This window comes from Tasmannia lanceolata, unplaced genomic scaffold (genome assembly GCF_043159265.1).
Source record: "Tasmannia lanceolata isolate RefF3 unplaced genomic scaffold, GAP_Taslan_0.1 ptg000003l, whole genome shotgun sequence".
NCBI lineage: Eukaryota > Viridiplantae > Streptophyta > Magnoliopsida > Canellales > Winteraceae > Tasmannia > Tasmannia lanceolata.
In genome coordinates, this window is record NW_027518680.1 from 23,126,861 (window position 1) to 23,198,949 (window position 72,089).

Here is a 72,089-nt window from a genome sequence, read left to right on the forward strand (position 1 = left end):
AATTCAGCCAACTCAACCCAAATTGGACCCACCCGGTCCAACCCGGTTCAGCTCGGCCCAACCTGGACCTAACCCGACTCGACCTGAGTTAAGCCCAAGCTAACCCGGTCCAACCCTGGTCCAACCCGGACTAACTCGGTCTAGCCCGGGCTCAAGCCGTTCCAACCCAACCGAGGCCCAATGCAACTTAACCTTTACCCGAAAGTGAGCCCGGCCTCGCAATCAGCCCCACAACCAGAACCCGCACCAACAGCCCATCACCTAACCCAAATTAGTCCAGCCCGGACCCCCATCACGTTGACCCAAATCCCGCGGTTCGCCGGCCTTGACCCCAAATTCTACGGTCCAATCGGCCTTAACCCCAAGCATCATTCGGCCATGTCATGGGCTACACACATTCAGCCCAACCCCCATGGCCCAAGACCTATTTGGCCTCACCCCACACCCTTCGATTTCACATCCCCCAACCAGTAGGCCAAGTTGCCCATACCAATGCACTGTGCATAAATGCTTAAACCTTGAACCTATTGTGTCTAAACCCTTGGTGTACATGAGTGCTCTGTCTGTGAATGCGTGTTGTGCACATCCATTGAATCCATTATGCCGTGCATGCACATGTACAGTGTAATCAAATTTGATATGCACTGTCCCAATCATGATTAACTATACCAATGCACTGTACATATGTGTGTGCTGTGCACATTAAAATGCTTACACGGTGTTGTATACCTGTGAGTAATTAAAACATGCAAAACAATGGGTGTGGCTCACATGCAACACAACCCAATCCAACCCAGCCAATCCAATCAACCCAACCCGGTTCAACTCAGCCCCACTCGGACCCGCAACCCGACCCCAACCCAGTTCAGTCCCAATCCAGTTCAACCCAACCCGATTCAACCCTAACCCAACTCGGCTCCGCCTAGTCCACTACCCGATCCAATCGACCTCATCCGGATCTAAACCGAGTCAACCCGGATCAAACCCGAGTGCAACTCTTCACCCAACTAAGTTGCACCTCCTTTCCTTATCAAGTTACACTCCATGCCTAATCGAGTGGACCCACCCCAGCCAAGTAGACCCCGCTAGTTGAACCCCTGGACCCCAATCGAGTTACACCTCTATGTCTGAATCTATTTGGCCGAATTTCGCAAGTCCAGCTCTTTCAAATTCCCAAAATGAAGTCCTTGTGACTCAATCCATGCTTCAAATCCAAATTCCCTATTCTAGCTTCTAAAGCTAATCCGAATCCCAATTCCAATTCTTAATCTCAACCACCCCAACGGAACTACGTGTGGCTTGATCCTCACCATGGGGTACGTAGGCAACTTGGCACTCCCAAGTTCAGTCGCACCTTTCCGTACCTTTCTGCACCTTTCCTCTCCTTTCTTCTGTCTCTTTCATTTTTAACACCCTTCTTCATCTCTTCCATTCCCTTCTCATTCTTTCCTTTTCCTTAAACCGTTTTGCATGTTAGATGTTTCCTTCTGTTTAGTCGCATGATTAATTGCATGTTTAGATTTCTTTATTTATTATTTGTCCTCATCATATGCTTAGAAATCACATGTTTAGCCATCTTGCTAGTTGTGTTGTTTTGGTTTTTGCATGCTTAGTTACTTTGTTAAATTTGGAACTCTTTGGAATAAAAAAAAAGAATCTTAAAAGAATCTAAGAACTTATATCAAATTGGAAAACTTCAATTCAAAATCTAAACCTCCAAATTCTTAAGATTTAGGTTCTAGGCTTGAAAAACTTAGAAATGGCACTCTAGGTTCCCCAATAGAATTCTTGGATCCAAATTCTCACAGAAATACTAAGATGCAACTTAGGTCCATTGCATTAGATCTAGGTTCATATAGCGTAGGTCACTTCACCTCAAATCAATTAATCAAATTCAACTCAAATCAAATCTCATCAATCTCAAAATAATCACATAGGCACATAGGCATGTAGTTGCATGTAGGATGCACTCCTGGCCCGCATGAGTCTAAACTGTGAACGGCCAAATCATTAGTAATGTTTAGATTTCTAAAATAAAACTCGCATTCACCCCCTTAGTTAAACCTGAATAATTAAAGCTTTTAAAAAGTTAGGCAAGGTCGGTGCTGTACACTTCGTGCGGTACACCTTCCGACTTCGTAACCAGGTAACTTACCCAGAATTCAAAACGCAGACCAAATTAACAGAGTTAATCATGGGTCCTAGATCCCTAATCTAGGTGGCGACTCTGGTCAGTTGCTTCTTTCGTGAAGTTAGAACTTTTATCCTAAATTTGTGAAAAAGGCAATCATATTCAAAACCAATGGACAAAGGCATCATCATCGTAACACACACCCTCGTGGGACCACCCCCCCTCGGGACGGGATCCACACACATGGAGTCATGCAATGATCATGGCACTGTCTGCTAAGAACAAAGTTGGGTTTATTGATAGATCTATTCCAAAACCAAGCAACTCTTCGAAGATGGAACTGCAACAATGGATCAGTTGCAATAATAAGGTTAACTCCTAGTGACTGAACTCTCTTTCTATAGAGATCTCAACCAGTGTTCTCTACTGTGATTCGGCATATGATGTTTGGATGGATCTGAAAGAACGTTTTTCTCAAGTCAATGGACCCCATGTCTTCCAGATCGAGAGAGACGTTCTTAATCTGAGTCAACAAACCATGTCCATTGCTGCTTATTTCACCAAGTTGAAAGGACTGTGGGATGAATTGTCACCCCTATGCCCAATACCTTCTTGCTCGTGCGGAGCGATGAAGGAGATTCTGCAGTACCAACAATGTCAAAGGACCATGAAATTTCTCATGGGTCTTAATGAATCCTATTCAGCAATACGTGGTCAGATTTTACTCATAGAGTGCCTACCGACAATCAACCGTGCTTACTCTTTGGTGTTGCAGGAAGAGCGTCAGAGAGAAATCTCCTCAACTGGTTCTGCTCTCCCAAAAGCAGCAGCCTTCGATACTAAAGGTATTTCAAATGCTAAATATTCTGATAAGAAGAAAGTATTAGAAAGGTTAGAAAAACCCCGAGCAAAATTGCTACACGTAGCGGAAAATTAAATAGTGTAGAACAAAAATTTTGCTCTAACCCAGGATTCCTAGGGACTAATTGATTTTATGTTAATTTATTAAACATAAATATAAATACCTTATTTTGCTGAAGAAAAGAAAAACGTCTGCATGATCTACTCTTCGAAAATCCACCAACGATCTAATTGATGCGAAACCGCAACTTGAACCGATGGATTCCTTTCGTTGCACAAAGGATCTAGTAAACAACTATTTGTTTAGTTTATAATATTATCTAAATCAAATTATAATATGAAAATATGTATTTAGATCAATGGAGCTTCGTTGGATGTTTGTCTTTGACTTAGAAAAGACAAAACTAGTTAATGGAATTGAAGAAGAAGAAAAAGAGAAAGACTTTTGGGTGTCTCTACCAATTTCTAGCACATGGAATTATGGAAGAGCTATTGCAAACTCTATTCCTTTATCTTGTATTTATAGAGTTCTCAATTTCCAAATGCACAATCCAAACTTTCAACAGAAATCCCAAAAAGAATGGAAACTAGCCACAATTGGAAGCTCCAATTTGGAAACAAGATAGTTTGCTTTTTCAAAATAGAAACCAAACAATGTGGGAATATTTTTAAAAATTCTTGGACTTTTAGAAAGCCCTAAATTGGGGCTTTTCCAAGAAAAAAAATGTGGTTGTTTTATTGGATAAAAACAATCCCTAAAATATCTCCTACACTCTTTCCTTTTTCTCCATTCCCGCTATAATGCTGTAGGTCAAATTTCGACTTTAGTTTTGAATTAGTAAATGGCCGAATTAGAAAACATCATAAACTACTAAGTTGTATATCTTTTAAAGTTCTTCGAAACAAGTACTTATACATTAATTTTGACGAAGAGAAGAGTAATTTATGATTGTTTTAGTAAAACCAGTCTATCAGCTAAACTTAAAATTGTTTATTTACTTTTTTTAATTAAATAAACCTATTTCCTCCCATCCAATGGGATAAAAGCTCCATCCATATTTTTCAATAATTTTCAAAATAATCTTTACGGTTAATACTCAACCATTTTGGTATTCTCAATGTATCCCATAGTGCAATTACACTATATACATTGTTTATATCCTTTCAATGCATCCAATGCCACGAAACTAGTTCGTATATGCAACCAAATAAATGTGGGACCTCTATCTAATAGATTTTAATAGGTCAATCGAGTAGTTAGTGGGATCATGTCAAAGATTTAACGGTAGATCCTGCAGAACCCAAAAATGGGCCCCACTGCGATTATTACTCTGTAGCTAATGTTACAATAGCAATGAGTCAGTTGGCTCCATCGAGACGTAACCCTGAAGATAACCATCAAATCATCATATTCCTAATCACATCAAATGTGCAAGTCTTATCTCCAAGTCCACATCTACCGAGTTGAGTCCTACTGGGAGTGGACATTAACTACCCCACGGGCTTACTCATGGTATACCTTTCAATCAAGCGGTGTCGGCTCGCAAATGCATTTGATAAAACCATTTCAAAACTTATTTTGTGAAATCCTTTTGATAAACACTTTATCAAATCCACCTAGCCAGGTATTTTTCTAAGTCTACTGCTCTGACCAAAACTGTAGATGTTACCCGATAAAATAGGTGGAGAATTCCATGTCGGGTATCACTATTGACCTCGAAGGTTTGTCCAACACTCTAGTACTACCCTCTAGTGACTCCAAGAGAACCACGGTTAGATAGACCAAAAATGAGAGACTCGCCAACAGACCAATATGACCCCTCAGGTCGAAGGACATGTAAAGGGTCGTGTCTGGTAGAATAGCTCAACTGTCTCCATCCATAAGCCATTATAATGTGATCCTGTTCAGTATAAAATCTCATTGTCGTACCCATTCTATCTTGCTTAGGGTCCACTACCCAAGTGATTGAGATAAGTCACTCCATATCTCGTGCATGTAGGTAAGATAGATGCTAGTTGTATACAGGAGAAGGTGTCCAACCTCAACCCCAACTAGGAACTACTAAGGCCTGCAAAGAATCGGAATCCCATATCTTCTTGCTCCTTAGGATCTGTGAATCCATGAGCATAGGTTTCCTACTTTGCTACCTAAGGACAAATATGTGTCACTGATCAATAATATATCACATATTTAACTTTTAGTACCCATAATTTGTCATGAAAAGAAACTTTTATTGATTAACATGCGAAATATACTGGGTTTTAGGGCACCAACTCTAACAGAAAGGTGGTGTTCAGCGACCTCCGTGTGATCATTGCAGTTGGGTGGGTCACATCATCGGCAAATGTTATTGTCTGGTTGGATATCCGCTGGGGCATTGTCTTCTCAAAAACACAACTTCATCCAATGCTAACATTGGAAATGCATCTAGTTCTGCAAATAAGCCACAAAAATTGAACGGGTTCTTCTTTACACTAGAAGAAGGTCAACAGATTTTAGCTATGATTCATAACACTAATAAGGCATCTCCCATGGTAAATCATGCAAGTAGCATGCCTTTTGTTTCTAACCTATTAGGTACTGCTATTGGTCTCCTTTCTTCTCTTGATCACTCTCCATGAATTTTTTATAGTGGAGTGACAGATCACATGGTTAACTCCCCCACTTACCTCACTTTAGTTTTTCCTGTTCAAAACCAAACTGTAAGGCTTCCTAATGGAACATTTGCTCTTGTCACACACATTGGTTCAATTGTTCTCTCTCCGTTGTTCACCTTGAACAATGTCCAATGTGTCCCTCATTTAATTTTAATCTCATTTCAATTAGTAAACTCACACAAGCCTCTCATTGTTCAGTCACATTTCTCACTAACTCTTGTGTGATCCAGGACTGACACTCAAGGATGACGATTGGGAAGGGAACTGAGCGGGACGACCTATATTACCTCATTGATCCTCCAAGTGCAATATGCCACTCAGCAACATCATTTTATTCTCAGTTACGGCATCGTCACTTAGGACATTTGTCGAATAAAGCTTAACATTTCATTTCTAATAATGTTGCTGAAATAGAAAATTCTGGCATTGGTTTTTGTTCTATTTGCCCATTAGCTAAACAAGCACGACTTAAATTTCCTCTTAGTATTATTTTAACTAAAATTCCTTTTGAGTTGTTCCATGTTGATATTTGGGGGGGCTATCACACACCGTCCCTTTCTGGTGCTCGGTACTTTCTCACCATTGTTGATGACTACACTTGTTGCACGTGGGTATTTTAATGGGCCATAAATTTAAGACGTGACATTTGATCATATCTTTTGTGCATATGGTCGAAACTCAATTTTCTCATAGGGTTAAAGTCATTCAGAGTGACAATGGCAAAGAATTTGACATGTCACGTTTCTACTCAGAAAAGGGAATTATACACCAATCTAATTGCAACGCCACTCCACAACAAAATGGAGTGGCGGAGCGCAAGCACCGACTCCTCCTTAATGTGGCACGCGCTTTATTATTTCAAGCCAATTTGCCTAAATAATTTTAGGGGGATGCAATCTGTAGACACCCCCATTTTGCTACGCTTTAAAAAGCAAAAGATTTGGTAGTATCATCGAGTTTTGAATCCGTATTCAGCATTAGATTAGGCATCCATACATTTTAGGGTAGATTTCATTTCATTATGGGAGTTTTGAAGTTGATTCGCGATCCCGAAGGTCGCTAGGGCCTTTGGCCTCTGGAAGATGAAAGTTCAAGTTTCCAAGCAAATAAAAAAACCTGCTATTTTTAGAATTTTCAGGGTTTCCCTCATTTTTGCCTATTTTGCACTGCAGGGGTATTTTGGTCATTCCCGATGTGTCTCGTTTGACCCCCGAGTTATATTTGAGAAATCTTGAGTGATTTTACAAATTTTGAAAAAGTTGCTATATTTATAAACTCATGGGGCTTCCACATTTTCATCATCTTATGGATATTTCAATCATTTCTCATATGTCCAAAACCATCTCGAGGGTACGGCTAATGGATTAGGAGTAATTTCGTAAGATTTGGGAAACCTGCTAAATTTAGATCTCTCAAGATTTTCTCTTAGTCTTGCACTTCGGGGGTACTTTAGACATTTCCAAACATACCATATTTGGTCCTAAGTTGTGTCTAAGAAATCTTGAGTCCGTTCATAAATTTTCGAAAATCTGCTATTTTTAGAATTTCTCAGGGTTTTCCCTTGTCTCGCCAAATTCTAGCACCTCGGGGTAATTTGGTCACTTCCTGTGTAATTTTTTCGATCCCCGAAATATGTCTGAGAGATTATGAATGATTTCCTGAATTTTGGAAAACTTGCTAAATTTATAAATTCTCAGGAGTTTCACTTAATTTGAAAATTCTAAGTGTTGAAGGCATTTTGGGTATTTTCAGGGGATACCAAATGATCCTGTTTAATATTGCTCACCGAAAGGACCTAATTTTAAAAGTTTCTATTTTTGAAGTTTGACCACAAAGACTTTCCATTTTTAATTTTTCCCTTTAGGGGTGAACAAATCTGAGGGTATTTTCGTCGCATTTGGATGTCTAACAATCAAATAGGGGCATTTCGGTCCGAAAAGTTATTTTCCAAAAAAGATGGTCGGATCATGTGTGAGGGATGCACCATAAATGTCAAATGAGTTGGGTCCATATATAGAATGTTGAATTTAGAAAGATTTTATTTGAATTTTACGGAAAAACCCGAAACCCGTGTGAAATGGCCCATTGGGCTAAAGCCCGCAAAGATGGAGCTCATATGGGTTCACCCATATGGGTCAATCACCATGGTGGGCGGCCCACATGGTTGACCCACATGAATTGAGCACCCAACCTTGATGATGTCACAATGGTGACATCATATTTGTTAAAAGAAAAATAAAAAGAATAGAAAATGAAAAGAAGGAAAGAAGGAAAGAAGGAAAGAAGGAAAAGATGAATGATTGCTTAAAAATATTTTCTTCCAAAGAAGCAATGTGGAATGAGAATAGCATCACTACAACAAAGTCATCAAATACCAGCGGTCTATTACCAGCGGTCTTAAAAACAGCTACTGATGTTGGGTTTTAGGCGCGGTAATTTATCCGACCGCTAGTATAGGGTCAGAGAAAAACTTAAAGACTAAAAAAACGATTCGCGCCTTAACTTTCTCTCCCACACCCAATCTTTTCTCTCCCACACACGAGCTTTTCTCTCCCGCCCCTTCTTTTCCATGCCTCTTTTTCTCTCAACTGCCGATTGACGAAGGAGAAGAAACAAAAGAAGAGAGGAAAGAAGAAAGCAGAAGGGGTGAGTAGAAACCCTAAATCTGTATCTCTGTTTTTTTATTTTCTTAACTCTTTTTCATGTCCATCAGAAACCCTAAATCTGTAGCTCTGTTTTTAATTTTCTTTATCCTTTTTACATGTCCATCAGAAACCCTAGATTTGTAGTTCTTTTTCTATTTTCTTTACTTTTTTTTCAAGGCCATCCTCTGTTTTCTTATTTTCTTAACTCTTTTTCATGTCCATCAGAAATTCCTAAATCTGTAGCTCTTTTATTTATTTTCTTTACCCTTTTTACATGTCCATCAGAAACCCTAGATTTGTAGTTCTTTTTTTATTTTCTTTACTCTTATTTCAAGGCCATCAGAAACCCTAAATCTCTATCTCTATTTTCTTATTTTCTTAACTCTTTTTCATGTCCATCAGGTTTCGACCACCCCTTTCCATTTGGCTCCATCCCCAAGCCATCCCTATTTTTGGCTACTGTGAAACGAAGAAGAGGGCATTTGGGGTTAGGGTTCATTCCTTCTGGCCTGAGATCTACACAATCGTTCCAAGCATGTGAGTTCTCCTGATTCCTCTATTCTTTCTCAAGATGGGTTTCAAGTTATTGCTTATTAGTTTCAGATCTAGAAGCATTTTTTTCATTTTATGTCTTAGATCATGGTAGGTTTTTTTTTCCTCCTCTCTCTTTCTTTATAAATATGTGCCAAAGCTCTATTTATTGTTTTCACTTTTACCCATTTTCTGATTTTCGATGTAGGGTTCTTTTAATTCATCAGCAATATTGGTTACTTTGAGTGAAATTAGTGAGTTGTTTAATTTTTATATGGATTTGGTTTTTAGGGCTTTTAGTATTTGGTATTGTTTGATCACTATTCTTTTTGTGTGAGTTGCCTGTTTTAGTGTAGTACTCATGCAGAATTATCTCTCGTCCTTTCTCTTTTTTAGATCTGAAGTTCTATTAGATTAGCCTTTTTTTCTTGTAGAAGAAGATATTCCTTCGACGGATTCTCCACAACAATCTGGCCAGGAAAAGGTCAGATCTTGTTTAACTCCGGCCTTCAGTTTTTGGATCTCTGTTTTAGGTTAGAATTTGTTGTGCTTAGTGAATTGGAAATCAATTTTGACATTTTTATTGGAGTAATTGAGTTGGGACAATTTTTTCATTTGTTGTTTCGGTTCAAATTTGGGATTTTTTGTTAGTTTTAGTATAAATTTATTGATTCTTTGCTTTTCCTTGTGTTTTTTATGTTTTGATTTTGGTTGCGTAGTTAGTAATGAATTGTGCAACCATACACCACTTTGATGAAGGTAAAGACTCCTCCCTTTAGTGTAGTATGCTTTGGAAGTACAAGCAATACAGAATAATTAAGAAAATTTTTGTGTAGATGTCTTGTATTTTGATGGTGATTTATTTCATATTTCTTCTCTAACGATATTTCCGGAATTCCTATTGTACTTGCCATTTTATGTGTTTTTAACTCTATGATATGTTTGAGCGGGTAAAAAGACATAAAAGGCTCCTATAATAGCTCTTAGATTTGAAAATATTAAGGTTAAAATAGGAAAAGATGTGGGTCCGGCTGATGCAAGAGCATCCCCTTAAGAAAGTTACATCGGCTTTTGAATGCTCATTAGTGTAGGAAATGTTCTTTTGTTTCATGTACATTTCCATAAGTAGGGGTACTTTGGTCATTTTAGCCCTTTAATATGCATTTTAGGCATTTCCATAAAATAAGGGTAGTTAGGTCATTTAGAATCTAAGGGGTCGAGAAATTGTGAAGATGTGTTATGACCCAGTAGTGACGATTACCAAGTCTCTGTAACAGAACAAAAATAGGTAGAAAAAGAGAAGGAAAAGAGAAAGAGGGAGAGCAGAAGAAGAAGATTCGAGAAAATTGTATTTCTTTATATTTCTCCTCTCCTGATGCCCTTGTTTATAGGCCTCTTTTACATAACAGGACTTGATTCTCTGACTCAGATCATAACCAACTGAGCCTAGCTGGCATTATTCTCGAATTACATGGAAAGCGTAAACGATAACATCCTAGTTTAACAACCTTTTAATGAATCAGATTATGTTAATCTAACGATGGACATAATCCTTCATCCACCGGGGTGTTCTGGTCATTCTACTGCCTCTGACTCTTTTGTCGTGATCTGATTGACCTCCGATTGTCCTTCTTTGTCAGCAATCTCCTTCTGTTCTTCTTGTTGGCTCTCTGATATACCATGTTCTCTATCATTTCCCACCCCTTGAAAAATAACCTTGTCCTCAAGGTTGAAGGATGGGTAATCCGATTGAAGATCGACTAAATTTTCCCAAGAAGTGTCCTCTAGTAAAAGTCCTTGCCATTGAACGAGCACCTGAGTTATTGGTTTATCTTGCTGAAGCACAACTCTTCGGCCTAAAATGGCAAGTGGTGAAACAACTGGGTGATTGTTATCAGTTAATGAAGGCAAAATGCAAGGAGGATTTGGTGTTGGTCCATGATATGGTTTGAGTTGCGAAATATGAAAGACAGGATGAATCCGACTATCTTCTGGCAATGTCAATTTGTAGGCAACATTTCCCATAACTCACAGTCTAATCTACGGCACCAACTCATGTATGAATTACACAGTACTCCTTCCGGAGGACATACCAGAGTACTAAGAACAATGTTCGAGGCACTCTACGGAAGAAAGCCTCCTATAATACCATCGTACAATTCAGGCTCTTCTTCCATTGAAGCAGTGGAGGACGACCTTCAACAACGTAATCTCACTTTAATCCGCGTCAAGTACACTTTACATCAATCTCAAGCGAGAATGAACTATCTAGCTGAAGTGGAAGGTGACATTTTCTTGCTGAAGTGGGAGGTGTTGGAAACCCGCACAGGTACTGTGTAGATTTTCTACTGCCTTTCGGTAGAGTCTAGAGTGCTACAGAAGGCTTTATTCACGGATTGGATGAAAAGGTACCCTTTCTTTAATGTGATTGTAAATTGGTTAAGCATACATTGGTTCAATGCAGTATTCAACAATGAGAAACTGGTTATTCGGACTTGGTTAAAACACATTATTCTCACTCATGGTCCATGCAAAATTCCAGTTAAGTTACTTGGTTTGAACATAAGATGCATAATTCTCCTAGTCAAGTGAGATGGGCCACATCTTGTTGTGTACCACCATAATGATTGCCCCCACACCAAAAACTGGGTTATTAAGTAGTTATCACAGGGCCCTTGCCACTGCCTTGATAAGCAAGCTATGTTTTCATTTCTCTTAGCACATGCATGTTTTTCATTGTTTGCTCTGATTTATCCGTATAACACATCTTCTTCTAGCATTCATCAGGGTTTAGTGTAATGTTGCAAATTCTTTTTTTTTTATGGGTAGTGGTGTGCACTAAAAATAGACTACGCACATAGTGCCATTTCCCTCACTTTCATGTGTATTCTCCTTGCATGCTGGAAAAGTAAGGAAAGAGTCAGTGTTGCAAAATCTAGCTGCTAGAAGATCGACCAATGATATTTTCATATTGTGAGGTTGTATTGGTTCATGTTCTTTTGGGGGTTATGGAGGTGCTCAAATATAAACTAACAGAAAGTAACAGGAAATATAGAGGAAAACATCAAACTCCCATACAAAAGGTTCCTGAACTTTGTCTCTTGCATGCCATATATATAGAATCCCACCAATATTGGCTTAGAGCCTCTAGCTTAAACTTCACCTGTACTGAAATTATAGTTCTGACTCAATAAAGCAAACTTGCTGTAATTAAACTTCTACCGAAGTCCGTAAATCTGGAAATAAGCATCTTAGAGACTTAACATAGCCACTTCTAGAAACCTATCTAAACAGCTCTTACACCTGGAACTGCTGTAGTTCAAGTAACTTGTTTAATTACCTTGATTTAATGTTATGCCTTCCTTGGAGGGATCAGTATAAATTGAAAATCCTCTACTTAAATGAAATTTGAACTGCTGTAGTTCAAGTAACTTTTTTTTTTTTCATATGTAATCAATGGAATGGCAAGAAATTCTGGTAAGTTTTTCTTTTCCTAACTTTTCTGGAAATTCCTGCATTTCAAATGGGGGCCCCAAAAGGTGTAATTTATTAGCTGATTTGAGGCTCTCCACCTTGTGTAGTTGATATGTCAAATAATATCAGGTAGGAGATGTTGTCCACGAAACAGTGATTTCCTCAAGCTGCCTTACTACTCAGCAAAGGCATCGACAAAGCAGTGGGGTCGAACAAAGCAGTAGTGAGATTGTGAAAGCATGTATGGAGCCTTCACCTTTATAAAATGCCCATATGCTCGGACCTCTTGACAGTGCAACCATGGGTGAATTGAACCATTTAGTACTGGTTAAGTTCAAGGAAGGGGTACAAGTGGAAGACATACTCAAAAGTTTGAACAAGATGGCTTCTGAGATTGATGTTATCAAGTCCTTTGAATAGTACCTCTCTTCCTTCTCATTTTCAGGAATTCTTCTTTTCCTTATTGTAGCCCTCAAAATAGATTTCAGTTTTGCTAATCCTAGTCTTTAAATATGTGAGAATCTTTTATTTGTGCTCTGAACTTGTGGTTCAGTAGTATCGGAGTGTTGAGTTGGGTGTCTTGAATTCAATCCGCTTATGTCAGAAAAAAAGCTTGTTTTGACCCACTTTATCATGCTGGTGCATTTTAGTTAACTTTGTATAGATGTAAATTGTTTAACCCTATAGGTGACTGCAAATGGAGATTGGGTTATTTTAGAGAAATGGAATAATCGTTTATTGTGAGCTTGCTATATTAGGGTTCTTTGGGCTCATAATCTTCTCTTTCTATGCTGCTTTTATTCATTCAGTGTTTTTTGATGTATGTGCTTACTGAAACGTTCCTACTATGTTGCTTTTTTCTGTGAATTCTTTTGTGTTTTGCCTTAATTTGTTAAAGAATAGTTTGGTAATGAATCATCCAATTATTTGCAGACAGACAACAAAGTAGAAGAGAAAGCTTTAAGATTTTCACAGGTGAAACCTTCTTCGAAACGATGACAAAAACCTCATTCTATATGAGTTATTTTGACCTCTTTTCTAACCTGGGCAATTTTTGCATTGAAATAGGTCTGTGGCTACTAGTTGGGGGTCTAGGAGGGATTTTCATATTGGTAATTATTGTGGTGTGGGCCGTGTGGCACTCGACAAAAAAATGGTCTATATCCAGTATTCCACAAGAAAAAGATGGTATTTCATAGCATTTCCCATTCCTAGATTATTCATCCACTGTAACTTACCACTTTTAACACTTAGTAAATTGAGCATTGGCTTGTTTACTTCTACAGATTCCAAGGAGTTAGTATCTGAAGGGTCTGGCTGTCAGAAAATTCCAATTAAGGAGATCTATGCTGCCACGAATGATCTAAATGCTTTGAACTTCATTGGCCAAGGCATAGCAGGTGAACATCTATTTCTACTTGCCACAGTAAATTCACCCTCTGTTTCATTCACCTAATAGCTTGCAGAAAGATACTTTAGAGATAAAATACAATAGAAGTATATGTGAATGTCTAGAGTCTAGAGTCTAGATATTATATTTAACATAGTGGTAGCAAAGACATGTATAAAAGTTGGGCAGAATTGAAGAGAGAAATGGGAAAGGGATTCCTTCCTTTTAATTACAGGCAAGACATGTATAAAAGTTGCTCAAGTTGAGACAAGGTAATTGCTCCGTTCCACAATACACTAATAAATTTCATATGTTGGTGGCTCGGAACAACTTGGAGAAAACCAAGAACAACTTGTCTCGAGATATGTGGAAGGCTTGAAGCCTTCATTGAAATATGCTTTAGTGTTACATCACTGTGGAAGTGTTCAGGAAGCTCGTGCAAGAGCCCAAGCATTGGAAGATTAACAAGAAAGAAGCATTGCTAGCAGATTTTCCTATGCAAATAGTGGCGGATTCGTCTTCCCGTATACAGCCCACGCCTCCAACAGCCCCTACACGCACCATGCCTCCTCAATCCATCCCTCATAGGCCTGTTACAAGGTCTCAAACAGCAGTCCAGCCTTGACAACAGAAAAATCAGAACAGGTCTTCAAATATCAAATGTTTTAGGTGCGGAAATGTGGGTCATTATGCTAATTCGTGTCCAAAGTTGCAGCAACACTTATTAATACAAGGAACTGATGAGGAGATGTATGAAGAGAAACCAATCAGTGAGGAGGAACAGGTAGTGGAAGAGGAAGGTGAATGCACTTGGGGAGTGCCTTGTCACTCGACGGTTGTGCCTTGTGCCTAAGCCGGAAGAAGATTGGCTAAGACAATAATATATTTGCTTCCAAGTGTACTATAAAGGGCAAAGTGTGCAAGCTAATCATTGACTCGGGAAGTTGTGAAAATGTGATTTCACAAGAAGCTGCTCAAAAAATAAACCTCAAGGTGGAATCAAACCCAAAACCATACAAGCTAGCATGGCTTAATCACAACAACGAGGATTGGGTAACTAAATGCTGTCTCATTTCATTTAGCATTGGAGAGAGATATAACGACAAGGTGTGATGTGATCTAGTGCCGATGGACGCCTGTCATGTGTTACTAGGCCGGCCATGGCAATATGATCGAGAGACTATACATGATGGAAAAAACAACACGTATGCCTTTCATAAAGACCAAAGGAAACTAGTTTTAGTGCCATCAAAAGAAGACAGCGGAAAATCCAACTCGGGCAAAAAGAAAACTTGTCTCTCAAGGCAAGAATTTGAGAAGGAACTCCATGCGGCAGAACTTGTTTTTGCCTTAATAATCAGTCCTATGGCTGATATGCAAGGAGAAAAGGAAATAAACACTTTACCCGCACATGTCAAAAGAATAGTGGAAGACTATCATGATGTTTTTCCGGAAGATTTGCCTCAAGGTTTACCTCCTCTTAGGGACATTCATCACCAAATAGATTTATTGCCAGAAGCTACCTTGCATAGCAAAGCACATTATAGGATGTCACCAAAGGAGCATGAGGAATTAAGAACGCAAGTAGAGGAGCTTCTGAAAAGGGGTTATATAAGGGAAAGTATCAGTCCTTGTGTTGTACCGGCCTTAGTAGTGCCAAAGAAAGATGGATCTTGAGGTATGTGTGTGGATAGCCGGGCCATCAAGCGAATAAACATTAAGTACCGGTTTCCAATTCCAAGACTTGATGATATGTTAGATCAGCTTGGTGGGGCGACGGTATTTTCTAAACTTGACTTGAAAAGTGGGTACCATCAAATTCGAATCCGACAAGGGGATGAATGGAAAACAGCTTTCAAGACACGGGAAGGCCTATTTGAATGGATGGTAATGCCCTTTGGACTTTCCAATGCACCTAGTACTTTCATGAGGGTTATGAATCAGGTGCTTAGACCGTTTATTGGCAAATCTGTGGTAGTTTACTTTGATGACATCCTTGTCTACAGCAAGGATGAAAGTGCACATTTGCCACACCTCCGGGAGGTACTTGCACATTAAGGGCGAAGCAATTGTATGCGTCTTTCAAGAAATGTGTGTTTGTGGTAGCGAAATTGATTTTCTTAGGCTATGAAGTTTCAGCAAAAGGAATCAAACCCGATGAATCGAAGATTAAGGCTGTGGTGGAATGGCCAAGGCCGAGGAATGTCCATGAGGTACGCTCTTTCCATGGCTTGGCTAGTTTTTACAGACGCTTTATTCATGGTTTTAGTGTGATCATGGCTCCTCTTACCGATTGCATGAAGAATGGTAAGTTTGAGTGGACTTCTCAAGCACAAAGGGTCTTTGAGGAGATTAAAGCATGTCTTACTAGTGCTCTGGTGCTAGCACTGCCCGACTTTAATAAAATCTTTGAAGTGGACTGTGATGCATCAAAGGTGGGCGTATGTTTTGTCCTTAGCCAAGAACACAAGCCTGTTGGAGACTTTGGAGAGAAATTGAGTGGTAAGCTCAATTTCTCAATATATGACTTGGAACTATAGGCCATTGTGAAGACTTTACAACATTGGCGTCATTATCTAATTCAACGAGAGTTTGTGTTATTTTCTGATCATAAGGCATTGAAATTTCTACAAGGACAGCACAAGCTTAACTCTCGGCATGCAAAATGGGTATCCTACTTGCAAGAATTTACTTTTTCCATTAAACACAAGTCAGGTACACAAAATAAAGTAGATGATGCTCTTAGCAGACGTTTTTCGCTGTTAAATACCATGAAAATGGAAACATTGGGGTTTGAAAAGTTGAAAGAATAGATCAAGGAGGATACATACTTCGGCCAAATACAAAATGCTGTTGAAGAGGGTGGGACAGTATCATGGTCGTTGTAGACAGATTTAGTAAAATGGCACACTTTATTCCTTGTAAAACTACTATGGATGTACAACTACAAATACGTGTCTTGATTGGCATTGTTTTTAGACAATGGAGTGGGCCTTCTTGTATAGATCCGTAAGGTAGGTTATACATCATACACTTGAAGTTTCTATGGCCTGAAGAAATCGTTTAGGCACTGGTTAAGGATTTTAGTCTGGTTCATGAGCAAGCTTGATTTTGTCTGACTTTCTGTGATATATTAGGAAAGGTGAATAAAGGTGTACTCTCAAAAGGGGCAGCATGTTGCACTGAAGCATATTATCAAGGATGAATATGTGGAGACATTTGTGAGGGAGGTTACGAGCCTATCACATGTTAGACATCCAAACCTTGTGACTTTGTTGGGTTACTGTGATGAGTGTTTTCTTCTTTATGAGCTTTGCTCCAATGGGAATCTCTCAGAATGGCTATTTGGTATTTTCATCTCCTTTACAAGCCTGTTGAGGGCGGAAGGTATTTTTGACAAAGGACTGAAAATGATTTTCACCCCCATATTTTGAATATTAACACACGCCTTTTATTTTAAATTTCAGTTTATGCTATACGAAGCATGGAAGCTGGTGTTTTGATCCATAGAATCCACCATGGTGTGGGTTTCATTTTTTTTAATTTAGGGTTAGGGAATAAATATATAGAGAGAAGATTTGGATTGCTTAGGGTTACTGCAACTGTGGTGTTGATTGGGAACAATATATCATTATCGTTTGATGACATCGATGCCAACTTTGGTAACCTTTGTTTTCAATTTATTTCAAGTTTTTTGTGTTCAATTGTATGATAAAATGTGAAATTTCGTCAGTATATATTACTTATATGCCTATCTTCTTGATTTTTCAGGAATCCAAACTGAAGGCATCAAGAATGCACATCTACGTTCGAAGAGGCGGTCCAAACTATCAAACTGGGCTGAAAAAAATGCGGGCTTTGAGTGTGGAACTTAAATATCGCACTTGTAGCCTTTAAGGCATCCCCATCGATTTGATCCATCCTTTGTAAATTTTCTTTTGTGTTAAATAAATTAAAAGTTCTTTTATCAAAGTCTACAGGTTCTATACTTTTGTAAAGCAGGTTTTGCATGTGTCACAGGTTCTTATATGTGAAGCATCTCTATGTGTCACAGGTTTTAATTTGTACAGGTTCTTATATGTGAACCTGTTCTGTATGTGGTTTGGGATATTCAGCGTTCCTGTATTCTTCAAAAAAAAAATTTCACACTTTTAGCAGCGGTTATAACCGCTGCTAAATACAGTTTATCCCAGTTACACCTGCGGTTTAAAACGCCGGTATAAATCTGGATATATACCAGCGGTCATAACCGCTGGTATATATCTGTGGTTCAACTAACGACACTGAGATATACCAGCAGTTATGACCGCCGCTAATTATGACAATACAGTAGCGGTGTTAATAGCAGCGGCTATAACCGCTGGTATATATGGATATATACCAGCGGTTATGACCGCCGCTAATGATGACAATACAGTAGCGGTGTTAATAGCAGCGGTTATAACCGCTGGTATATATCGATATATATAACCGCTGGTAATTTTGACATATACTAGCAGTTTTAATAGCTACAGTCTTAACCGCGGGTAAAGGATGCACCGACGAGACATACCCCAGCGGAAAGGAAACCGCGGGTAAATTTTATAACAGCGGTGTTACCTAATATTAGCAGCGGTTTTGACCGCCGGTAAAGGTTGTTTTTGTTGTAGTGCATGTCTTGATTGATAAGAAATTAAGATTGAAATCAAATCAAATTTGGAAACAAGAAAGAAAGAAAGCAAGAAGGGAAAATTGGAAACAAGCCAAAAATGGAGCTCTCACAATGGAAATTACTATTTCTCTCTTAACCCTAGCTTTTTTGTATAAAAATCAAAGCAAACAATCCTAGAAAAGATTGAAAAAAATCCAAATTCGTCTTTTTCTCTCTCTCCTCCCAAGAAAAAAAAAAAACCTCTTCTCTCTTGAAGTGTGTTCATATCTCTCAAGGGTTCTTCCCAAAATGGATTCTTAAAATCCCTTTTCTTCTTCAACAAATCACACATCAAGGATCTTTGGGGTGTTCTTTGGGTCTTCTTCATCATATAAAAGGGTGCAACAAAGCGTATACCTCGGATCTACGCACCCTAGAGACAAGGAGCGCGATCAACGGTAGGATCTTTATCTTCGTAATATCAAAAGTAGAAAAACATGCCAGAGTTTTACTTTTGATAGATCAAATCAATGAATTTTTCCTTGAAATTCCAGTATGTTATAATATAGATTATAAGTTTTCAAAATTCAAAATTTCACCAAAAAATTAAATTTCCTCCATTTAATAATGATTTTCTTTCGTTTTTTATTCAATATGGATTTAAATCGGATTATCAAAGTAAGTGTTAGAAAACGTGGGTTTCTTTAAAAACTGATATTTTTAGGGACTTCTATAAAATAAAATACTACACGAAACTTAATTTCCAATCGCGGTTTGGCCGTTTTAATTTTTATTCTATTTTTCAAATAATAACCCCGAAAGGGGTTTCAGGGTTATTTCTTGATGAGCGAATCTAAAAGTATATCAAACCATGTTCAAAATTTATGACATCTTGTTTCCAAACCAATGTTTTGATTTCCAGAACACCCAAAAATTTTTGGATTTTTTTGAATTTGTTTAATCCGGTTTTAAATTATTTTAAATGTCGGCCATTTTTAATAAATATCAGAATATTTTACAAATTGATGAAACTCTCCAGAATTAATGTTCAATAATAAATTGAATTTCTCATGAAATTTTTTTTTGAAAAAAGGTTTTTTTATTTGTTTCTAATCGCTTCTTCGTTTTACGTGTCATAATTCGTTTTCGTATTAAATTAGTAAATTTTTGAATTTTTTCTTTACAAACCAGTAACTTTGGTTACTGGAATGTTAGATAAAAATTTGCAATTGGTTTTGCAAAGTTTTAATATGGTTTTGTAATTTATTTTAATAAATGGGTTTCAATTCCTAGGAAACAAATTCCCCTTTTCTATTTAAAAATCGATTTTATGGAGGAGATTTAATTTTTATGTTTTTAAATTTTTATAGAAAATTTTATAATCTATTATATATCTACTAGAATTTTTTATTTGATTTTAGGATACTATTAGGTTTGCTTTTGAAGTAATTCTTTGGTTTCATCAGATTTTTGTGTGAATTTCAATTGACATCTAATCGTAATAAAAGTCCATGAAAGTCATACCGTAGTTTAATCTCATGATTATCTTTATTCTTTGAAAGTTTGGATTAATTTGAAATTGATATGCTATAAGTTACTGTGTTAATCTATGAACTGATTTGAATTTTGAGAAATTGGAAATTGATATCAAATCTTAATGAAAATTCATATAAGTGTTCCAATAAGCTATAATAATCTAGATCTATATTCTTTCAAAGTTTGGATTAATTTCAAATTGATATGTTATAAGTTGCTGTGTTAATCTATAATCTGATTTAAATTTTGGAAATCAAAAATTGATATCAAATCTTAATGATAATTCATGAAATTTTTTGAGTAAGCCATAATCATCCATATCTTGTTACTGGAAAAGTTTCAACTGATTTGGAGTTTGATTGCTTAGGGTTTCTGTGTAATCCTAGCAATCTGGTCTTAATGTTAATAAATCATAATTTAATAGCAAATCAACACAAAAGTTAGTAAAAACCTCCAAAAAATCTTAACTTTACACCATTAATTTAATTCCTAACTTGTTTAAAACAGAAACCTTAGGGCTCATAGATCTCCATTGTAAATTCGCTATACCGCGATAGTCTAACTGCCGAGATCGCAACCATAATCATATACTAATTGCGATTAATCCTGCATAATTGGAGTGCGTAAATTATAGTATGATATTGGCTCCGAGGTCCACTGTCCATGAAAATCCTGAGAAATATGCCAGGCAATAAGATACTATAATTTACGTGCTAAATTATACAAGTGTTGAGAGCACGATTCCCTTCCATGGTTACGATTCGAGGTCGAAACTTGCGAACCATAGAGCCTTTGGTATTCCTTAGATGTTTAGGAATCGAAAATCCTCAAAAATAAAAAATAATTAAGTTTAACAAATCGAATTAACTCGATCCGCGTCTTAGGAGCCGTTGGATTACGGTCTCCTATCGTAGGAACCTTTAGGGCCCCTTAGGAACACTTGTGTCATGTTGTATTCTAGGTTTTAGGGTGTCCTAGAGTTAGGGAGTTCAGGCTCATCACGACCGATTGCTATTATTAGCAATTGAGTCATAGATCTAGTTACACTACTTATCCCTTTTTCCCATAGGACAAGCCTAGTTACCCAGGATGTAGGTTAACCTGCATTAGTCTAAGGGACAACTTGCACTTAGATAGGATCATATAGCATCTTAGATGAAGTCCTAGGGTAATAAAATCTTCAACTTGAACTAAATAATCTCTCTTAAACTGTTGAAACAGTCCATCCAGTCTAGATCGGTGTCCTAGATGAGTTAAGCATAAGTAGCTTAGTTTAGGTGCATCGAACTACGATCAACTCTGATTCCAGTGAGGCTGGGATACGTAGGCAACTTGGATACTTGAGTGGCATACCAAGCCCGAGTCGGCTCCACACATAAGTGGTGGGGTTTGTACATTAATCCTTAAATTAAAAGTAATTAAATCACTTAGGACTTTTCATGAAATTAGAATTTTTGGAGAACTTTCACTTACATTGAATTCAAACAAATTAAGAAAATTAAGATACACATTTAGGAATTACACTGAAATTAGATCTTATGATGCATGTCATGTAGTTCGTACATTAATATAGAGTTAAATGAGTCATTTAAAAGAAATTCAAAAGAGTTAACTTTTGGAATTGAAGACCGATTATCGAGCAGGAATGGTGCATGTGGTGGTAACTCCCCATACCTTCCATTCTCGTAACCAGGTAACGAGTCTAGATTTCTGGTAAATTATGGGTCCTAGATCCCTCATCTAGGTGGCGACTCAGTCACTCTCTTTTGCGTGGAATTCGGATTGCCTTAGTGATCCCAAGTTCACGAAAAAGATGAATTAAATCACACCTTGCTAGGCTCGGCGGCTTACCCCTGCCCTTATGGGTAATGGGTTGCACGTTTGATTGCACCCTATGGCTTGGTTGGGTAATTAAAATCAATAATAAAAAGCACACGCCATTCGCGTGGGTACGAGAGACAAAGAGAGAGCGTGGCAGCTCGCGCCTCACCTCTGTCGCGGGATCGGGTCCCACACAATCCTAACTGCTATATACTTAATAAATCGTACACCTACACCCGTCCTATCCGGAAAGTCACCTTAAGAAATGTTATTAAAAAAGAAACCTTCATATAATCATCTCAAAGTTTTTGGGTGTTTATGTTTCGCTTCAACACATGACAAGAAGCCCTCCAAGTTTGATGCGTGTGCTACACGTTGTATATTCCTTGGCTACCTGTTTGAGATATTAAATAACCGCAAGTGCACGGATCGTGTAAATACGGGTCGAACTCAGGGAAGAGAAATCTAGTTGTCAATCCTATTCTTGTACCGATTAGAATACTAGCTATGATATAATGTTGCCTGGAATGGACTCAGGATTTCCGTGGACTTGACCTCGGAGCCAACACTATATATAAGCATATATTCTAACCAATCTAAGAATCAAATTTAACTAAGATCTTTTTTATTTAAAATCCTAATTTAGGCAAAGTGTACCAAAGTTCTAATGATCTCTTTTAACTACTTATGTAATTTAATTAGAAAAACCAAAATCCTAAGGGCCTATGTTAATTGGAAAATTGCAAAAGTAATTTGGAATAGTGTAAAAATCTTAATTCAATATAAAAGACTACTTAGGGTTATAATCCACCATGGGTTTGGATTAGATTGATTAATTAAAATAACTCTTCAATTGGGTTCAAAATTCGATTAAGTAGTCAATAAGGAATAAGATCAAAGGGATGTCATACCTTATAAGTAATTAATCAAATCTACTCTCCAATTTACATTGATTATATAGAACTTTATATTTGTTAATCAACAATCATTCATACGAAAGGGGAAAGCCAATGGCATGAATGATTGGAATTTTCCAAACACAAAATCCTATACAATTTTTCAACTGAATAGATTGATTTAATTATAAATATTTCTCCTTCCCCATGGCTTCAACTAAACCCTAAGTAATTAGGATTTAGTAGTTCATGGAAAAAGGAAAGAAAAAAATAAAAATAAAGGAGATAGAAAAGAGAAGCGATGTCATATAAGAACGTAAATAAGCAAAATAACACAAGTACTCTCTTTAATAGTGAAATTGAAAATAAAAGTACATCAAATTTTAACTTAGAATTGAATTGAAAATAAAGAACAAAAATAAAATAAACTTATTCTTTTTCTCCTCCGAACAATGGTTGAATCCTTGATCGCCTTCCTTCTTTCCTTGGTGTTGCCTTGGATTAGGATCTCGGACGGTTGGATCGTTCCTTGATTGAGAGAAAGAAAAGAAAAAGAGCTTGAAAAGAGAGCAAGAAAGAATAAGAGAGAGTAGAAAGAAAGAATAAGAGAGAACATAGAGAGAGCAAGAGTATGAGAGAGAGAGAGCTACTAAGGGAAGAGAGAGAGAGAGAGAGTGAGAAGAAGACATAGGCGGAAATTAGAGAGAGTTATATAAAGGAGTTTTTTTTTTTTTCAATGCAACCGACCATCCTCTTCTCCTTAGCCTTGTTCGTTACCCAATTATATGTTGCTGAAGATAGAAAGTTGCTTACTTTTTCAAAGTCCCAAAACAACCCAATCACTTTCTTTTTATAAAATCTTTCATTTTCTAACCATCTCTTACCGTAGAAACCATACAATATCTTCTTAGTGGGTTGTCAAAAGAAAACAAGAGATATTGAATGCTTGACAATTCTTATAATTGAAAAATAAAAAAGTTTTCCGTTTACTTCTTTGACCATAGAAAGAGAATGATGACTTTCCCCTTTGTATGGTATATAGAAAAGAAATGTTCAAGCTACTATCCAAAATAGAATGGGTCGGTGGGTTATTTCACTTGCATGGGATGATAACCCAAAATGGTTATTATTGGTAATATTACCTTCCTTGTACTTTTGCATGGTAGCCTTTATATATAGAAAACATCTTGCATTGTAATTTCGAATATTTAGAAAACATCCCACACACATACCTACGTCCACTTTATTCCTTTGCATGGTAGTTTCCAATATTTACCCCCTTTTCATGGTATCCTATATGACTTTCTAATTTAAATCTAGATGCATACGTCCACATCTTCCTAGTGGCCCCACTTTGAATGGTTTTCTTGCTTTCTTATACAAACTTTCCATAACTGCCCTTTTCCAAACCCAAGTGGGTCCCACCTCATATGCCAAAACGTGTAATCCAAAATGATCGAACCACCTTTGACCCAATTCAGTAGCCCATTAAGTTGATATCCACAACCCATTTTCCTAATTGAGATTTGCCAAAAATTGCCCAAGAAAAAGAAAGAAACGACACTTGCTTTCTTATATGTGTTCTCGGAAATCCCATGTTTAAAAAAACTATGCATGTATGCATGTCATAAAACTCATGCAAATATAGCAAGTGATTAGTCAAAAATTTCCTTGGATATTCGGTCATTTCTCCATCTTGAAATAGAAACAGTGAGACAACTTGCTATCTTCTCATCATGATGTCACAATTAATCCACCTCCAAATTGGCCGAACATGTCTCTTTCCTAAATTTAATTCATTGCATATTAGTGGACCCCACTATCTACTTCCACCTCCCCATTCAATGCATCACCATGTAGGGACCACCATTCGGTCAACGTCTTTTACAAACCAATTTTCATTTGTAATTGAAAATTGATATTGGCACCACTACACCATACAATAAATTAATGTGGGTCCATTATCATGGGTGAATTCCATGGTGTAATTCAATCTAGAAACTAGTGGGCCCCACTTAATGCTGATCCAAATCGTCCAAGTGATGGCCACAACATAAATGGGTTGCCCTCCAAAACCGTTCTCATGGGCTGATCTAGACCACTCAACTGATTGATCTAAAATGCTCCATCTAAACCATTTCCATAAGCTAATCCAAGCCGTCTACTTTATAGCCCATCATTTAAATTGGTTGCACTCCTAAAATGATTTTCCAAGGCTTATTCGAACCAACCAATTTATGAGCCACAATGGTGGTGATCCCATAGTTGTCCCATACTTGAATTTTCTTTGGAATTTCTTCTCTTTAGCTCTATTTTCTGTGGAAATCCAGAAAAATCCCTGAAACACCAAAAACAAAGAAAATACCTTAGTAGTACGGCTCTAAACATAAAATATGCATGCTTTTCCTACCTACTATTCACACATAAATGTGCTCATCAAATTCCCCCATACTTGAACTTTGCTTGCCCTCAAGCAAATAAAAAGAAAATAAAGACCGACCCAACCCGATTTCCAACCCGACCCAACCCGATTTCCAATTCGGGTTGGGTTGGGTCGGGTTGACCCGATTTGATACGGTACGAACAGTTGACCACCTCAACTCAAGCCGGGTTGTTTTGGATTTTGAGAGCCAATAGTGAGTCACCAATAATCAGTTTTGACTCACAACCGGTTCTCAAAATCCAAAACAAAAAGAGACTAACAATTAACAAAGGGAAATGTTATCAGCACTACTATATTTTGATGATCACACTCCTCACTTTACTAAAGTAAGGTATGGCCCGCACCATAGGATTATCCAAACCGTCCATTGTGGACTATGGAGACTATTTCAATGTTGAAAAAGAAAAACAATAAACTAGGATCATATGTATATGTTGGAATTAACATCACTACTAAATGGGAATTTGAAATTTCCAATTCGGGTTGGGTTTGGTCGGGTCGGGTTGCCCGACACCCCAACCTGACCCAACCCAATTTTCAATTCGGGTTGATTTTTCCCAACCCTAACCCAACCCGATTTGCAAAAAGCTTAACCCGACCCAACCCAAATTCGGGTTGAACTCGTCGGGTTCGGGTTGAACCCGTCGAGTTCGGGTTGAACCCGACCCGAGTTGCACCCCTATCTATCCATGCATGAGATGCATATGGATAATATTTGTGGATATTAGTTATTTATTTTTATGGTTTGATATTGCTGGAATGTAGCAATTAAAAGTCCGCAATGTAATAATTAATGATTTTCTTGGTTTATGTACTCCCTCTGGGCAATTGTGCGGACAACTGGTTTCCCATGGTGAATTTCTTTTGATGTACATATTATTTAGGCTATTGTAGGACACAGGGTAGTTTATTTCCATTTTACATCAGAAGTAATGAAGAAAGAGAATCGCCCATAAGGTGGTCAATCGAAGAATCAAAGAAGAACTTGGACACGACGATGCTTCAAGAAGGCTATAAATGATGGCGGACCTCGATTCTATCAATTCAATGGAGGGCGGACGCATTCTTTATGATTTTTACTGATCTAAAATACTTCATATGATGGTAATATGGAATTATGGGGATTAAGTAACTCTAAATTGGTTATATAATTCTTAAATGGTTAGTGGGAGAATCCCTATAAATTCAAGATGCTAAAATTAAGCTTATGGATGTGGTTGTTTTACTTTTCTGTGATTTGGATGTGTGATGGATGATTGCATTTTCCTTTCCTTATACATGGATTTTCATTGGATGGTTCGTTTTAGATGCATGCATAGGAATAATTTTTTTCCACTTAAAAGAAACCCTCTTTATAAAATATTAAGTTGTAAATGAGGATTTAAATCGAAAGGATTGATCTCTATGGCCTTCCATAGCCATCTATTGGTTGGCTAGTTTAGAGAACAAGACGGTCATATACTAAAGTAGAAGCCGATCTTGATTTTCTATCTAGAGTAACTAATAGATTCCTATAAGGATAATGGATATTTGTAAAATACATTAGTCATATGCCAAAGCAGATGCTAGTATGTTTTGTAAATTGGTTCCTAGGCAGTGGGTGCTAGCTTAACCAAGCAAAGAGTATTGATGCCCAAGGGATAGATATACTGTGATGCTTGGAGGCCAAAATCAAATCTGAAAATCCGATATAGGGGGTCCCAAGTTGAAATAGAAATGGCAACTATGAGGAGGGAGAATACGGTTGTTTAAGAAAACTAGAATTTACCAATTTGAAAACCTTAAACCGATTAAGAGATCAAAAACAATATTTAAGCAAAAAAGTTAAATCTAATGGTGCAATGCAAATGAAAGAGCAAAGAGATAGAAAGAGTGCACCCGAGATTTAAAGTGGTTCGGTCCTCAAACCCGAGGCCTACTCCACTCCACCAACCAAACCCGTTGATGGCTTCACTATTTGATCTTCTTAACCTTGGCGAAGATCGGTGCCAATTACAATTGCTTTAACCTTGGTGGCAATCCTCACCACGGAGAAAAAAAGGGCTCCGCTTCTCCGACTACTCGCCCGAATACAAATCTTGAAAGATGAAAGAAAGAACTAAAAGATCCCTTCACAAGGGTTACAAAAGATGTACAATTGAGAGCCTATGATCCAAATCCTAGAGTTGGTGATGAGAGGCACAATTGAAGCTTGATTCACTCTTTGATATTCAAATGAAGTTTAAGAGTGTTAGGATTGATAGTTTGTATGTTTAGAACACCCATATTTATAAGAAAAACAAAATATGACCGTTCAGTGGCATTACGGTAATTCCAGCAAAATTCCAAACGGCTCTTTTTCAGACCGTTGGAGTGTTCTCGGAGTTCCGAGAATAATTCTCGGAGTTCCGAGAATTCTCGGAGTTCCGAGAAAAAATCTCGGAGTTCCGAGAAGCCTCACAGAAGTTGGAAAAAGTCTACTGGACCATTTCTCGGAGTTCCGAGAATAATTCTCGGAGTTCCGAGAATTCTCGGAGTTCCGAGAAAAACTCTCGGAGTTCCGAGAAGCCTATGCAGAGCAGATTTTCAATTCTGTTTTTGGGCTTCCAGTTCTCAACCAAGATGGGATTGCTATGAGGGTTCCAAGGTGTTTGAACTCCACAAATACAATCACTTGTTTATTTAGGGTGTGTGAGATTACTTTAATTATGCCTCTAAAAACCTAATCTAGGTTTGGATCAATTACATTAAAAAAAGGTCTTCAATATTAATTTCTTCATGTCTTCAAGTCTTCATGACTTCTTGCTTGATGACTTTGGCCTTCCAATTAGTGGTCCAATGTGGGCTTCTTGGCCTTCAATCCAAGCATCCTTGATCTTACTTTATCAAGATCTACAACTTAGACAAACAAACACATTAGTGATAAATGATCACTTGTGTATTGGAATCATCAAAACAAGATGGGAATGCCAAGGTAAAAACCATTGGGCTTACAATCTCCCCCTTTTTGATGATGACAAGCACAAGAGATTTACAAATCAAAGCATATACTCTTTTCACATTTTTCTTACACTAGAGACTTTACTCTAGATTCTTCTCCCCCTTTGTCATCAACAAAAAGAAGGGGTAAGAAAAACAAGGGTTTAAAATTTACAATTTTAAAGCTCCCCCTTTTTCAAAGAAAAATTCAATTTTAACTCCCCCTAGTTAAAATAATTTTACAATACAAGAGGGGTTATCAAAAAAAACATACAAATGAAATATATTCAATTTTAAGTTCAAAAACCCCTAATCTACACAATATGAATATCATCATATGGGGGTTTTGGGAACCCAAGATTTCTTGGTCCCACATCTAGCCCTACTCTTGGATGCACATTGGAATTGGTAATGACCATTTATTCCACAAAAATGGCATCTAACAAGAGGGTTAGATACATTAGTCCTATCATGATAAGCATGTTGAGGTCTAAGACTAGTTTTACTTAGTATTATATCAATAATTTTATTTCCATTTAGAAATCCATGTAAACATAATCTAAGTCTTTCATTTTCATTATGAAGATGGGATGTTTGAACTAAAAGCTCATTTCTTTCATCTTCATAGGAATTGGAGGAGCTTGCCATATTTTGAAATTTTAAAAGTTGGCAAGTTTTCTCATCCAAACTACCCTTAAGGGTATTAATCTCAAGTTTATGATTTTCAAGTGTAACTTGTTCTTGAGATATGGAAGAAGATAAATTACTTTTCAAAAATTCAAGTTCTTTTTCTAACTTTAAAATGGATTTTTTAAGAACTTTGTTTTTGGAAATTTGGGTATGCAAGGTTTCACATAATTCATCATAAGGTATGCTATCACTTTTACTACTAGATGAAGAATATGAGGGGTTAGAGTTTACCTCAACTTCATGGGCGAATGTCATGAAGCAAAGATCATCTTTTTTATTTTCTTCCCCTTCACTTGAGCTTTTGCCTGATGTGCTTAACGCATCCCAACCGGCGGCAAGAGCCTTATGCTTCTTCCAATCCTTCTTACCCTTGTACTTAGAGGAAGTTGATTTTAGAAGTGGACAATCCGGTCTTTTGTGTCCTATCTTCTTGCAATTGAAGCATCTTAAGGCTCCATCAACATCACTTTCTTCTTTCTTTTTCTTATCTTTCTTATGCTTCTTTCTCCACAAGCTCTTGAATCTTCGTAAAGCTTCTTCTTCGTCACTATCCGCTTCACTTGATGAGTCTTCCTTGGAAGCCTTGAGTGCTAGGGATCTAAATTCCCTCTCCTTCTCCTTTGGCTTCTTTTCCTCTTGTCGGCTAGTAAGGAGCATCTCATGGGTGATGAGAGATCCTACGAGCTCCTCTATGGTTAGCGTCTTGAGATTTTTTGACTCTTGAATCGCGGTCACCTTTGGATCCCAATGGGGAGGAAGAGACCTAAGTAACTTACTCACAAGCTCATCGTTAGGATAAGATTTACCAAGATTAGCTAGTTCGTTAGAAATAATAGAAAAACGAGTATACATTTCCGAAATACTCTCGTTTGGACTCATTCTAAACATTTCATACTTGCTCTTTAACAAGTTTATTTTGGAATCCTTGACTTGTGATGTTCCCTCATGGGTAGTTGCAAGGGTATCCCAAATAGTCTTGGCGGAATCAAAAAGAGCAACTCTATTAAACTCCTCGGTAGCTAAGGCACAAAACAAGGAATTTATTGCTTTGTAGTTCAAATTAGCTTGCCTTTTCTCTACCACATTCCATTCTTCAAAAGGATTGGAAGGTACATTGTATCCATTTTCAACAATGTACCAAAGTTCCACATCTATCGAAAGAAGATAGATGCGCATCCTTGTTTTCCAATGTCCATAGTTTGACCCATTGAAGAAAGGAGGTCTAGTTGTGGAATGGCCTTCCGGAAGTCCGGTTCCAATTTGGTGTGCCATTTCACAATTAGAAGTTGCCAAATAAAATCTTTCCCTAGTTAGATTTTGAAATAACTTTCACAAAAAATTTAAAATCTTTTAAGAGCCAAGGCTCTGATACCAAGTGAAAATCCGATATAGGGGGTCCCAAGTTGAAATAGAAATGGCAACTATGAGGAGGGAGAATACGGTTGTTTAAGAAAACTAGAATTTACCAATTTGAAAACCTTAAACCGATTAAGAGATCAAAAACAATATTTAAGCATACAAGTTAAATCTAATGGTGCAATGCAAATGAAAGAGCAAAGAGATAGAAAGAGTGCACCCGAGATTTAAAGTGGTTCGGTCCTCAAACCCGAGGCCTACTCCACTCCACCAACCAAACCCGTTGATGGCTTCACTATTTGATCTTCTTAACCTTGGCGAAGATCGGTGCCAATTACAATTGCTTTAACCTTGGTGGCAATCCTCACCACGGAGAAAAAAGGGCTCCGCTTCTCCGACTACTCGCCCGAATACAAATCTTGAAAGATGAAAGAAAGAACTAAAAGATCCCTTCACAAGGGTTACAAAAGATGTACAATTGAGAGCCTATGATTCAAATCCTAGAGTTGGTGATGAGAGGCACAATTGAAGCTTGATTCACTCTTTGATATTCAAATGAAGGTTAAGAGTGTTAGGATTGATAGTTTGTATGTTTAGAACACCTATATTTATAGGAAAAACAAAATATGACCGTTCAGTGGCATTACGGTAATTCCAGCAAAATTCCAAACGGCTCTTTTTCAGACCGTTGGAGTGTTCTCGGAGTTCCGAGAATAATTCTCGGAGTTCCGAGAAAAAATCTCGGAGTTCCGAGAAGCCTCACAGAAGTTGGAAAAAGTCTACTGGACCATTTCTCGGAGTTCCGAGAATAATTCTCGGAGTTCCGAGAATTCTCGGAGTTCCGAGAAAAAATCTCGGAGTTCCGAGAAAAAATCTCGGAGTTCCGAGAAGCCTATGCAGAGCAGATTTTCAATTCTGTTTTTGGGCTTCCAGTTCTCAACCAAGATGGGATTGCTATGAGGGTTCCAAGGTGTTTGAACTCCACAAATACAATCACTTGTTTATTTAGGGTGTGTGAGATTACTTTAATTATGCCTCTAAAAACCTAATCTAGGTTTGGATCAATTACATTAAAAAAAGGTTTTCAATATTAATTTCTTCATGTCTTCAAGTCTTCATGACTTCTTGCTTGATGACTTTGGCCTTCCAATTAGTGGTCCAATGTGGGCTTCTTGGCCTTCAATCCAAGCATCCTTGATCTTACTTTATCAAGATCTACAACTTAGACAAACAAACACATTAGTGATAAATGATCACTTGTGTATTGGAATCATCAAAACAAGATGGGAATGCCAAGGTAAAAACCATTGGGCTTACAAAATCGGATATCATAATTATAATATGATAGATTAAATGAATCCACTCATACTCAACAAAATTGTTGTTGATGAGCATCCGATGCCAATTGGAGAAATCATGTTATTTCTCTTGGTTTATGTGTTTGAGGGGCACATAAATGAGACAACCAATGGGCAGTACTATTATAGATCAGAAACCTAAATCTAATGGTTACATGCCATGATAAATCTAAAATGGTTAGTCTTGCTTATTTTATGTCTCATTTCCTTTGCATTAGATATGGCATCCTTCAATCCATTAGCTAGTTGAAGACAACAAACATACTAGTCCAAATTACGTGGACTGGAAGAGAATCTTAACCCTAGTGCTCACAGCAGTGAAAGTTTATTGGGTCTTGACTACTGAGGCACCTGAGTTGCATGGTCTCGATGCTCCCCAGGATTTCAGGGACAGAGCCATAAAATGGCATGAAGATGACCAAATGGCTGAGTGCTATATCCTTCAGTCGATGTCGAACGTATTGCAACAACAACATGTTGGAATGGCTTCATCCATGGATATTATGCACAATCTTAGGAAGATGTTTGGAGAACAAAATCGTACTGCCAGACATATAGCAATTAAGGGCCTGGTTTCCACTAAAATGGTGGAAGGAACCCTAGTTAGAGATCACATGTTGAAGATGATTGGCTATCTAAATGAGCTCGAAGTTTTAGGGGCCATGTTAGATGGAGAGTCGCAAGTCGACATGGTGTTAGCATCCCTACCACCATCATTCAATGACTTTGTCATGAATTACCAAATGAGCAAACTGTCAATGATGTTGATAGAGTTGTTGAATCATCTTCAATCTACTGAGGATCTTTAGAAAAAGAATAAAAAAAATCCTCTTTCTTAGTTGAAGCTAATGTAGTCTCAACTCCCAAAACGAAAGGTAAGGGAAAAAGAAAGGGTAAAGGCCAGGGTTCTAAGAAAAATATTTTGAAAGTTATGAAAAAGAAAACTTTCAAGAAGAAGTCAACCAAGACCAATGATGTATAGTTTCATTGTGGAAAGGTTGACTAAGGGCGAACTCTACCTACAGGATGCAACGGATGCAACGGTTGCGGTCCAAGATGTGGGTGATCTACTACTAACATTTTCAGGAGAATATTTACGTTTAAATAATTGTCTTGATGTACCTTCCCATAGAAGGAATTTGATTTCAGTTTCTAAACTATTGATTGATGGTTATTCTACAAGTTTTAATAAAAGTAGTGTTTTTAACAAACACAAAAATTCCTTAATTACAGAAGGTACATTAGTTGACGGATTATTTATAGTAAATGCTTTAGAAAATGCAAGTAACATTGAGGATATTCCTATTCAAAATATTCCAAACCTCAAAAGGGCAAGGAATACGACCAATCCCACACATCTATGGCATCTTCAATTAGGCCATATTAACCAAGATGAGATTACAAGATTGGTAAAAGACGGTCCATTGGATTCTATCCAAGTGGAACCTTTTCTAACTTTTGAACCATGTCTTTAAGGTAAAATGACCAAAATTCCCTTCAAGGACAAGAGTGGAAGATCCCCAGATTTGTTGGAGATTATACATAATGATGTATGTGGTCCCATTTCTCATCTGGGAAGAGGAGGGCTGATATACTTCGTGAATTTTACAGATGACCATTCAAGGCACAGACATTTATACCTTATGCGATGTAAGTCTGTGACCTTTGAAAAGTTCAAAGAGTTCAAGAATGAAGTGGTGAATCAGTTAAATAAAAGAATAAAGACTCTTCGCTCTAATAGAGGTGGAGAGTATCTCTCGGATGGGTTTAGGGATTACTTAAAGGAAAATGGAATCCTCTCTCAATGGACCCCACCTGCAACACCAGAATTGAATGGTGTTTCAGAACATAGAAATAGGACTTTGTTGGGCATGGTCCGGTCTATGATGAGTTTCGAAGCATCTCTATTTCAATGGGGATATGCCATAGAAACGGTGCTCTATGTCTTAAATCGAGTCCCACAGTCCCATCTACTCCATATGAGATATGGACAGGCGAAAACCCTCATTGAATCATATGAAGAAATGGGGGAGTTCCGCACATGTTAAAAGATAAGTGCTGATAAGTTACAGACAAGAGCCAAAAGGTGTATTTTCATTGGATATCCTAAGGAAACATTAGGTTATATATTCTATAACCCAAGCGAGCAAAACTGTTTTGTACGCAGGAATGCGGTATTTTTGGAAGAAAAATTTATCCAAGATAATGTCAAGAGAGATAGGAGTGTCTTGGAAGAGCAACCTGAAACTCCAATGAAAAGAGAAGACACTGAGTAAGAGCCCACTATACTTATACAAACACTCCGACATAGTGGAAGGGTGATCACACAACCTAATATGATATGATTTCAGATAAAAATGATAATGATCCCCTTAACTACAAAGAAGCACTGTTAGACATCGATGCGGAAAAATTGATGGAAGCTATGAAATTTGAAATGGACTCCATGTACACTAACGGGGTCTGGACTTTAGTTGATCCACCAGAGGGCATTAAGCCTATTGGATGCAAATGGATCTTCAAGAGGACGAAAGGCCCTGACGGTAAGGTAGAGACCTACAAAGCACGGTTAGTGGCGAAGCAATATAGTCAAAAGGCTGGAATTGACTATGAGGAAATCCTCTCACCAGTAACCATGCTAAAGTCTATTAGGTTTCTTGAATCGAAACATTCAAGAGGATATATATATATATATATATATATATATATGATCCAACCAGAAGGTTTTGAAGCTGCCGGAGAAGTAACTCAGAAAGTGTGCAAGTTGCAAAGATCCATTTATGGATTAAATCAAGCATCTCGCAGTTGGAATCTTCGTTTAGATCAAGTAGTCAAAGAGCTTGGTTATACTCAAAACATTGATGAGGCATGTGTTTACAAAAAGGTCAGTGGGAGTACTGTGACATTTCTTGTTTTGTATGTAGATGACATTCTACTCATTGGGAATGATGCTGGAATGTTGTCTAATACTAAATTATGGCTATCTAGTACCTTTGCTATGAAGGATTTGGGCAAAGCGTCCTATATTCTTGGCCTTAAATTGTTTAGAGACCATAGGAATAGGACACTTGGATTATCATAGGAAGCTTACTTAGATAAGATATTGGCCAAGTATCGTATGACAGATTTCAAGAAAGGGTTAATACCTTTTAGGCATGGAATCAAGCTCTCTAAGAAGATGTCTCCTAAGACATTTGAAGAGAAGGAGGAAATGAATAGGATTCCCTACACTTCGGCAGTAGGAAGCTTGATGTATGCCATGTTGTGTACAAGGCCAGATATTTGTTTATCTGTAAGTGTGGTTAGTAAATATCAATCAAACCCGTCAAGAGCATTGGGCACCAGTTAAGTATATCTTTAAGTACCTTAGAAGAAGTAAACATTGTTGTTTAGTATATGGAGGAGACGAATTAGTTATTTCTGGATATACCAATGAGGATTCTTAAGTCAGATGTCGACGACAGCAAATCCTCATCAGGTTTTGTCTTCACCTTAGCCAATAGAGCAGTTTCATGGAGGAGTTGCAAGCAAGACACGACGGCGGACTCCACGACTGAGGCGGAATACATCGCTGCGAGTGATGCGGCGAAGGAGGCGATATGGCTGTGGAAGTTTATAGACGAACTTGGAGTAGTGCCATCTGCTGAGAGACCTATTACACTCTATTGTGATAACAGTGGGGCCATCTCTCAAGCAAAGAAACCAAGGTCTCATCAGAAGTCAAAGCACGTCCTTCGCAAATATCATGTAATGCAAGAGATTATTGACGGAGGGGATGTGGCCATTCCTAAAGTAGCTTTAGTGGATAACGTGGCAAATTATTTGACCAAGTCCCTTAGTCAAAAGGTATTTGACAAGCATCTAGAGGGAATGGGTCTAAGAAACATGCATGACTGGCTATGAGGGCAAGTGGGAGATTTTTAGAGTATAGGCCTTGAAAAGCCAATAGAATGACAAATATTAATTAATAAAGGTTTATTTCATGACATGAATGGGTAAAATTATAATAATGAATGTGTGTGATGTGCTTGTTTATTGACACATGTTCGTCCGTAGGTAGCGTAGTAGAAATGCCATGCTCAGAGGATTCACAGATCCAAGGGAGCAAAGAGATATGGCATCTCGGTTCTATGCAAGCCTTAATTGTTCCTAGTTGGAAAAGAGATTGGACATCTCTTTCTATATACAACTAGCACCAGTCTTGCCTACATGCACGTGTCGGGAGGTGACTTATCTCGGTCATCTGGGTAGTGGACCCTAAACAAGAAGAGTGGGTGCGACGATTGGATCACGCAACCGAACTGATCAAATAAAGTACAACTTGTGGACAAGAAAGTATAAAGTTATTCTTCCAGACATGACCCTTCACATGTCCTTAGACCTCTATTTTAGAGTCACATTCGGATAGAGCTATATCCTAGAGCAAACCCTCGAGATCAATAGTGATACTCAACAAGTGATTCTTCGCTCTAAAATTTAGGGATTGACATTTTCAATTTTGTCAGAGCAGTAGACCTATTAAATAGCCTGGCCAGGCGATTTTTATAAAATGTTTATAGGAAAGTTTTTTGAAACATTGAATTATTTTCAAAGGATTTTACAAATGCATTTGGAGGCCGAACACCGTTTGACCAAAATGGTATACCAAGAGTGGGCCAAGGGGGTAAATGGTATCCACCTCCCGTATGACTCAACTCAGTAGATGTAGTTACGAAGAAAGGACTTGCACATACATGATGTGATTAGGGGTAAGATGATCTGACAGTCATCTTTTGGGTTACTTCTCGATGGAGGCCACTGACCTAATGCGATTGTAGTTTAACTACAGAGCGATATTGCAGTGGGGCCCATCATAGGGTTCTGCAGGATCGACCGTTAGATCCCTGTGACGATCCCACTCATAACTCGAATGACCCTGTAACATCCAAACGGATCAGGGTTCCGCATTTTATGTATATGACCCGTTAGAGTAATGTGGATATTAATTAAGTACATATATATATATATATATATATATATATATATATATATATATATATATATATATATATATATGTGTGTGTGTGTGTGTGTGTGTGTGTGTGTGTGTGTGAGTGTTGATATATGTATATATACATGTCTTTGTTAAGTAAGTAACAAGAGACAGTAAGGGAATTGTCCAAAGACAAATTTGAGCCGAAATAACTCCCATTAGATGTGAGTTGTTAATTAATTATTTAATTATTATACATTATTATGTATTATTAATTTAATTAATAATAAGTAGAATAATGTCTAATCCATATGAGGATAGTTATTCCCAAACCGGTTTTGTAAAAGTTACAGAATTGGAATGGAATTGGAAATTGGGATATGACTACACATTTGGATAAGGTTATTGGGGCCCACAACACTCCCAAATCAGTTGGGGAGCTGGGGAAATGAGTCCCAATTGCTCAAGGACTTTGAGTTGCACTCCAACTCCTTATTTGATAAAAATTGCTAAATTGTAGGATCTACAAAGCAAGCAATTTGTTGCCAACACCAACTCTTAAGAGATAAGGCCACAAGGGATGGAGAAAGGTATCCATAGACGTTCTCTCATGTATCTTGAGTGTCCCCACATAGCTTTGGAGCTTTGGGAGAGTCCCATTCACTCGGAGAGTCTCAATTCAAGTTGGTTTCTCAATTGGATAGGAATTGGGAGAGAGAAACAAGGATTTATCAAACCAAAACTCTACTTTATATATAAGAGAGAGGCTTACGGAAATTTGAAGTCTGGAATACTCCGAAATTCCTTCTCCCTTGCTTCACCCTTTAGAAAAATCATTTTCCATCTCTCTCTCTCTCTCTCTATCTCTCTTCCAATTGAAATAGTTTCAAAGAAAAAGGCTTCCAATCAATTTCTCTATTCTCTACAACAAGGTACTTATTAGATCAAACCTTAAAGAGGTGAATAAGAGTGCTAAGGTACATCAAGGCAATTCATGGAAAAGCCATGTATGCCACATTTGGACGTTGGACATGGATGTGCTAAGGTACATCAAGGCAATGCTGGGGCAAGGAATCCTTTTATCAGCCTCTAGTACGATTCAATTGATGGCATTTTGTGATGCAGACTAGGCACGTTGCAAAGATAGACATAGGTCAGTTACAAGATATTGCATATTTATTGGTGATTCACCAATTTCTTGGAAGTCCAAGAAACAAACGACTATCTCACGCTCGTCAGCTGAGGCTGAGTATAGATCCATGGCAATGACATGTTGTGAGATCACATGGTTAAAGTATGTGTTAAATGATCTTGCTCCATTGTGATAACAAAGCAGCTTTACACATTGTCGTGAATCCAGTTTTTCATGAAAGAACAAAACATATAGAGCTTGACTGTCACCTCATTAGTGAAAAATTACAAGAGGGGCTTATTAGAACAACATATGTGTCAGCAACTCAGCAACCCGTGGATCATTTTACAAAAGGCACTCGGAGCAACACAATTTCGTCATTTAGTTGGCAAGTTGGGTGTACTTTATATACACCTTCCAACTTGTGGGGCAGTGTTAAAAATGACAACATTTAGCTGGCCATATAACCAGCCCAAAATAGAAGATATAATGAGCCAAATCATGGAACCCAAATCTTGGCTGATTAGATGCAATCTTGGCGGTAAATTGAATGTAATATTCTTGTGATTGTAATTACCAACTATTGCGTGTAAGATTCAATTCGTTTCTAACTTTATCCCTATATAAATACGTATGTAAATCAATGGAACGTATACTACTCTTCTCCCAGAATTACTTTGTGCACTTTTTCACACATGGCACATTATCATTGTTGGGCTCTCCCATCGGTCTTACTCATTGGTCATGATATCATTTTCCTAAAAATTTTAATGAAGAAAAGTAACCAGTGTTGTAAATGGTGTAAATGGCCATCTAATTTTGGTGGCCAGTAATAGATAACCACCTCATCCCTTCCCCTATAAGTAAGGGGTATGAGGTGATGAAATGGATAACGAGAAATCCTCTTTCTCATTCTCTCTCTCTCTCTCTTACTCTCTCTTCTTACATACTCTCTCTTATATACTCTCTCTCACTTACTCTCTCCCTCTCTCCCTCGATTACTTTTAATTAAATTTATAACACGTTATCAGCACGAAGCTCTGACCAACTAATTTGTCATTCAGATGAATTTGCTCCGATCAACTCAAGTTCTCTCTGAACATATAAGTGCACACTTTGGATCAGTTCAAATTACAACGATAAAATTTTAAGGTAACTAATTTATTTACAGTGCTTTAATTTTTATTTTGTGGTCTCGTTCTTTCGTGCAGATTACCGCCTATGTAACAGGAACACAAAGTTATTTTTAATTTTATATAATTTGTTAATCTTCGTTAAGTTTTATTTTGTGGGCTCGTTCATTTGAGCGGATTACCGCCTTTGTAACGAGAACATAAATTTAATTCATTTCCAGTACTTAATGTTTATTCTGTGGGCTCGTTCATTTGAGCGGATTATCGCCTTTGTAACAAGAACACAAATTTAATTCATTTTCAGTAGTTAATTTTTAGTATGTGGTCTCATTTCTTTGTGCGGATTACTGCTTTCGTAATGGGAACACGTATCTATTTTCATTTAGAATAATTTGTTAATGTGCTTTAATTTTTATTCTATGGTCTCATTTCATTTGTGCGAATTACCGCCTATGTAACGGGAACACAGTTCTATTTTTCATTTTGTGTAATCTCTTATTCTACTTTTATAAGGTCACACCTTTGTTTCGCCGATAACCGCATGTCATTTGGTGGGAATTTATTTATCGTATTATATATATAAACAATATAAAAATATTATTTTCTATCAACATCTAGGGTGGTGGCTTAGTGGTAGGAAGCCGCTCAATCCAAATACACTCAGTGTCTTGTGTTCGGGTCGTGCCAGCCCCAATATGTCAGATGATCTCATGTCCTAGGTAACTCGGGGGAACATGAGCAATGGCCGATGAGTACCCACCTATGAGGTTCCAATTTTGATTTGTGCTTTAATAATTTTTAAATGTTTATTTTTTTATATCAAGATATTAATGATTAATATTATTTTTTTGCTAGAATGTCTAATTATTCAAAATTGAAGTTTGTTGCTTTGGACATACTGGCAACAATTAAATAAATCGAATCGAAGTGTTGTATATTTCTATATCTCCCGAGAACCTCCATTTTTGACTTGACTATGAATTCCTGTTGGATCAGATTCTAACGAATTTTTGGGGAACTCATAATAAACCCCTTATCTTGGGTCGTTGATGCTGAATTCAATTTAGTAGCAGAGAAATTAGGTGAAACAATAAAAAAGGGGAATACAGCAACTTATGATCAAAGAGCGAAGGGTCTGATATTCCTCCGTCGTCATCTCCAAGAAAGTCTAAAAAATGAATATCTTACGGTAAAAGATCCACTTATTTTATGGGTGCATTTAAAAGAGAGATATGATCACCAAAAGTCTGTCATTTTTCCAAATGCTAGAAATGAATGGATGAATCTGAGATTACAAGATTTCAAGAATATTGTTGATTATAATTCAACAATATTTAGACTAAGCTCCCGATTGGAGCTATGTAATGAAAAATCTTCAGATGCATCAATGCTAGAGAAAACATACACCACATTTCATCCATCAAGTATAGTAATACAACAACACTATCGGGGAATGAACTTTACAAAGTATTCCCAACTACTATCATGTCTTCTAGTTGCTGAGCAAAATAATGAAATTCTCTTGCAACAACATCGATCTCGCCCTACTGGTTCCACCCCATTTCTAGAAGCGAACTCAATTTCATTTAGTGAACGTGGACGAGGGCGTGGAAGAGGTAGAGGTAGTCGAGGCCGAGGCCAAGGTCGTTGGCAAAGTCGAGGTCAAGGTCGAGGTCAAGGACGTGGATATTACAATAATTATCTTAAACCTCATAACGATTTTGGACATCAGAAGACAGAAGTACAAGCATTGAAGTGGCATAATCAGTGGCATAATCCTGATAACCAAATTCAGGATAAAGGCCAATAAAGTAAGCCGCAAAAGCATTCTGTAGATGCTTATCATAGATGTGGCATGAATGGGCATTGGGCAAAGACATGTCGGACAACAAAGGATTTGGTGGATCTATACCAATTTTCCATAAAAGGCAAGGAGAAGATAGAAATAAACTTTGCTACTACCCAAGATAATGAAGAGAATGAAAAAAATGGGAATTATTTTGATGTTGGAGATTATCTTACAGATCCTAAAGAAAACAATAACCATCCAAATGCATATGATGATTTCGGATCTGTGTAATTTCTATTGTTATTATGCACAATTTCTATTCCTACTTTCCTTATATTCAATTTGCAATAATACTCAATATGTGTTTTCAATGCATTTTATTATAAGTTGATATTAATTTTTCAAGATTGAATCTCACAATTTTTTAAAAATAATTTTTTTTTCAGATCATGAGTATAGCATATGCATGCATAGCTGATAGTGCTACGACACATACAATTCTTCAAGATAAAAAATATTTCTCCCATTTAACATTAGTAAAAGCAAATGTCGATACAATATCTGGATCATTAAATCTGATTGAAGGCTCTGGGATAGCAAAATTGATTTTACCAAATTGTACAAAATTTATTATAGAAGATGCTCTTTATTCCTCAAAATCCAAAAGAAATTTACTTAGTTTCAAAGATATACAACTTAATGGTTATCATATTGAGACCATAAGTGAACATGGTAAAGAATATCTTTGTATTATTTCAGTTGTATCACGTATGAAACACGTACTTGAAAAACTTGTCCTTTTTTCTGGATTATATCATACAAGCATTAGAACAATTGAGTCGCATATATTTGTGAACCAGGAGTTCACCAATCCCACAACTTTTATGCTTTGGCATAAGCGACTTGGTCACCCAGGAGAAACAATGATGCACCGAATTATTAGTTATTCAAATGGGCATCCATTAAAGAATAAGAAGATTCTACAAGTCGTGATTATTCATGCACTGCATGTTCACTGGGGAAATTAGTTATGAAGCCATCTCCAATAAAAGTTACTGGTGAGTCTCTAGTATTTTCAAGAGAATTCAAGGAGGTATATGTGGCCCCATTCACCCACCATGTGGTCCATTTCGTTACTTTATGGTATTGATAGATGCATCAACCAGGTGGTCTCATGTTTGTCTTCTTTCCTACTCACAACGTAGCTTTTGCAAGACTTCTTGCTCAAATAATAAAATTACGAACTCAGTTTTCAGACTATCCAATCATGAAAATTCATCTTGATAATATTGGTGAATTTACATCAAAAGCATTTAATGAATATTTCATATCCATTGGTATAAAAGTTGAACACCCAGTTGCTCATGTGCATACTCAGAATGGTCTAGCTGAATCTTTGATTAAAACACTTCAATTGATTGCAAGACCATTACTTTTGAAAACAAAATTATCAATTTCTGCTTGGGATCATGCAATATTACATGCGGCAGCTCTTATCCGCATTAGACCAACTACTTATCATAAATATTCACCATTGCAATTTGTAGTCGGTCAAGAACCAAATGTCTCTCATTTACGAGTTTTTGGTTATGCTGTACATGTCCCAATTGCACCTCCACAAAGGACAAAAAAGGGTCCACAACGTAGAGTTGGAATTTATGTTGGTTTTGATTCTCCATCTATTATTAGATATCTTGAACCACTTACTGGAGATGTATTTACTGCAAGGTTTGCAGATTGTGATTTTCATGAAATGGTTTTTCCATCATTAGGGGGAGAAAAGATTTTACCAAAAGTATATGAACATCCTGAAATCTCATGGAATGAGTAAACTTTATTATTTGTTAATCCACGTACTAGTCAATCTGAACTTGAAGTTCAAAGAATTATACAATTGCAAAATATTGCAAATCAAATACCAGACGTTTACTGATGCAAAGAAAGTGGTAAAATCTTATATATCAACAGCTAATATCCCAGCGAGGATTGAAATTCCAAGAGGTCAATCTGTGAGTAAAGCAACAGAAGAGTCTAAACCACGCCTGAAGCGTGGTAGACCAATTGGTGCAAAAGACACAATTCCTAGAAAGAGGAAAGTGTTAAATGATGACGTCCCTAAAGGAGTCACACAAACAAATCAAACCACAGAGATGGTTGATGAACTGATAGATCTTGAAGGGGCTAATTAGAATATTGTCATTAAAAGAACATAAGTACCTGAAAATGAAGAAATTTTGATCAATTATGTGAAATTCTAAGGGTAGGCCCGAGTACTTATTCTAACGGCAACTTATGAGGAGGGAAAATTAGGTTACTAACAAGTTTTAAGCTTTTGAAAACTCTAACCCAACTTTGAAGATTAAGAGATCAAAAATAAAAATTAAGCACACAAGTTAAATCCTAAGTGCAATGCAAATATAAAGCAAGAGATAAGAGAGAGTGCACCCGAGATTTAAAGTGGTTCGGTCCTCAAAACGCGAGGCCTACTCCACTCCACCAACCAAACCCGTTGATGGCTTCACTAAGTTGATCTTCTTAACTTCGGCGAAGATCGGTGCCGATTATAATTCCAATTGCCTTTAACCTTGGTGGCAATCCTCACCACGGAGAGTGGGCTCCGCTTCTCCGAAAACTCGCCCAAATACAATCGTCTTGATAAAGAAAGAAAGAAACAAAAAATCCCTCACAAGGGTTTACAAGGTTTGTAGAAGATGTACAAATTTGAGCCTAATGATCCAAATCCTAATTCTAAAGGATGAGAGGCATAAACAAGCTTGATACACTCTTAGGATATTCCAATAGGTTTTTAGAGTGTTAGGATTGATCGTTTGGAAGTTTAGAATACCCATATATATAGAAAAACCAAATATGACCGTTTGAGGGGCATAATGGTAAATCTGGCAAAATCCCCAACGGCTATAAGTTCTTCCCGAAATAGTGGTCTCGGAGTTCCGAGAATACAGACAGAAGTTGAAAAAATGCTACTGGACCATTTCTCAGAGCTCCGAGGAATTTCTTGGAGTTCCGAGTTCGGAGCTTCGAGAATATTCTCGGAGTTCCAAGAAGCCTATATGCAGCTGGTTTTTCAATTCTATTTCTTATTCATTTGGGCTTCCAACTCTACACCAAGTTGGGATTGTTATGAGGGTTCCAAAGTGTTGGAACATCATAAGGACAACCTCTTAAACATTTTAGGGTGTGTGAGATTACTTTATTTATGCCTCTAACCACCTAAACTAGGATTGGATCTTTACATTCTAAAACGACTTCGATCTTCAATTGCGATGCTTTAAGTCTTCATGCGTCTTGGATCTCCAATGTCTTTGGCCTTCCGAATGCGGTCCAATGAGAGCTTCTTGGCCTCAATCCAAGCAATCTTGTCTTAACACAATCAAGATTTACAACTTAGTCATTCAAACACATTAGTGATATTAAATCACTTGTGTGTTGGAATCATCAAAAGAAGATGGAAATGCCAAGGTGGGAACCATTGGGCTTACATTATGCCCATAAGAATGAAATATGGGATCGGAATAAAATTATAATAAATGACATATTTGCCTATAAAGTAGCATTAAATATTGAAATGAATCTTGAAGAGGATCCAGAACCACTAAATGTGGATGGATGTCGACAAAGAATTGATTGGCCAAAATGGAAAGATGCAAATCACGATGAATTTAATTCATTAGCAAAACGTGAAGTTTTTGGACCAATAATACAAACACCAGAACATATAAAACATGTTGGATACAAATGGGTATTTGTTAGAAAGTGAAATGAGAGAAATGAAATTATGAGATACAAAGCACACATATTGTTGCACAAGGTTTCTCACAAATGCTTGGAATTGATTATGATCAAACATATTCTCCAGTAATAGATGGAATTACTTTTTGCTTCTTAATCAGTATGGCAGCCAAAGAAGGGTTTGGCATGCGTCAAATGGACGTTGTTACAACATACTTATATATATATATATATATATATATATATATATATATATATATATATATATATATATGAAGAGTTAAGTGAAGCTACACATAAGTGTAGCTAACTTAGCTACACCAACGGCTTAAAATATAGTGAGCCCACATTGTTTGGGTGATCCAAACCATTCATTTGATAGACCCTCACATTGATAGGGTGTGCCCAAAAAATCAGCTCCATAGGATCATCCCCACCCTTCAAACTGTGGAGGCAAAAATAGACAGATTTGTGAAGGTTTTTACGCGTCCATTTTTGCCTCCACAAGTCGTAGGGTTGGGATGATCCTATAGAGCTGATTGTTTGGGCACACCCTATCTATATGAGGGCCCATCAAATGAATGGTTTGCATCACCCAAACAATGTGGGGCCCACTGTAATTTAAGTCGTTGGTGTAGCTAAGTTAGCTACACGTCTGTGTAGCTACACTTTTCTCATATATGAAAACCCCTGAAGGATTAAAATTGCAGAATAATTCAGAACCACGAAATTTGTATTCAATCAAATTAAAATGATCATTGTATGGCTTAAAACAATTTGGTCGTATGTGGTACAATCGTCTCAGTGAATATTGTTAAAAGAAGGGTATGCAAATAACAAGATATGTCCATGTGTCTTAATTAAGAAAATCAAATACTGGTTTTGTGATTATTGCTGTATATGTTGATAACTTAAATATTGTTGGTACTCCTGAAGAGTTCATAAAAATATGTGAGTATTTGAAAAAGGAGTTCAAAATGAAAGATCTTGGAAAAATAAAATTTTGTGTCTTAGTATACAGGTTGAACACTCATCAACAGGAATCTTCATTCATCAGTCAACTACAAAAAAAGTTCTCGGTCAATTCAATATGGATAAAGCTCATCCATTAAATTCCCCAATGGTTGTATGATCACTTGGCACAAAGAAAGATACATTCCGACCACAAGAAGATGGAGACGAACTTCTTGGACCGGAAATTCCATATCTTAGTGCCATTGGTGCGCTTATGTATCTTGCAAATTGCACAAGACCTGATATTGCATTTTCAGTCAATCTATTAGCAAGATTTAGTTCAGCACCAACTAAAAGACATTGGAATGAAATCAAGCACGTACTGCGCTATCTCCTTAGAACTACTGATACGGGGTTGTTCTATTAAAGGGAGGCAAAGTCACAATTACTAGGGTATGCAGATCTAGGATATTTGTGGAATCCACATAAATCCAGATCACAAACAGTGTATGTATTTACATATAAAGATACTGAAGGAAGGTTATCATCTTCCGAAAAGAACGCTATGCGCAGCGGAACTTTAAATTTATTTCTTTTTTATCTTGCAATTCCCCAAGATCCTAGAGTCTAGATTAGTTAATTATTTTAATCAAACATAAAGAAATACCTCTTTGAAAAAGAAATGAAGGACCCACGCTGCTTGATCTACTCCTCGAACGGTTGCGATCGTTTTGAATGCCGCGAACCCGCAAGTTGAACAGATGGATTCTTTTTCTTTGCTCGGACTATTGTGGATGTGAATAACTCTTATTCACCTCTTTAAGGTCTGATCTAATCAGTACATTTGTTGTAGAGAATAGAGTAATTGATTGGAAGCCTTTCACTTTGGAACTATTTCAATTAGAAGAGAGATGGAGAGAGCAATGGAAAAAGATTTTTCTAAAGGGAGAAGCAAGGGAGAACAATTTTTTGAGTATTCCTTCTTCAAATTTCATTCAACCCTCTCTCATATATAGAAAATAGAGTTTTGGTTTGATAAATCCTTGTTTCTCTCTCCCAATTCCTATCCAATTCAGAAACCAACTTGAATTGAGACTCCTTGAGTGAATGAGACTCTCCCAAACCTCTAAGCCTGTCTGGGGACACTCAAGATAGATGGGAGAATGTGTATGGATGCTTCTCTCAAGCCCTTGTGGCCTTATCTCATAAATGTTGGTGTTGGAAACAAATTGCTTGCTTTGTAGATCCTACAATTTAGCAATTCTTATCTAACAAGGAGTTTGAGTGCAACTCAAAGTTTTTGAGGAACTGTGACTCTTTTTCCCAGCTCTCCGACTGATTTGGGAGTATTGTGGGCCTCACAAACCTTTTCCAAATGTGTAGTCCTATACTAATTCCCAATTCCGTTCCAATTCTGCAACTTTTGCAAAACCGTCTCTTGTTACTTACTTAACAATTTAATTGATTAATAAATCACATCCAATGGGAGTTATTTCGGCTCCAATTTGTCTTCAAAAAATTCTCTTACCGTCTCTTGTTACTTACTTAACAAAGACATGTATATATATATACATATATCAACATATATATATATATATATATATATATATATTGAAATTCCAAGGGTGGTCTCTAGATGGCAACTTATGAGGAGGTAAAATTTAAGTTACTAACAAGTTTTAATCTTTTGATTACTCTAACCCAACTTTGAAGATCAAGAGATCAAGAATGAAATTTAAGCACACAAGTTAAATCCTAAGTGCAATGCAAAATAAAGAACATGAGATAAGAGAGATTGCACCCGAGATTTAAAGTGGTTCGGTCCTCAAACGCGAGGCCTACTCCACTCCACAAACCAAACACGTTGATGGCTTCACTATTTGATCTTCTTAACTTCGGCGAAGATCGGTGCCGATTACAATTCCGAATGTTTTAACCTTGGTGGTAATCCTCACCATGGAGAGTGGGCTCCGCTTCTCCGAACACTCGCCTGAATACAATCTTGAGAATAAGAAAGAAAGAACAAAAAATCCCTCACAAGGGTTTACAAGATTTGTAGAAGATGTACAATTTGAGCCTAATGATCCAAATCCTAATTCAAGAGGATGAGAGGCATAAACAAGCTTTAATCACTCTTTGGATGTTCAAATAGAGTTTTTGATTGTTAGGATTGATAATTGGGAAGTTTAGAATACCCATATATATAGGAAAACCAAATATGACCGTTTGAGGGCATTGTCGTAAATCTGGCAAAGTTTCAAACGGCTATATTACTTCCCGTTATAGTGTTCTTAGAGTTCCGAGAAAAAATCTCGGTGTTCCGGAAAATCAAACAGAAATTGGAAAAATGCTACTGGACCATTTCTCGGAGCTCCGAGGAATCTCTCGGAGTTCTGAGAAGCCTATGTCAAGCAGATTTTCAATTCTTATTTTTGGGCTTTCAACTTTACACCAAGTTGGAATTGTTATGAGGGTTCCAAAGTGTTGGAACACCACAAGGATAATCACTTAAACATTTTAGGGTGTGTGTTTATTTACTTAATTTATGCCTCTTAAAATCCTAAACTAGGATTGGATCTTATACATTCTAACATGACTTCGATCTTCAATGCGATTCTTCAAGTCGTCATTCGTCTTGGATCTCCGATGTCTTTGGCCTTCATAACGTAGTCCAATGAGAGCTTCTTGGCCTCAATCCAAGCAATCTTGTCTTAGCATAATTATGATCTACAACTTAGACAATCAAACATATTAGTGATCTTAAATCACTTGTGTATTAGAATCATCAAAATAAGATGGGAATGCCAAGGTGGGAACCATTGGGCTTACATATATATATATATATATATATATATATATATATATATATACTTAATTAATATCCACATTAATATAACGGATCATATCCGTCCGTGCAATTACATAAAATGAGGAACCTGATCCGTTTGGATGTTACTGGGTCATTCGAGTTATGAGTGGGATCATCGCAGGGATCCGACGGTTGATCCTGCAGAACCCTATGGTGGGCCCCACTGCGATCTCGCTCTGTAGTTAAACTACACTTGCATTAGGTCAGTGGCCTCCATCGAGACGTAACCCTGAAGATGACCGTCAAATCATCTTACCCCTAATCACATCATGTATGTGCAAGTCCTTTCTTCGTAACTACATCTACTAAGTTGAGTCATACGAGAGGTGGACACCATTTACCCCCTTCGCCCACTCTTTGTATACCAATTTGGTCAAGCGGTATTTGGCCTCCAAATGCATTTATAAAATCTATTGAGAACAATTCAATGTTTCATACCGTTAAACATTTTATCAAATCACTTTGGCCAGGCTATTTAAAAGGCCTACCACTCTGACAAAATTTTAGATGTCAATCCCTAAATTTAAGGGTGAAAAATCCCTTGTTGAGTATCACTATTGGTCTTGTGGATTTTGAAATACTCAAGAGGGGGGGTGAATTGAATTTAACTCAATATTAGGCCTTTTGAAAATTATCTATAAACCCTAATTGGAATTTTTCTTCACTTAATTAAATATTTGGTTAGTGCAAATATAATTGAAAGAACAAAGTGAAATGCCAAACCAAAACAATAATGGAAATGCAAGAGTGAGAAATGACACACCGATATATAGTGGTTCGGCCAACGGCCTACTCCACTCTACTCAAGGTCGCACTTGAGGGATTCCACTATTTGAGACCTCCACGATGCCCGGCTCCGAGGCGGTTACAATTCCAAGGGATATTAAACAAGGATGCCCTTACACCTTTACAAAGACTCTCCTTCTCCGCCGAGTTCTAAGCGGTTGCTCTCTAGGGAATTAAAAAGGGAATGCCCTAGCCACCTATACAAGATTTGAAAGAGAATAGCTTGGCTTCTTCTTGAAAGCTTGATGCTCTTTGTAGACCCTTGATTGCTCTTCAAAGATGGTGATTTGCAAGTGAAAGCAGTACTATATCCAAACTCAAAAGATTCACAAGTGAAAGGCAAGTTTGGGATGAAAAACAAAAACTCAAGCTAAAATGGATTGCAAATGTTTTTGATGCTTAAGGATGTTTTTCAAAGATCAAGAGAGAGTGAAAAACTTCTCTACATGTTGTATATATAACCACACCAAAGAATATGACCGTTTGGGGGTGGACATATCAAAAACCAACAATTAATTTGAATCCCAACGGCTATTTTTTAGTCTGTCGCGAGGTTCTCGGAGTTCCGAGAACCATTCTCGGAGTTCCGAGAATTCTCGGAGTTCCGAGAAATATTCTCGGAGTTCCGAGACAACGGCCAGAAGAAATAAAATTTCTACTGGACCATTTCTCGGAGTTCCGAGAAAATGTCCAGATGCTACTGGACCTTTTCTCGGAGTTCCGAGCTCGGAGCTCCGAGAAAAATTCTCGGAGTTCCGAGAAGCCTAAAAATCCGCAGTTTTTGATTTTTATTGCAATTTTGATTTTTAGCTTTTGGAACTCAACTCCTATGGTTATTTTGGAATGTTTATGAGGGTCCCAACATGTTGGTCCACCACATAACCATTCACTAATGCATTTTAAGTTCTTAAGTGTTCTTTGAAAAAACATTTTGAAAACACTTTGCCTTGACTTGGAAATCTAAAGAGAAAGGATGTACAATGATACCTATGTAGCTTTCAACTTCTCTTTAGTCTTGGTCTTCAATTGATCTTCCATCTTGTGTATGCTTGCTTGAGAGATGAGGTGAGCTTCACTTATCTCCTTTGACTCTTGTATGGGATATCTCCAAGCATGACCATGTTGTGTGTTGGTTTCTTCAATGATCAATCCTATCTCAAACACAACACTTCGAAGCAAATTGATTAGTATTCAAAAACACAATCAATTATGTTTAGAATCATCAAAACAAGATAGGAGAGTAGACCCTTGGGCTTACAATCTCCCCCTTTTTGATGATGACAAACAAAATTGATTATGAGGTGTGTGTGGAGTGACATAGTAGGCAAGTGAATACTAGAACTCCCCCTCAATATATGCACACATATAAATGATACAAGTTATAAGCAAGTGGTGCATATAGTCAATTGAATAGATAATCAATTTCAAACTTCTCCCCCTTTTGTCATCGACAGAAAGGGTGTAAAAAAAATTTAGGAGTGGATAACTCCCCCTAAATCAATGCTTATGGTATAAAAATATATAACCAAGTAATGTACATATACCTGTTCATGATCGAGATGTTGACATATGTCAAGATGTTAGGTATTTTAATTAAAGTGAAGATACCTCTCCAACTTAGAAAAACTAAGAAGGCTAAGAATATCAATTGAGTGATTTTTAAGATTAAAAATTGACATCTCATTCATGCAGATACTACCAAACAAAGATTATATATATAAATACTATATAGATAAGCTGGTTAAAGGCACAAAGTATTTATTTGGCAATTTCTTTGATTTGATCCGCACTCCATATGTTTAAGGCACTTCGGATATAGCAAATTCTATCATCACTAAGGGGTTTTGTAAAGATATCCGCTAATTGTTCTTCAGTGTTGATATATTTTAAGCAAATATCCCCTTTTTGTGAGTGATCTCTGATGAAGTGGTGCCTAATCTCAATGTGTTTTGTTCTTGAGTGTTGTATGGGGTTCTTTGTTAAGCTTATAGCACTAGTATTGTCACATTGGATGAGAATATTTTTCATTTTGATTGCATAGTCCATCAATGTGCTTTTCATCCATAGGACTTGAGCACAGCAAGCTCCAGCTGCCACATATTCTGCTTCTGTTGTGGACAGAGCTACTGAATTTTGCTTCTTGCTAAACCATGAAACAAGTGATTTACCCAAGAATTGGCAAGTCCCACTAGTGCTTTTCCTATCTACTCTACATCCAGCAAAGTCTGCATCTGAATATCCGATGAGAGTGAAGGACGATGATCTTTCATACCACAGTCCTAGACTTTGGGTTCCTTTTAAGTACTTGAAGATCTTCTTAACTGCCGATAGGTGAGATTCTTTAGGATCCGATTGAAATCGAGCACAGAGACAGACAGTAAACATAATGTCTGGTCTGCTGGCTGTCAAATAGAGCAAACTACCTATCATACCCCTATACAATTTCTGATCCACAGATTTGCCAAATTCATCTTTTTCTAGCTTAGCAGTAGTACTCATGGGAATTCTTGATGTCTTACTGCTATCCATGCCATACTTCTTTAATAACTCCTTTGTATATTTTTCTTGATTTAAAAATATTCCATTTTTGTATTGTTTAATTTGGAGTCCTAAGAAGTAGGTTAACTCTCCCATCATGCTCATTTCAAATTCATTTTTCATTAAGGTTGCAAATTCATCACACAATTTTTGATTAGTTGAGCCACAGATGGTATCATCCACATAGATTTGGACAAGGAGGATATCATGATTTTCTCTTTTGATAAATAAGGTTTTATCCACCTTTCCCATCTCGAATCCCTTTTCAACTAAGAAAGTGCAAAGCCTCTCATACCAAGCTCTAGGAGCTTGCTTTAATCCATATAAAGCTTTATCAAGCCTGAAGACATGATTTGGATGTTTGAAGTCTTCAAAACCTGGAGGTTGCTCAACATACACTTCCTCTTGGATATAGCCATTCAGGAAGGCACTTTTGACATCCATTTGATATAGTTTAAATCCTTTATGAGATGCATATGCCAAAAGTATCCTAATAGCCTCCATACGGGCAACAGGAGCAAATGTCTCATCATAATCTATCCATTCCTCCTGATTGTACCCTTGGGCTACAAGCCTAGCTTTATTCCTAGTGATAATTCCATTTTCATCCAATTTATTTCTATACACCCATCTCGTGCCAATGACTGGATGATCACTAGGTCTAGGTACTAGCCTCCATACCTTGTTCCTTTCGAATTGACTCAACTCTTCTTGCATGGCCATCAACCAATATTCATCCTTTTCTGCTTCCTTGATGGATTTTGGTTCCAATTCGGATAGGAATGCCAAATTATTGCTCACACTACGATAGTATGATCTAGTTCTTACTGGCAATGTGGCATCACCTAAAATTTAGGATTCAGGATGATCTACCAATGTTCTCCTATCCCTAGGCAATGAGTCATCATTTTCATTTTCTACTTCCTCACTAGGTAATGTATGACTTGTTGATGCATGAGGAGGAGCACTCAATTTTGGAAAAAGATGTTCAATGGGTTCATCCTCATCATGTGGCATTTCTTGTGGTGTTGGCTCTCTTTCATCAAATGTCACATGCATGGATTCTTCTACTACTAGGGTTCTCCTATTAAATACTCTATATGCCTTGCTATGAGAAGAATACCCTAAGAATATTCCATCATCCGATTTCCTATCAAATTTGTGTAGATTATCTTTGATGTTTAAAATAAAGCATTTACATCCAAACACTCTAAAATAGCTTATATTTGGTTTCAAGTTTTTCCAAAGCTCATAAGGTGTTTTCTTAGAGATTGGCCTTAAGTATACCCTGTTTATGATATAGCAAGCGGTGCTAACCGCTTCCGCCCAAAAATATCTAGGGAGATCATTTTCATGCAACATTGTTCTAGCCATTTCTTGGAGAGTTCGATTCTTTCTTTCTACTACTCCATTTTGTTGAGGTGTTCTAGGTGCGGAAAAATTATGTTTAATGCCATGTTCATTACAGTAAGTGTCAAAGTGTACATTTTCAAATTCCGTTCCATGATCACTTCTAATGTGGGAGATGGCAACACCTTTTTCATTTTGAATTTGATTGCATAATGTTAGGAAGTTTTCATAAGTTTCATCTTTGTGTCCTAGAAATATGACCCATGTGAATCGTGAGTAGTCATCAACAACTACAAACACGTACCTCTTTCCACCTAGGCTACTAGTCTTCATTGGTCCAAAAAGATCCATATGAAGTAGCTCCAAGGGGTAGGAAGTTGAAATCATATTTTTAGGTGCAAAAGAGCTTTTCAATTGTTTTCCTAATTGACAAGTTCTACAAATGTGATCCTTGATGAATTTGAACTTAGGCAATCCTCTAACACTTTCTTTTGAGGAGAGGGTCGAAATGAGATCCATTCCGGCATGACCCAACCTCCTATGCCATAGCCAAGAATCCTCACTAATGGCATTTAGACAAGTCACTTTTTGGAGTCTAAGATCATCTAGTCCAATTGTATAAATGTTATTGTCTCTAGACCCTATGAATTTTACTTCTCCATTTATCTTATTTTTAACAATGCATTTGTCGGGATTGAAGACAACTTCAAAACCATTATCACATAATTGACTAATGCTAATAAGATTATGGGACAAGCCATCAACAAAGAGTACATCATGTATGGGAGAGGTAGAGTTACCTATGGTGCCTTCACCTTTGACTTTTTCTTTCTTGTCATCTCCAAAGGTAACTTCTCCACCATCCTTGAGTGATAGTGATGCGAATTGAGTGAGGTCTCCAGTCATGTGTCTAGAGCATCCACTATCAAGGTACCATGTGTTCCTCTTGTTGTGGTTTTTAAGGCATACCTACATAGGAATAGGCAAGTGAGATCCCTTAGGTACCCAAATCTTCCTAATCTTGTTATGTTCATTTGTTTTCACTTTAGAGTTCAATTTGATCTTATCTTGTTTAGCATGTAAGCAAGCAACTTTATAATGACCTAACAATCCACAATAAAAGCAAATTTTGGTACTACTAGAGGAAGTGTTTTCAAGTTTGTTTTTATAGTTAGATATTGTGGTATTCCATCTATGTCCAAGTCCACTTTTGTCACTTGACATTCTTTGAAGATTTACAAGTTTATCCAATTTTAATGAACTATTTTCAAATTTTCCAAAGAGTTTCTTGAGTTCATCATATTCAAAAGATAGTTTACCGTTTTCATGCTTTAGTTTGTTATTTTCAATAGAAAGATTTTGTCGATTTTCATTCAAAGTCTTAATGGTAGCATTTAGCTCATGAATCTCTACTTTGCATTTTTCATTTTCATCATCTAAGAATTCATGATCCTTTTTTAACCAACCAAATTCTTTTGACATGTTAGCAAGAGAATTTTCAAGTGATGCAATTTTATCAAATTGAATTTCAAGTTCATCATTTGCACTTTGTAAGGAATCTAAAACTTCTTGTAAGATAATGACATCATTTAAAGTGTTTACCTCATTGTTGTCGTTTGTTGAGGCCATGAAGCACACATTTCTTGCTAATAGGCAATCTTCCCCATCATTTTGTTCGCCTTCGCTTTCAATCTCCTCATCCCATGTGGCGGACATTCCTTTCTTGCCTTCTCTTCTCTTGAAGCGGTTGTTTGAAGTAGGTTCATTGTTTAGTGGACAATCCGGGCGAATGTGTCCAAGCTTCTTGCAACCGTAACATCGGGGTTGAGAAGATCCATCACCAACTTCTTCTTTCTTCTTGAATGGAGGATTGGTCCTTCTATTTCTCATGCCTCCCATGTTTCTTTGCAAGAATTTGATCCTTCTTGTTAGGAGAGCTACTTCATCCTCGATGTCTTCCTTTGCATCTTCACTTTCACCTACATTACAAGCAAAAGCAATTCCTTTTCCTTTTTCGATTTTAGTTTCGATTTCGGGTGCTTTTGTTTTGAAAATCATTTCATGTGTGATCAAGGACCCTATAAGTTCATCTAGGTTCAAAGTGTTCATGTCCTTGGCTTCGGTGATTGCGGAGGTTTTGGATTCCCAAGACAAAGGTAGGGATCTAAGAATTTTAGTTACTAAATCTCTATTGGAAAATTGTTTTCCAAGTCCCCTTAATCCATTTACAAGATTGGTGAATCTAGTGTACATGTCGGCAATTGTTTCATCGGGTGTCATTTGAAAAAGTTCGTATTGCCGAAAAAGATGGTTCATTTTAGATTCTTTAACTTGATTGGTTCCTTCATGGGTGACTTCTAGAGTGTCCCAAATTTCCTTAGCCGAATTCAAATTTGATACTCTATTGAATTCTCCGGGAGATAGAGCACAAATGAGAGAATTCATGGCTTTGGCATTATAATTCGAAGCTTGTTGTTCGGCTTCGGTCCAATCATTCAAATTTCTTGTGGGTAGGATATATTCATTATTAATTGCTCTCCACATTTGATAGTCTTGAGTTAAAAAGATTTTCATTTTAGTTTTCCAAAAACCATAATTTGTACCATCAAAATAGGGTGGCCTAGTGTTTGAATAACCTTCATGATGTTGAGGGTAGTTTGCCATTTTTGAATCTTTACTCTAAACCGGTTAGGGTTTTCAAAAAAATAGAGACGAGGCTCTGATACCAATTGAAATACTCAAGAGGGGGGGTGAATTGAATTTAACTCAATATTAGGCCTTTTGAAAATTATCTATAAACCCTAATTGGAATTTTTCTTCACTTAATTAAATATTTGGTTAGTGCAAATATAATTGAAAGAACAAAGTGAAATGCCAAACCAAAACAATAATGGAAATGCAAGAGTGAGAAATGACACACCGATATATAGTGGTTCGGCCAACGGCCTACTCCACTCTACTCAAGGTCGCACTTGAGGGATTCCACTATTTGAGACCTCCACGATGCCCGGCTCCGAGGCGGTTACAATTCCAAGGGATATTAAACAAGGATGCCCTTACACCTTTACAAAGACTCTCCTTCTCCGCCGAGTTCTAAACGGTTGCTCTCTAGGGAATTAAAAAGGGAATGCCCTAGCCACCTATACAAGATTTGAAAGAGAATAGCTTGGCTTCTTCTTGAAAGCTTGATGCTCTTTGTAGACCCTTGATTGCTCTTCAAAGATGGTGATTTGCAAGTGAAAGCACTACTATATCCAAACTCAAAAGATTCACAAGTGAAAGGCAAGTTTGGGATGAAAAACAAAAACTCAAGCTAAAATGGATTGCAAATGTTTTTGATGCTTAAGGATGTTTTTCAAAGATCAAGAGAGAGTGAAAAACTTCTCTACATGTTGTATATATAACCACACCAAAGAATATGACCGTTTGGGGGTGGACATATCAAAAACCAACAATTAATTTGAATCCCAACGGCTATTTTTTAGTCTGTCGCGAGGTTCTCGGAGTTCCGAGAACCATTCTCGGAGTTCCGAGAAATATTCTCGGAGTTCCGAGACAACGGCCAGAAGAAATAAAATTTCTACTGGACCATTTCTCGGAGTTCCGAGAAATTGTCTCGGAGTTCCGAGAAAATGTCCAGATGCTACTGGACCTTTTCTCGGAGTTCCGAGGGAACTCTCGGAGTTCCGAGCTCGGAGCTCCGAGAAAAATTCTCGGAGTTCCGAGAAGCCTAAAAATCCGCAGTTTTTGATTTTTATTGCAATTTTGATTTTTAGCTTTTGGAACTCAACTCCTATGGTTATTTTGGAATGTTTATGAGGGTCCCAACATGTTGGTCCACCACATAACCATTCACTAATGCATTTTAAGTTCTTAAGTGTTCTTTGAAAAAACATTTTGAAAACACATTGCCTTGACTTGGAAATCTAAAGAGAAAGGATGTACAATGATACCTATGTAGCTTTCAACTTCTCTTTAGTCTTGGTCTTCAATTGATCTTCCATCTTGTGTATGCTTGCTTGAGAGATGAGGTGAGCTTCACTTAGCTCCTTTGACTCTTGTATGGGATATCTCCAAGCATGACCATGTTGTGTGTTGGTTTCTTCAATGATCAATCCTATCTCAAACACAACACTTCGAAGCAAATTGATTAGTATTCAAAAACACAATCAATTATGTTTAGAATCATCAAAACAAGATAGGAGAGTAGACCCTTGGGCTTACAGATTTGCTCTAGGATATAGCTCTATTCGAATGTGACTCTAAAATAGAATCACTATAAGATAGATTAACACCCTAGAATGGGCCGAAAGACCGAGAAGATCCCTCAGGTCTAAGGACATGTGAAGGGTCCTGTCTGAAAGAACAACTTTATACTTTCTTGTCTATAAGTTGTTCTTTATTTGATCTGGTTCTGTAGCGGGATCCAATCGTCGCACCGACTTTTCCTGCTTACGGTTGACTACCCAGATGATCGAGATAAGTCACCTCACGACACGTGCATGTAGGCAAGACCGGTGCTAGTTGTATACATAAAGAGATGTCCACTCTCTTTTCCAACTAGGAACTACTAAGGCTTACGTGGAACCGAGATGCCATATCTCCTTTGCTCCCTTGGATCTGTGAATCATTTGAGCATGACATTTCTACCACGCTACCTAAGGATGAACATGTGTCAATAAACAAGCACATCACACATATTCATTTTTATAATTACCCATTCATATCATGAAATAAACCTTTATTAATTAATAAATGCCATTCTACTGGCTTTTCAGGGCATATATTCTAACAATCTCCCACTTGGCCTCAAAGCTAGTCATGCATGTATCTTAGACCCATTCCCTCCAGATGCTTGTCAAATACCTTTTTACTAAGGGACTTGGTCAAAGGATCTGCCACGTTGTCCGCTAAAGCTACTTTAGCTATGGCCACATCCCCTTTGTCGATACTCTCTCGTACCACATGATATTTGCGAAGGACGTGCTTTGACTTCTGATGAGACCTTGGTTCCTTTGCTTGAGCGATCGCCCCACTGTTATCACAATAGAGCGTAATAGGTCTCCCAACAGAGGGCACGACTCCAAGTTCGTCTATAAACTCCCACAGCCATACCGCCTCCTTCGCCGCATGACTCGCAGCGATGTATTTCGCTTCAGTCGTGGAGTCCGCGTGGTGTCTTACTTGCAACTCCTCCATGAAACTGCTCCATTAGCTAAGGTGAAGACAAAACCTGATGAGGATTTCATGTCGTCAACATCTAACTTAAAATCCGCATCGGTATATCCAGAAACGAGTAATTCGTCTCCTCCATATGCTAAATAGTAATGTTTGGCTATTGTGGGGTACTTAAAGATATGCTTAACTGCCATCCAACGCTCTTAACCTGGGTTTGATTGATATCTACTAACCACACCTACTGAGAAACAAATATCTAGCCTTGTACACAACATGGCATACATCAAGCTTCCCACTACCGAAGCGTAGGGAATCCTATTCATTTCTTCCTTCTCTTCAGATGTCTTAGGAGACATCTTCATAGAGAGCTTGATTCCATACCAAAAAGGTATTAACCCTTTCTTGGAATCTGTCATATTGTACTTGGCCAATATCTTATCTATGTAAGCTTCCTGTGATAGTCCAAGTGTTATATTCCTACTGTGTCTAAACAATTTAAGGCCAAGGATATAAGATGCTTCACCCAAATCCTTTATAGCAAAGGTACTAGATTGCCTTATTTTTTATTAGACAACTTTCCAGCATCATTCCCAACGAGTAGAATGTCATCTACATACAAAATAAGAAATTTCATAGCACTCTAACTGACCTTTTTGTAAACAACAAGCCTCATCTACGTTTTGAGTATAGTCAAACTCTTTGACTGCTTGATAAAAACGAAGATTCCAACTGCAGGATGCTTGCTTTAATCTATAATTGGATCTTTGCAACTTGCACACTTTGTGACTTCCTTCTCCGATAGCTTCAAAACCTTCTGACTGGATCATATAAATATCCTCTTGAATGTTTTCATTTAAGAAAGCAATTTTGACGTCCATCTTCCATATCTCGTAGTCATAGTGTGTTGAGATAGCTAATAGAATCATAATAGACTTTAGCAAGGCTACCGATGAGAAGGTTTCCTCATAGTCAATTCCAGCCTTTTGCCTTTATCCCTGCGCCACTAACCGTGCTTTGTAGGTCTCTACCTTACCGTCGGGCTTTTCCTCCTCTTGAAGATCAATTTGCATCCAATGGGCTTAATGCTCTCTGGTGGATCAACTAAAGTCCAGACCTGATTAGTGTACATGGAGTCCATTTCAGATTTCATAGCTTCCGTCCATTTTTCCGCATCGATGTCTAACATCGTTTCTTTGTAGTTATGGAGATCATTATCATTTTTATCTGAAATCATATAATATTTTCACCCAAGTAGACTAATTTATTAGGTTGTGTGATCACCCTTCTACTACGTCGGAATGTTTGCATAGGTATAGTGGGGTCTTCCTCAGTGTCTTCTCTTTCCATTGGAGTTTCAGATTGCTCTTCCAAGGCAATCATGTCCCTCTTGATAGTATCTTGGATTAACTCTTCCTCCAAAAATACTGCATTCCTGCTTACAAAACAGTTTTGCTCGCTTGAGTTATAGAATATATAACCCTTTGTTTTCTTAAGATATCCAATGAAAATACACCTTTCGATTCTTGTCTCTAACTTATTAGAACTTATCTTTTTAACATGTGCGGAACACCCCCATATCCTCATATGATTCAATAAAGGTTTTCTGCCTATCCATATCTCATATGTAGTAGATGGTACTGATTTAGTTGGGACACTATTTAAGACATAGAGCTTCGTTTCTAAGGCATATCCCCATAGAAACAGAGGTGCTTCTACGAAATTCATCATAGACCAGACCATGTCCAACAAAGTCCTATTTCTACATTCTAAAACACCATTCAATTCTGGTGCTGTAGGTGGGGTCCATTAAGAGATGATTACATTTTTCTTTAAGTAATCCTAAAACTCATCCGAGAGATACTGTCCACCTCTATCAGATCGAAGAGTTTTTATTTTTTTATTTAACTGATTCTGTACCTCATTCTTGAACTCTTTGAACTTTTCAAAGGTCTCTGACTTACGTCACTTAACGTACAAATATCCGTACCTTGAATGGTCATCCGTAAAAGTCACGAAGTATATCAGCCCTCCTCTTGCCGGATGAGAAATGGGTCCACATACATCACTATGTATAATCTCCAACAAATCTTGGGATCTTCCACTCTTGCCCTTAAAGGGAATTTTGGTCATTTTACCTCGAAGACATGTTTCACAAGTTGGAAAAGGTTACACTTGGATATAATCCAATGGACCGTCTTTTACCAATCATGTAATCCTATCTAGGTTAATATGGCCTAATTGAAGATGACATAGATGTGTGGGATTGGTCGTATTCCTTGCCCTTTTGAGGTTTGGAATATTCTGAATAGGAATATCCTCAATGTTACTTGCATTTTCTAAAGCATTTACTATAAATAATCCATCAACTAATGTACCTTCTGTGATCAAGGAATTACCATATTTGATAAAAACACAACTTCTATCAAAAGCTGTTGAATAACTATCAATTAAAAGTTTAAAAATTGAAATCAAATTCCTTCTAATGGAAGGTACATAAAGACAGTTATTTAAACGTAAATATTCTTCTGAAAATGCTAGAAGTAGATCACTCATAGCTTAGACTGCAACTGTTGCATCAATTCCAACCTATATGTAGAGCTCGCCCTAAGTCAACCTTTCCATAATGAAAGCAAGCATCATTAGTCTTGGTTGACTTCTTCTTGAAAATTTTCTTGTTCTTAACTTTGGAAATGTTTTTCTTAGGACCCTGGCCTTTACCCTTTCTTTGTCGCTTGCCTTTCGTTTTGGGAGTTGAGACTACATTCGCTTCAACTAAGAAAGAGGATTTTTTTTATTCTTTTTCTTAAGATCCTCAATAGATTGAAAATGATTCAACTTTATCAACATCATTGACAGTTTGTTCATATGGTGATTCATGATAAAGTCATTGAATGATTGTTGTAGGGATGTTAACACCATGTCGACTTGCGACTCTCCATCTAATGTGGCCCCTAAAACTTTGAGCTCATTAGATTGCCCATCATCTTCAACATGTGATCTCTAACTGGGGTTCCTTCCACAATTTTAGTGGAAATAAGGCCCTTAATCGCTATTTATCTGGCACTGCGATTTTGTTGTCCAAACATCTCCCTAAGATTATGCATAATATCCATGGACGAAGCCATTCTGACATGTTGTTGTTGCAACACTTCCGACATCGACCCCAGGATATAGCACCTAGCCATTTGGTCATCTTCATGCTATTTTGTGGCTCTGTCCCTGACATCCTGGGGAGCATCGGGACCAAGCAACTCATGCGCCTCAGTAGTCAAGACCCAATAAACTTTCGCTGTTATGAGCACTAGGGTTAAGTTCCTCTTCTGGTCCACGTAATTTGAACCAGTAAGTTTGTTATCCTCATGAATCCTAGATAATAGATTCAAGGATACCATATCTATTGCAAAGGAAAGATGCACAATATAAGCAAAAATAACCATTTTAGATTTATCATGACATGCAATCATTAGATCTGGGTTTTTGATCTGTAATAGTATTGCCCATATCTTGTCTCATTCATGTGTCCCTCAAACACATAAATCAAGGGAAATAGCATGATTTCTCCAATGGGCATCGGATGCTCATTAGCAACAACTTTGTTAAGCACGAGTGGATTCATGTAATCCATCATATTATTAATATGATATCCGATTTGATTTTGGCCCCCAAGCATCGCAGTGTATCTATCCTTTGGGCATCAACACTCTTTGCTTGATTAAGCTAACACCCACTGCCTCGGAATCATTTTACAAAACATACTAGCTTCTGCTTTGGCATATGACTAATGTATTTTGTAAATATCCCTCATCCTTATAGGAATCTATTAGTTACTCTAGATAGATAATCAAGATCGGCTTCTGCTTTGGCATATGACCGTCTTGTTCGATAAATTAGCTAACCAATAGATGGCTATGTGTAAGCCCAATGGTTCACACCTTGGCATTCCCATCTTCTTTTGATGATTCCATACTCAAGTTATTTTATATCACTAATGTGTTTGAATGTCTTAGTTGTAGATCATGATTGTTTTATATCAAGGTTGCTTTGATTGAGGCCAAGAAGCTCTCATTGGACCACATTCGGAAGGCCAAAGTCATTGGAGATCCAAGAAGCAAGAAGACTTGAAGCAATGCAAGTGAAGACCGTATCTTTGAAGTCTTATTAGTTTGTAAAGAACCAATCCTAGTTTAGACTTTGAGAAGTATAAATAAAGAAATCACACACCCCTAAATGGACTAAAATATTTTAGTGATTGTCCTTGTGGTGTTCCAACACTTTGGAACCCTCATAACAATCTCATCTATGTATAGAATTGGAAGTCCTTGAAGCCCAAAACAAATCAGCAAATTAAACTTTAAAACCTGCTGGAAATAGGCTTCTCGGAACTCCAAGAGAATTTTCGGAGCTCCAAGCTCGGAACTTCGAGAAAGTTCTCGGAACTCCGAGAAATGGTCCAGGGACTATTTTCCAACTTTTGTTTCAATTCCCGGAACTTCGAGAGAAATTCTCAGAACTCCGAGAAAGTCTCTCGGAACTCCGAGAACACTATGTCGGGAGAAAAATTATATCCGTTGGGGTTTTCCACAGAATTATGACTTGCCCTCAAACGGTCATATTTGGGTTTTTCTATATATATATATATATATATATATATATATATATATATATGTGTGTGTGTGTGTGTGTGTGTGTGTGTGTGTGTGTGTGTGTTCTAAACTTCACCATAATGAATTCTAACACTCAAAAACTATATTGGAACATCCTAAGAGTGAATCAAGCTTGTTTATGCCTCTCATCTTCTAGATTTAGGATTTGGATCATATGCTCTCATTTGTACATCTTCTTCAAGATTGCAACCCTTTGGAATGGATTTTTATTTGTTCTATCTTTATTGATAAACCATTGTATTTGGGTGAGTGTTCGGAGAAGCGAAGCCCTCTCTCCGTGGTGAGGATTGCCACCAAGGTTAAAGCTATTGGAGATTGTAATTGGCACCGGTCTTCGCCAAGGTTAAGAAGATCAACATAGTGAAGCCATCAACATGTTTGGTTGGTGGAGCGGAGTAGGCCTCGTGTTTGAGGACCGAACCACTTTAAATCTCGGGGGCCATTCTGAAATAAAACATGTAATTCCCGAAATAAAAATTAGCAAAAGATTGCACTTTTTGCCAAACTTGTAAAAATCATATCTCCCAATCCGCTCATTGGATTTTGATGATTCTTGATGCATTGGACTTGTATTCGAGTCTACATTTTAACAATCAAGGTTTATGAGATCAAAAATCACAATAAGTAGATCAAAATTACAGATCTTTACACAACAGTCCATATGTTGATTAATTAACACTACGGACTAACAACCTCGGATAGCCGTGATAGAACGTTCGGAATCACAGCGGATATACCGCATGATCTATCTTCGATTAATTTAATCACCTGATCTGAGCCCTAGTTGCTCTGATACCACTTGAAGGAAGGATATCCCCTTCTGGTAAGATCGCTGTGCCCATCGGAATAAAAAACGCATAGAACTTTACTTTTTTTTCCTTTTTAATCTTGCAATTGCCAAAGATCCTAGAGTCTATGTTAGTTAATTATGTTAATCAAGCATAAAGAAATAACTCTTTGAAGAAGAAATCAAGGAACCACGCTGCTTGATCTACTCCTAGAACGGTTGCGATCGTTTTGAACACCGCGAACCCCGCAAGTTGAACCGATGGATTCTTTTTCTTTCCTCGAACTATTATGGATGTGAATAACTCTTATTCACCCTTTAAGGTCTGATCTAATCAGTACTTTTGTTGTAGAGAATAGAGAAATTGATTGGAAGCCTTTCGCTTTGAAACTATTTCAATTGGAAGAGAGATAGAGAGAGAGAGATAGAGAGATGGAAAATGATTTTCCAAAGGGGGAAGCAAGGGAGAACAAATTTTTGAGTATTCCTTCTTCAAATTTCGTTCAACCCTCTCTAATATATAGAAAATAGAGTTTTGGTTTGATAAATCCTTATTTCTCTCTCCCAATTTCTATCCAATTCAGAAACCAACTTGAATTGAGACTCCTCAAGTGAATGGGACTCTCCCAAACCTCCAAGGCTATGTGGGTACACTCAAGATACATGAGAGAACGTGAATGGATATTTCTCTCAAGCCCTTGTGGCCTTATCTCATAAGAGTTGGTGTTGGAAATAAATTGCTTGCTTTGTAGGTCCTACAATTTAGCTATTCTTATCCAACAAGGAGTTTGAGTGCAACTCAAAGTCCTTGAGCAACTCGAACTCTTTTTCCAAGCTCTCCAACTGATTTGGGAGTGTAGTAGACCTCACAAACCTTATCCAAATGTGTAGTCCTATCCCAATTCCCAATTCCGTTCCAATTCCACAACTTTTGCAAAACCGGTTTGGGAATAACTATCCTCATTTATATTACACATTATTATGCTTATTATTAATCAAATTAATAATGCATAATAATGTATAATAATTAAATAATTAATTAACAATTTAATTAATTAATAACTCACATTTAATGGGAGTTATTTCGGCTCCAATTTGTCTTCAAAAAATTCTCTTACTGTCTCTTGTTACTTACTTAACAAAGACATGTATATATATACATATACCAACATATATATACTTAATTAATATCCACATTAATCTAACGGTCCGTCCGAGCAATTACATAAAATGCGGAACCCTGATCCATTTGGATGTTACCGGGTCATTCGAGTTATGAGTGGGATCGTCGCAGAGATCTTACGGTCGATCCTGCAGAACCCTCTGGTGGGCCCCACTGCGATCTCGCTCTGTAGTTAAACTACACTCGCATTAGGTCAGTGGCCTCCATCGAGACATAACCCTAAAGATGACCGTCAGATCATCTTACCCCTAATCACATCTTGTATGTGCAAGTCCTTTCTTTGTAACTACATCTACTGAGTTGAGTCATACGGGAGGTGGACACCGTTTACCCCCTTGGCCCACTCTTTGTATACCATTTTGGTCAAACGGTGTTTGGCCTCCAAATGCATTTGTAAAATCCTTTGAGAACAATTTAATATTTCATAAAACTTTCTGATAAACATTTTATCAAATCCGCATGGCCAGGCTATTTAATAGACCTACCGCTCTGACAAAATTGTAGATGTCAATCCCTAAATTTTAGGGTGAAGAATCCCTTGTTGAGTATCACTATTGGTCTTGAGGGTTTGCACTAGGATATAGCTCTATCCGAATGTGACTCTAAAATAGAATCACTATAAGATAGATTAACACCCTAGAATGGGCCGACAGACCAATAAGATCCCTCAGGCCAAGGACATGTGAAGGGTCCTGTCTGGAAGAACAACTTTATACTTTCTTGTCCACAAGTTGTTCTTTATTTGATCTGCTTCAGTTGCGCGATCCAATCGTCGCACCCACTCTTCTTGCTTAGGGTCGACAACACGGATGACCGAGATAAGTCACCTCACGACACGTGCATGTAGGCAAGACCGGTGCTAGTTGTATACAGAAAGAGATGTTCAGTCTCTTTCCCAACTGGGAACTATTAAGGCTTGCATAGAACCGAGATGTCATATCTCTTTGCTCCCTTGGATATATGAATCCTTTGAGCATAGCATTTCTACTACGTTACCTAAGGACGAACATGTGTCAATAAACAAGCACATCACACACATTCATTATTATAATTACCCATTCATGTCATGAAATAAACCTTTATTAATTAATAAATGTCATTCTACTGGCTTTTCTGGGATATATTCTAACAGATACTGCTATATCATGGAGATCAATGAAACAAACACCGATAGCCACATCTTCAAATCATTCTGAGATACTTGCAATTCATGAAACAAGTTGGGGATGTGTTTGGCTCAGATTAATGATTCAACATATTCAAGAATCATGCGGCTTACTGTCAATCAAGTGAGATCCTTCTATAATATACGAAGACAATGCTGCGTGTATTGCACGACTCAAGGAAGGCTATATCAAACGTGATAGAACGAAACATATTTCACCAAAGTTCTTCTATGTGCATGAACTTCAAGAAAATGGAGATATCAGTATTCAGGAAATTCGTTCCAATTAAAATCTAGCTACTTTATTCACAAAGACACTTCCCAAAGCACAATTTGAGCAGCTGTGATACAAAATTGGAATCCGTCGATTCAAAGATCTTCCCGGATAAAGCATCTCAACTAAAAGGGAACTATTTTTCAAGGGAAGACTGTACTCTTTTTCCTTTGCTATGGTTTTTATCTGACTGGAATTTTCCTAGCAAGGTTTAGTGAAGCAGTCTTAAATGGCTCTATTTCTTTGTATGATGGTTATCCAAGGGGGGAGTGTATACTCTCTCCCTCTCTCCCTCTCTCCCTTGATTAGTTTTAGTTAAATTTAAAACAACCAGTTTGTTTTTGGGATGTTGTGGCAATTATTTTGTAAAAATAGGTTTTTTGGCAAATATGAAATTTATGAGGACAGTGTAGCAATAATTTTGCAAAACAGGGACTAATTGGAGAAAAAATCCCCTTTTTATAATTTAAGATGATAGAATTTGCTAGCATCGCTCTCCATCCCTTTAGTTAATGTTCATAAGAGCTGTCCTTGTTACATAAAGGATTTTGCCATGGAATGGAGCTGACGTTCACTTTGGTCTTGCCACTTGGCAAATACAACGCAAGAAGAGGTTGGCTGGTGAGCTAAGCCAACTGAGAGAGAGAAGTTTTATGTATACGAAAATGACTTCACATTTGTGAGTTTTATTTTTTTGAACAAAAAATTGTGTGAAATTCCAAAATTACCCTTATTGTTAGAGTTATTTTTCAAAATATACCACCAATGTTAACTAGGGCCTTCATAGATAGCCAAAACGGTATCATAGAAGAATTGGCAATGTGAAAAAGTTGTCCGTCAACCAAAGTACTTCTATTAGATTTTGGGGAATGATATTTTCCCTTTTGAGGGATAAAATCCTCCTTTAAGGGTTCACTAGTTGAGGATAAATTCACCCCTTTACCCTTTTTCCTTACCTTTCAAAGTTAACTGATAACGTTAAAGGGGAATTTTATCCATCAAAGAGGAAAATATCATTTCCCTAGAGTTTTGGTCATAGATCAGGTTGCCAATGTGTGTGTGTGTATATCGAATTTTTTTTTCATTTTTATGGTCATAGATCAGGTTGCCTTCGTTTATATATATATATATATATATATGAGAGAAGTGTTTCTACGCAGGTGCATAGAGATGTTATCTGCGCACTAATGGGGTTTTTGGGTTTCCATTCGCCCAAATCAGTGGGTCCCATTTAATGAGAGGTTTACAAACCACAAAAGAGGATTTTAAAAATTACAGCCGTGTCCCCACATCACGTTTTGAATTTTGAGAAGTAAAAACCCCAAAAATTCAAGATCGTCTCCCTCCCCCTCTCTTTCCAGCGTAAAAAAAAACCTAAAAAAACTAGAGTTTGGGTTTTGGTTCTCTCTCTCTCTCTCTCTCTCTCTCTCTCTCTCTCGGGTTTCCCTCTCTTTGGATTTTTTTTTTGGGTTTTGCTGCTTCACCTCTCTCTGCTTCCTCTCTCTCTCCCTCTCAGCTTCTCCTTCTTCTTCTCTACGGATTCAACAGGTATGTATTACTTTCTGTTTATTTTCATTTTTTTTGTTCAAGATTAGAAATAAACAAATCAGATGTTGTGATTAACACAGGAAATGGGTTTTTCACAGGAAATGGGTTTACATGAATTTCTTGGGGGTTAACACTGCTGATTTTTTGGGTTTAACACTGCTGATTCACTTTTAGATATGATTTCTCTTCTCTCATATATTTCTTTCTTCATTGAGATTTGGGTTATTTAAACCCAGATTTCCTCTTGGTTGTGGTCATCGAGATTTCTCTCATATTTTTTTAGTTTGTGTTTATTTGGGTGTTAACACTGCTGATTCACTTTTGTTTAAGATTAGGGTTTATTTTGAAACCCAGATTTCCTATTCAAACCCGTATTTTTATTTTTTATCGATAGGAAACATCCTTAGGCCCTGTTTCTTTTAGATTTTAAGGATTAATTGGGAGTCCAAAACTGATTATTGGACTCAAAATTAAACGTAAATTTGTGTCCAATAATCAGTTTTGGACCCAACTTCCATGATAAAAAAAACCCTAAACTCCCTAAACTCATCAACCTTTACTCGAATTTTTTATTCTGTTCGATTTCATTGTTGTCTATCTGGGAATAAAAATAAAGCAGAAATTTGCTTCAAACGACAGAACTTCATTTCTATCAAGTGAGCAGAATTAATTATTTGGTTTAATTCAACAATCTGAAAATGCAATTTTGGAAAATTATGGCTTAAATGTCAGTATGTGTGTTCCTGTTTGAACTCCACTCTGTTTTTGTATTCTAATTTATGTATACAAGTTGCAGAAAGGACTATGGATTGCTGGACGTTTAGAAATTGTTCCTCATGGCTTGTTCTTCATGTTATTAGGAATTAACATGGCTTCCTCTGTCTGTAGTACTGAATTACTGATAAGGGGTAAGGTGTATATTTTGTCCTTTATGTCCGAGAGGAAAAGGGCCGATGGAAGTTTACATATCAAGAACAACGAAAAATACAAGCAGGCCCCATATTGGATTGGGAGAGCTCTAATGAAGACTTCAAGATACTTCCCTTGGCCGGCCCTTGGTTTTAACAACTTCAGGGTCTCGAATACATATCCCAGGTACTTGAGTGGGAAGAGAGTTAGACTGCACTTGGCTAGCCAATACGGGTATGTGAACTTGCCTCTCTTTCTTTCTCTGCTCAATCTCAACCACCAATTCAGAGTAAAATTCATCTAACTTTTTTAAAATAAAGTCGTCATTATCGAGTTCCTCATCCACCATTCGTCGTTTTGCCATTACGGACCACTTTTTAAACGGGGTTGCACCTTCGTTACCTTCGTTACCTACTTGACTTGTAGGTTCTCCACCCAACAACTGATATCTAGCATCAATTGTCCATCTTCTTAGAATGTAACGCTCGGGAATGGAATTTAATTGCTTCTGGTCAAATACGGCCAAAATATGCCTGCATAATATACCTGAAGTCTCAAACATGGAGCAATCACAAGTTGCACTAACACCATCGGAATCGTTGTACACAATCATATGCCCTTTTGACATTTCATCATCCCCACGTTTCCTTCTTACATTGAAGGTAGTCTCGTTGCCAATTTTACTATGTTTCTTACCCCAATATAATCTACTACCATTAAGCTCAGCCAAAAAAAGGCCAAAAATTGTCCTTGTATAGTATTTTCCAGGATCATCTTCCAATGGGCTACCTGTAGTCATTGTCGGCTTTGAATTTTTTGACTCGAAATCCTCTTCTGTTTCTTTCCTACGACGGTCAGCAAGCGCTTTCTCATATTGATCAACAAAATCACGCAGAGAAGTCTTCTGGTTAACAAAACCATCGAAGAAAGCATTCATGCTTTCACTGCGCTGACTAGAAGTCATGCCTGCAGTGAAAGTACCTTTCCAATAGGCTGGGACCCAGTGAATCCTTAGCTCCCACATCTTACTTAGCCAATCATTCTCATTACTTTTATACTTCAAACATAATCTTCCCCATTCCATCTCACATTCATCTATATCACCCGTGTTATACCAATGGTAGTAATCCTTTGGAAAGTCACCATCTGCCTCTCTCATTGCAGGAACATGCTCAACTAAGTGCTTTGTTATGTGCCAAGAACAAAACCGATGACGTGTATTGGGGAAGACATTCTTCATTGCATTTCGCATCGCTAAATCCATATCCGTAATAATAGTTCCTGGAGCTTTTCCATGCATACATTGCAGCCACTACATAAACAACCAAGTGAAGGTCTCCTCAGTCTCATCAGCGAGGAGCGCACATCCAAATAATGTAGATTGCCTGTGATGGTTGACCCCGTAAATGGTGCAAAGGGCATCAAATACATATTGGTCCTATAAGTCACATCGAAGACAATCACATCGCTGAAGGTCATATAAGACTCTCTGGCCCTCGAATCAGCCCAGAACATAGATCTCAATGTACACTCTGAGTCCAACTCAATAGAAAAAAAGAAGTCATGCTCTTCAGCTCGTTTCCATTGGAGACGGTCGGCCACTATCCCAGCGTCTAACCCCATATTATTTTTCTTCTTCAATCTCAAATGGGACTGCACTTGCTATGGTGAGAGAACACCATCTGCGCCATCGGATTGGACATTAATGACTTTTGCAATTCGAGCAGCCTGCAACCCAATTCCATGGTAACTATCCATCAAATTTTTAATAGTCTCCTTCTTATATAGTCGGTTGTGTGAACGATGCATGCGTCTTCTAAGTGGAGAAGTGAGTTCGTGCGAATCTTCGTCTTCAAAGACTGACACTATCCACTTCTTGCCTTTCACGTTAATCGCCATCTTCGCCTGACAATCAAACCTAACAGTGGGACGCGGAATCACTTCCTTACCTGCCTGTCTCTAGTCATTAGGGTTTTTCTTCCCCTCCTTGTCACACACATACTTTCTGAATATCACTTCATTTGTCTTGGTCGACTTGTTTGTAGTAGATTTTCGCACTCCAAAACCTTTACTCAAGCCATAGGTATTATAACATATGTAGGCATCTTCAAAGCTATCAAACTCCTGCCCAACAAATGGTCTTTTGTCTACACTCTCCTCGTGATTCCTTTCCTCACCATCTTCTACTTGGTTACCTTCATTTAAATCTTCCCCTTGATCTTCTACTTGGTTACCTTCATTTAAATCTTCCCCTTGATCTTCTACTTGGTTTCCATTATTTAATTCTTCCCCTTGATCACCTAGAATGAAGGCATGTTCATCAATATCATTTATCGATAGGCCGCATACTTGCGACACAGCGTCCTCAACAAACCCTGAGGATGTGCCACATACTTCATCAACATCAAACACAGAAGCGAGCAACGAAGCATCATCCATTTTACTAGGTCACAACACTAGATAACAAACCAGCCAACTACCACAAACCACCCATAAATCACCAACAAGCCACCCATAAACCACCACCAAGCCACCCATAAACCACCACCAAACCAACCATAAATCACCACAAACCAACCATAAACCACCACCAAAGCAGCCATAAAGGAAGAAATATGTCAGAAAAAGAAAAAAAAGAAGTTAATACGCAAAGAATGGAAGCAACTATTCAAAAAAAAAAAAAACCATAACTAGCAATTCCATAATTCAGTGTATCATTTACACATGATTCCATCCCTATCCACTTAGAGACAAACTACAAGTAAAGAAACATGTGCATAGACACTCCAACCCATCTTCCTCATATCATCAACTAGCAAAACAAATAACCACTTGAGCTTAAAATCATATTTGCCAAATGCCCTCCAGCACCAGAAAATCATTTTGGAAAAATTACTGTATAGGTATGTAATCATTTTGGATATTTTTTTTAAATGGCGAATTATATTAATAAACGGAACCGAGATGGTCCACGCATTTTGAGAACTGATTTGAGTCTTTGGGACTCACAATCGGTTCATTTCTCTCTCTCTCTCTCTCTCTCTCTCAATCTGTTTCAACATTTTTTTATTTTGGATTTTGAAGACCTATTGGGAGTGGGCCTTTGGATTTTGAGAACTGATTGTGAGTCCTCCAAACCAATTTGAGTCTTTGGGAGTTGGGATTTGCAATCAGTTCTCAAAATACAAAAAGAACAGTGGCTTCAATATCTATCCCAAATTGAAAGTAAATTGGGAATACTTGATTGTGGCATATTCCTTCTATCTGTTTGTTTGTTTGTTTTGAAAACCGATTGGTACAAGGCTAGTTTAGAAAATGTATCCCAAATTGACAGTAAACAGTGTTCATTTCTTAGCCTTTCCTAGTTCAGAAAATGTGAGTTTTTCTTCCTATCTATTTGTTTGTTTTGGATTTTGAGAACAGATTATGGGTCCAAAACTGATTATTGGACACAAATTTACGTTTAATTTTGAGTCCAATAATCAGTTTTGGACTCCCAATTAATCCTTAAAATCTAAAAGAAACAGGGCCTAAGGATGTTTCCTAACGATAAAAAATAAAAATACGGGTTTGAATAGGAAATCTGGGTTTCAAAATAAACCCTAATCTTAAACAAAAGTGAATCACCAGTGTTAACACCCAAATAAACACAAACTAAAAAAAATATGAGAGAAATCTCAATGACCACAACCAAGAGGAAATCTGGGTTTAAATAACCCAAATCTCAATG

General features: G+C 37.5%; 3 protein-coding genes across 9 annotated transcripts; 2 read left to right on the forward strand and 1 right to left on the reverse strand.

The window, feature by feature from the left end:
- Window positions 1–8,161: 8,161 nt before the first annotated feature.
- Window positions 8,162–17,688, forward strand: LOC143861938 (uncharacterized). 7 transcript variants are annotated; one of them, XM_077372916.1, is made up of 9 exons: window positions 8,162–8,296; window positions 8,698–8,832; window positions 9,035–9,080; window positions 9,261–9,310; window positions 12,408–12,719; window positions 13,234–13,275; window positions 13,369–13,488; window positions 13,587–13,700; window positions 17,462–17,688. In XM_077372916.1, the coding sequence occupies exons 5-9, from the start codon at window positions 12,698–12,700 to the stop codon at window positions 17,563–17,565; spliced, it is 402 nt and encodes a 133-aa protein (XP_077229031.1). In that variant the 5' UTR covers window positions 8,162–8,296; window positions 8,698–8,832; window positions 9,035–9,080; window positions 9,261–9,310; window positions 12,408–12,697; the 3' UTR covers window positions 17,566–17,688. The 7 variants fall into 7 exon arrangements, with proteins under 7 accessions (XP_077229031.1, XP_077229048.1, XP_077229037.1 ...); XM_077372933.1 differs by having other exon boundaries at window positions 12,430–12,719; XM_077372922.1 differs by lacking the exon at window positions 9,035–9,080.
- A 304-nt stretch (window positions 17,689–17,992) lies between these two features.
- LOC143867816 (uncharacterized) lies at window positions 17,993–32,187 on the forward strand. The gene is made up of 2 exons (XM_077376138.1): window positions 17,993–18,140; window positions 31,625–32,187. The coding sequence occupies exons 1-2, from the start codon at window positions 17,993–17,995 to the stop codon at window positions 32,185–32,187; spliced, it is 711 nt and encodes a 236-aa protein (XP_077232253.1).
- Window positions 32,188–68,480: 36,293 nt separating this feature from the next.
- Window positions 68,481–69,623, reverse strand: LOC143867875 (protein FAR1-RELATED SEQUENCE 5-like). The gene has a single exon (XM_077376146.1). It carries the CDS (start codon window positions 69,621–69,623, stop codon window positions 68,481–68,483), a length of 1,143 nt encoding a protein of 380 aa, XP_077232261.1.
- Between the last annotated feature and the right edge of the window lie 2,466 nt (window positions 69,624–72,089).

Excerpts from the sequence above, each read along its gene's own strand:
- LOC143867816 (XM_077376138.1), top strand. The coding sequence starts at position 17,993 with ATGACCGCCGCTAATTATGACAATACAGTAGCGGTGTTAATAGCAGCG. Across the intron at positions 18,141-31,624 it reads AGCAGCGGTTATAACCGCTG|TTGAAGACAACAAACATACT; the intron begins GTATATATCGAT and ends TCCATTAGCTAG.
- LOC143867875 (XM_077376146.1), bottom strand. The coding sequence starts at position 69,623 with ATGGATTTAGCGATGCGAAATGCAATGAAGAATGTCTTCCCCAATACA.
- LOC143861938 (XM_077372916.1), top strand. The coding sequence starts at position 12,698 with ATGTTATCAAGTCCTTTGAATA. Across the intron at positions 13,276-13,368 it reads AAGCTTTAAGATTTTCACAG|GTCTGTGGCTACTAGTTGGG; the intron begins GTGAAACCTTCT and ends GCATTGAAATAG. Across the intron at positions 13,489-13,586 it reads TATTCCACAAGAAAAAGATG|ATTCCAAGGAGTTAGTATCT; the intron begins GTATTTCATAGC and ends TTACTTCTACAG.